At 39.4% G+C, this 65,037-nt stretch overlaps 4 protein-coding genes across 6 annotated transcripts; 1 reads left to right on the plus strand and 3 right to left on the minus strand.

Annotated features, from left to right (window-relative positions):
* Nucleotides 1-1,733: 1,733 nt before the first annotated feature.
* On the minus strand, nucleotides 1,734-11,806 carry LOC121267578 (tetratricopeptide repeat protein 1). 2 transcript variants are annotated; one of them, XM_041171498.1, is made up of 5 exons: nucleotides 11,249-11,806; nucleotides 7,780-7,962; nucleotides 3,034-3,160; nucleotides 2,757-2,870; nucleotides 1,734-2,156 (listed from the first exon to the last, which is right to left on the minus strand). In XM_041171498.1, the coding sequence occupies exons 1-5, from the start codon at nucleotides 11,537-11,539 to the stop codon at nucleotides 2,041-2,043; spliced, it is 831 nt and encodes a 276-aa protein (XP_041027432.1). In that variant the 5' UTR covers nucleotides 11,540-11,806; the 3' UTR covers nucleotides 1,734-2,040. The 2 variants fall into 2 exon arrangements, with proteins under 2 accessions (XP_041027432.1, XP_041027433.1); XM_041171499.1 differs by having other exon boundaries at nucleotides 7,780-7,959; nucleotides 11,249-11,800.
* Nucleotides 11,807-20,158: 8,352 nt separating this feature from the next.
* LOC121267577 (KH domain-containing protein At2g38610) lies at nucleotides 20,159-27,978 on the minus strand. Its single transcript, XM_041171497.1, has 7 exons — nucleotides 27,490-27,978; nucleotides 27,237-27,325; nucleotides 25,728-25,879; nucleotides 24,409-24,525; nucleotides 24,179-24,295; nucleotides 21,343-21,486; nucleotides 20,159-20,701 (listed from the first exon to the last, which is right to left on the minus strand). The coding sequence occupies exons 1-7, from the start codon at nucleotides 27,567-27,569 to the stop codon at nucleotides 20,555-20,557; spliced, it is 846 nt and encodes a 281-aa protein (XP_041027431.1). The 5' UTR covers nucleotides 27,570-27,978; the 3' UTR covers nucleotides 20,159-20,554.
* Nucleotides 27,979-29,912: 1,934 nt separating this feature from the next.
* Nucleotides 29,913-33,198, plus strand: LOC121267580 (NADH dehydrogenase [ubiquinone] 1 alpha subcomplex subunit 1). The gene is made up of 3 exons (XM_041171502.1): nucleotides 29,913-30,097; nucleotides 30,201-30,323; nucleotides 32,996-33,198. Exons 1-2 carry the CDS (start codon nucleotides 29,990-29,992, stop codon nucleotides 30,291-30,293), a joined length of 201 nt encoding a protein of 66 aa, XP_041027436.1. The 5' UTR covers nucleotides 29,913-29,989; the 3' UTR covers nucleotides 30,294-30,323; nucleotides 32,996-33,198.
* Nucleotides 33,199-54,599: 21,401 nt separating this feature from the next.
* LOC121267576 lies at nucleotides 54,600-57,235 on the minus strand. 2 transcript variants are annotated; one of them, XM_041171496.1, is made up of 2 exons: nucleotides 56,433-57,235; nucleotides 54,600-55,834 (listed from the first exon to the last, which is right to left on the minus strand). In XM_041171496.1, exon 2 carries the CDS (start codon nucleotides 55,780-55,782, stop codon nucleotides 54,883-54,885), a length of 900 nt encoding a protein of 299 aa, XP_041027430.1. In that variant the 5' UTR covers nucleotides 55,783-55,834; nucleotides 56,433-57,235; the 3' UTR covers nucleotides 54,600-54,882. The 2 variants fall into 2 exon arrangements, with proteins under 2 accessions (XP_041027430.1, XP_041027428.1); XM_041171494.1 differs by having other exon boundaries at nucleotides 54,600-56,200; nucleotides 56,433-57,233.
* Nucleotides 57,236-65,037: the final 7,802 nt, after the last annotated feature.

Genomic DNA, 65,037 nt, shown 5'->3' on the forward strand with positions numbered 1-65,037 from the left:
TCTATTTTCTATACTATACTAATACATAATATATGATCTATTTTAAATATCTATTTATCTCTTATTAATTATTGCAACCTTGATCCATCCAAATATTTAATCTAATTAAATTAATAAGATTTCATATTTTTTTAGCATAAATTACTTATGAAAAATATATTTTATGAACATAAACTTATGAATAATTTAAAATAATGGAACTAATACTGAAGTAAGTGTGTTTAGGCAATAAAAGGGAATAATGTACTTTTAGGTATTAATTTTTACAGTAGTAAAATATGCCGGACAAAATAAAATATATTCTAACGGCTAATTAATCATAAGAAATTAGGGATTGAGATTAAAAAAAGATCTAATACAGAGAAAAAAAACTCTAGAAAATATTGATTAATAATAAAATTTGAAATTATTTCATAAAGCCCATAGGCTGAGCTTAAATACCTTCAAAATTCGAAATTATGAAAATATTTTCAAAAATAGAAAATCTAAATTATTGCATGAAATTAAATGAACAGGTAAACAAGAATCCTGTAAAAACTTTGGCCAAAATTGAAATCACAATCACTTCCAAAATTTGAAATGAAATATTTTCTATAAAAGCAAAAATAAATATAAATAGAAGATTTGGGAAAAAAGAAAAAAAAAGGTTGATATTGCTTCAATCCAAAGAAGACTGCTTCGTTTGGAACCTTATCTTATCTCAACTTATTATTATAACTTTTTCAAATTCTAATACAAAATATAATAAACAATTCAACTTTTTCAAATCTCAAAATAATAATAATATTAAAAAATAATATTCTAATAATATTTTATCATTTTAACTTAACTCAACTCAGTTCAACATTTAAACACAGCCTAAACTTTTCTTACTATATTTGTGTAGAGTCACCTTCTTAAAGTAGTTCAACACAATTAGACCCCATTTGCATTCAAAACTCATCTCGACTCATCTTATCTTATTATTACAATTTTTTTAAATTTTTACACAAAATATAATAAACAATTCAACTTTTTTAAATCCCAAACAACTTTTCCAAATTCTCACAAAATATAATAAAATAATTTAATTTTTATTTTACTATTTACAAACCATCTCAACTCATCTAAACTCATATCTGAATCCAAACCATTTAATGTAAAATCTAGACCCGAATTCCTGCATCAATTTAGATTAACATCGTAAAACATATCATTAAATTTAGAAACAATGGTGTAGATTTAACAATACCAATTGATACTAGTGGTGCGTATTTTTGCAAAAGCTTATCATTATTCCATGTGGTACGTAATTTTTAATAGTTTTTAGATTTGACACTTAAAAATTTTGTAATTGCAGAGGATCAATTTCAGAGAACTGAACTGATACCGTCTCACACAGTATATTTTTTGATATTTTCAGATGATGTTTTCAGAGAACTTAAAAAATTTTGTAATTGCAAAGGATATTTTTAGATTTGACTCTTCGAAACCAATGTGTGTTATTTTATAAAAAAAAAAAAAAAAAAAAAAAAAAAAAAAAAAAAAAAAAAAAAAAAAAAAGGAAAAAAAAAATGTGATAAGTGTTACTTCATCAAGAACACTACTTTTTTTATTTAAATTTTAACTTGTACATAATTACCCTACATTTAAAACAAAATTATAAAGAGTTGTAAAAAAGATTGTATATATATATATATATATATATATATATATATATCATTACCCATGAAAATACTAGTAAAAAAAAAAAAAAAACTGGAGATGCAGAGACCATCAGCAATAAAGAAGTTGAACGAGAATCACTAATAAGTATAAACTTACGACCCATAGACACCAAAAGTAAACTAAAAAGACCACATCACTTCAATCTCTTATGGAGGAAACAAAACTACTACTTATATTCTATAACTTTAATCAACGCTGCGCTGCACTGCACTGCACTGCACTTCACTTGTAATAATGGTTGGAACCTGCAAATGAAGTAGTGCCCCCCATCCCCATTCAGATGACTGCTTCCATTACACTAACGCGGTTGATGTTGACCAAATCAATTAAGACTCAACGTTGGAACGAAATGGAATAGGAACCGGAGTTTGGATCTTTGACAGCTTTGAAGTTGTCAACACTCATCCCAAATCGACCCAATAAAGAGTTGCCCATTTCTTTCAGCTTCCCTGCTCACAAGACCAATTTATAATACACAAGCCATGAAGTGTGCAAATTAGAAGCATGCAAATTTTAGTTAAAAGCATAAAATACTCGGATTATAAAATTCTATGAAGCATCCAATATCTAGATGAGCATCGGTATAAATCAACCATATAAAATTCTTTTTGAAAGGTAAAATCAACCATATACAATTCAAGTGTCAATATACAGAGAATAAAACCAAAGAAAAACATCTGAGATAAATACATAAGAAGTGCAAACAAAAAGCACCAGATATTCATAGGCAAGACCGTATGATGCTCACAAAAACTAGCGCATCCGAAAATCTCATGCTACTTTCAATTCTTTTACATTTAAGGCCCTCGGCACAGTGTGTGTTTTTGTGCATGTGCGTGTGCGTGTTTATGTCGTAAGATATAGGTGGGGGCATTTCACCAATATCTAGCCTTGGTGAAAGAGGCAAACCTGGTACAAAAGGACATCGCTTACAATAGTTGCCAAAAAAAAAAAAAAAAAACCTTTTTCAGATCCAAGGAGAAGATGCTAGAAGTCAAGTGATAAAAGACAAGAAAGAAGAAATCACAAAGAACATTTACTATGCTTACCAATCATCTCTTCCTTCATCTTTTCTCGCTTTTCTTCAGCCAATGGCTCCAAGCGGTGTATGGTTTTCCTAGCTTGGTCATTTGAAGGATCCAATTCCAAGATTTTTTTCAAATCTACAAGTCAATTTGAGAACAAAATCAGTTAGAAAATTCCATCATGTCAGCAAGCTGTTCAGAACTACGCTACATAATCAAAGACAACAAAGGAAAGCAATTAATAAATATAATATCTAGCAACAATCCAAGGATTTAAATATTGTAGTAAATCCAAACTTACCAACAATAGCCTCCTCAAAGCGTTCAAGCTTTTCATAAGCCTCTCCTCTCCTAATCAATGCTTTCATATACGTAGGATTTAGTTCTAATGCTTTTGTGCATTCCTTGATTGTTTCATCATATTTTCCCTATATGCAAATAAATAAATTTAAAAGCTCTGTAAAATCAAAAACTCAAAAGTCTGCAAAACTTGAGTACAGAAAACAGACAAATGAACAATAGAAAACCCATTAGTTCAGATGAAATGAAGCACATCTATTCAAAGTAAATTGACATTTTGTATTCCATAGCCCCCTACAACAATTTGCTTTTGACTGAAGATAATAAAGCATTATGTGGCACCCATCCATCTTGAAAAGATCTCCCCTTCCATACTTAGGTCACAATTTCTTTTTGTAAGTAAAAATTTTTATTAGAAAGTGCAAAAGGCCGAACCCTAGTGCAAATAATGCATATAAGAGAGACACCTGTCTAGAAGGAAAAAAAGATACTAGAAAATCATGGAAGTAAATTCCATTAAAATCTATCGACTGTCCAGAGGAAGTGTATTGAAAAAGAAAGTTTTGAACTCGTCCAGCTCAGAAATACACTACTTAGGTCACGGTTAGAAGACAATTGCATCCCAAAATATATATATATATATATATATATATATATATTTTATAGGTAATAATAGAAAATTTATTAACAGAAATAGGCAAAGCCCAGGTACAAAAGTAGTATATATAAGAAACACCTAGTTAGGGTTTATGATCGAAAGAAGCAAGTCATGAACATTTACTCCATTACAAACAATGGTTCCTGCCCATAAAAGCAATGACTTAAAGAAGAAAAGTTTAAGTTCATCCGTTGTTCTCTCACAGTCTTCAAAGCTTCTTGCATTTCTTTCCCTCCAGATACACCAACATACAAACAGGAACCATACACCAAATGACTGCCACCTGTGAGTTACCCTGAATGCCTCTCCAACTTGCAAGGAAGTCCACCAATCTAAGAGGCATGACCCAAGACAAACCGACTCTCGTAAAAAAATCATCCCACATGACCCTGGGCACCTCGGAATGTAGAAGCAAATGATCTATTGATTCTGCCTGCTTCTTACACATACAACACCAATCAGTCACAATTACCCGACGCTTTCCCAGGTTATCTGTGGTCAGGATCTTGTCCAGTGTTTGCTGTCCAAACAAAAAAAAAAACCGCTTTTGAAGGAGCTTTCGTCTGCCATATACTCTTCCACGGGAACATGGTCAAACCAGGACTCGTTAGAGCTTGGTAAAATGATCTAATAGTGAAGTTGCCTTTCTTAGAAAGACTCCAGTGCATCTTGTCCCTGGTATCCCCTGGTATAGTTATTGAATACAATGTTGCAAAGAACTCTAAAATAATTTCCACCTCCCAATCTTGGGTTGCCCTAATGAAATCAATATTCCGTTGAGGGGGGCCACTTGAAAGGACCAAAAGATCAGCAATCGTTGCATCCTTTTCTCTTGCGAGCTCAAAAAGGCTATGGTCGCCACACCACACCATTTATCATACCAAAAACTGATGTGAGAACCATCACCCACCACCATATGTTCATGTCCTCTAAATGTCTCCCAATGTCCCCTTATATATTTCTATAACCCCACTCCATATGTGCCTCGTACCTCATTCGAGCACCAACCTCCCCAAGCCTCTCCAAATTTAGAGTATATAACCAACTTCCATAGAGCTTCCCCTTCAAGTTGGTATCTCCACAACCATTTTTCCAAAAGAGCTTGATTAAATTTTATCAATTGACGAATCCCCAACCCTCCCCCACAAATTGGTGTACAAAACAAAGTTTTAAATTTCGTACCGTACCGGCCGGTACGGCCGAAATTTTTCGTTTCGGCCGTCTGGCCGGTACAGGTACTCTACCTGTTCCGTACCGGCCAAAATACCGGCCGGTACCGGTCATACCGGCCTCAATTTAGCCTGTACCGGCCTATATTTCGGCCGGTACTGGCCGATATTTCGGCCTGTGTTTTTTTTTTTTTTTTTTTTCGTTTTTTCAAACTACAAGCTTATTTTTTAACCCTCAATTCAGACTAGACTATTTATAATTTATATATATATGTATTTGCATATAATTTATTTATATATAAACTATTATTTTAGAATATAATTTTTATATATATTTATATATATAGTTTATTTATAGATCGACTATCCCGAAACATTATCCCGAAACGCTATCCCGAAACGGTACTGGTACCGAAATATTTCGTTCCAGTGCCTTGACCGGTACGGTATTCAAAACATTGGTACAAAACGTTGACCAATTGACCAGATGAAATTTAAACTCATCTCCCAAACCACTCCATAGGAAATCCCTTTGTAGGAAGCGGAAACAAAGACAAAAAGTACGTGGGTAAGTTTGAAAGAGTTCTTTTAATCAAAGTCAACCTACCACCTTTCGACAAATATAACCTCTTCCAAGAAGCCAACCGCGCTCCACCCTTTCGACGACTCCATCCTAGATCCTTTTAGATTTAAAAGAGGCACCCAATGGTAAACCAAGGTATTTTAGAGGCAGTGAAGATACCTTGCATCCAAGAGTGTAGCCAATGATTCTGCTTCATGAACGGCCCCCACTGGCACTAATTCAGGCTTTGAAAGGTTAATACTCAAGCCTGATGTAGCTTCAAAGCAAAGGAGTAACGCCCTCAAGGCTTGAATTTGACCAAGATGTGCACCGCAAAAAATTAGAGTGTCATCAGCAAATAACAGGTGAGAGATGTTAAGATTGTCATTCCCCACCGGAAAACCATAAAGAAAGCCCCCATCCACCAAGCCCTCAATCATCTTACTTAGAGCTTCCATGATGAATAAAAAAAGTAGAAGAGAAAGAGGATATCCCTGTCTCAAACCACGGGAGGAGTTGAAGAAACCCGCCGGTGATCCATTCACCAAAATAGAGAATCGCACTGAAGAGATGCAAAATTCTATCCATTTCTGTCATTTCCCCCCCAAAGCCACATCTTGCAAGTAGATAAAGTAAAAACTGCCAATTGATGTGGTCGTAAGCTTTCTCTATGTCTAGCTTACAAAGCAGCCCAAGTTCTCTAGACTTTAAACGTCCATCCAAAACTTTATTTGCAATGAGGACTGAATCAAGAATTTGTCGCCCTTTTACAAAGGCATTTTGTGGCTTTGAAATTAGCTTTTCCACCACTAAGCTCAATCTATTCGCAAGCACTTTGGAGAGGATCTTATACACCCCATTCACAAGACTAATGGGGCGATAGCCTTTAATATCCACATATCCTGTCTTTTTGGGAATTAGAGCTAGAAAGGTAGAATTAAGGCTCTTTTCGAATCTAGCATAAGCATGAAAATCATGAAAGACTTTCATAAGGTCTTCCTTAATCCCCTCCCAACAAGCTTGATAGAATCCCATAGTAAATCCATCCGCATCCCAAAATATATTACATGGCTTATAAGCTCTCTATCAAATATTATAGCTCTATCATGGCACCAATTACTGTGTGCCTAAAGAAATCACTATGTCTCATAATGACTTTGTTCCTTCTGTGAAAAGGAGGCATGGAAGTAATTAAATCTACAGACGAATATATTTTCAGGGATGCAAAATTGAGTGCATACTTGCCAGCAATACAGCTCTGTTATCACACACCTATAGGAGTGACTTGCCACCCCAACCCAGATCAAATGATTTAGATTAGATTTGGATAGTGAGTTGAGATGAAAGTTGAAAGTTAAATAAAATATTGTTAGAATATTATTTTTTAATATTATTATTGTCTTGTGATTTGAAAAAATTGAATTGTTTATTGTATTTTGTGTGGGACTTTGTGAAAGTTGTAGTGATGAGATGAGATGAGTTGAGAGCCCCTCTCAATCCAAACCAAGCCTTAATGCCCCTTTCGAATATTCAAAGTGCGAGCATGGAAGTATGTAGACTCATGACACTTAGTAGGAAAGCTACCTTGATCTGTCTTTGGCTTTGGTTTGTTATGCTCAGCAGCCCCAACAAGCAATTCTATGGCTGTACAAATAAGAGTTTTTGAAGAGCTAAAGAAATAGCATGGCAGTTAATTCATTTTCCAAGCACTCTGACTTCAGTCTCCAAAATGGGTATCAATTATATGGCAAGATTGGTTTACCAAACACTTCCATACACGACTTTGTTGTCAGAGAATCCAGCAATTTGGATGAGTGGATGAGATAGGACGGCTTCCATGGGAGAAAATTAGATTATGTTGGCAAGTACTTCAAAGAGATATTGAGAAAATTATTTGGCATTGTCATATAATCAAATTTCTAATGGACAAGCAGAAAAATGCACAGTACACTCCACATCCAATACCTCAAACGCCTTGGTAAGATTTTTGGGTATGATTTTTTGTTTCGGTCTCCTAATGGCAGTCGGAGGGTTTGACTCAATTTTCAAGGTGGTGGATAGATTTTTCCAAAATCAATCATATAACTCAATTTTTTTTTTTTTAAAATAAAAACTCAAAACTATTGCTATGAACAAAGTATACATAAAGGTGCCAGCACTTGATATCTCAATTGTCAATTGATGTTTCAATCCCTCATAATATTCTTTTTCTTTTATTTCATAACATATCAAATATGGGCTTTCTGAAATTTTATCTCGGTAAAGTTTAAAGTTCATAAAAAAAATCTCAGTGAAGATTAAAGAAGAAAAATGTAGGATTACATAAATATCACTCTATCATTAGAAAGAACAACATACCAGTTTCAGAAAACACACTGCACGATTTGCATGGCATATGGAACATAATTCCACAGAGGAGGACATGGCTGGCACGAATTGTAAAGCAAGTTCATATTGTAATAATGCTTCCTCATACTGCCCATTTCCAAACAGTTTATTTCCTTGCAATTTCGAATCATTTGCTTGCGCTAAGGCTTTCTGCTTTAATGCAAGATAAAATAATATTCAGATATTTCATAGCAGTACAAAGGTAGATATAGCCATCAAAAGTAGATTCCATATTTAGCAATTAGCACTGAATATATATATATATATATATATATATATATGTGTATATATATATATATACACACTCAATAAATACATTAAAACATTAATAGAAAAAGGAATTCAAGGTAAAAGTTTCGCCACTTCACCTGAGTAATACTAAATAAGCAACCAAAATAATCACAAGAAAGAACTATATGAGCAAACTAAGATATCCATAAAGATGCTCCCCGACTCGAGACATAATCTCCCAGGAGGTTATGCCCTAAAGGTCTGACACAGTCATAAAACTCCCATCCCTGATTGTTACATGGATCTTGTGCCTGATGAGTTTTCTATTCAATGACTCACGACAGGTATTTGTTTTTGACTGAAGAGAAGAAAGCATTGTATGGTACTCCTCAATCTTCAAAATATCTCTACTTCTATACTTAGCTTACAGTTAGAAGACAAGTACAACTTAAATACATTAATACCAGATCCTTATCAAGGATCATATTGCTAGACATTTCGAAGAGTTGCTTTCAGAACCATTTGATTGGAGGCCTAGACTAGATGTTCTATCTTTTGAGGCAATTGATCAGACAAGTGTGGTCTGGCTTGAGAGTTCTTTTGAAAAGGAAGAGGTACATTAAGTAGTTAGAAAAATGAATAGAGACAAAGCTCCGGGCCCTAATGGTTTTACTATGGAATTTTTTCATACTTGTTGGGAGGTGGTGAAAGAGGATATTATGAAGGTTTTTCACAAGTTTTTCACTTTTGGGATGTTTGAGAAGAGTTTTAATTCTACATTCATTGCACTTGTTCCCAAAAAGGTTGGTCCAATGGAGGTGAAGGACTTCCGTCCTATTAGTCTTGTCTATGGTATGTACAAGATAATTTCAAAAGTTCTTGTCAATAGGATAAACTTGGTCATGGATAGAATCATTTCTAAGTCTCAAAATGCATTTGTAAGGGGAAGACAAATATTAGATTCAGTCCCCATCGCTAATGAATGCTTGGACAGCAGGACTAAGTCAAGAGTTCCGGGTATTTTGTGTAAATTAGAATGGAGGAGGCTTATGATCATGTTAATTGGAAATTCCTATTTTACTTGTTGAGGAGATGTGGTTTTGGGGAGAGATGGAGATTGTGGATTAGGCATTGTGTGTCAATGGTGTGATTCTCAGTTTTGGTGAATGGTGGCCCTGTGGGATTCTTCAACAGGTCACAGGAGTTGAGACAAGAAGATCCATTATCACCCCTCTTATTTGTTATTGTCGTGGAGGCTCTTAATAGAATGTGGTCGGCTTCAGTTGGGTAACGTTCGCGATGAAAGGGTTCTGGCCAGTTTATTGGGTTGTGTGGTTTCTTTGCTGCCTACGAAGTATCTTGATCTTCCATTGAGAGCACCATTCAAAGGCAAGAATATTTGGGATGAGGTGCTAGAGAAGATAGAGTGAAGGCTGGCTGGTGAAAAAGGTTGTATTTGTCTAAAGGGGGTCGGGTTACCTTAATAAAGAGAACGCTTTCAAACCTTCCCACAAATTTCTTATCATTATTTTCTCTCCCAACTAGTGTTGCCTTGCAGATGGAGAAGCTCCAACAAGATTTTGTGGAGTGGACTCAGCAAGAAGTTTAAGGTTCATTTAGTGGGCTGGGACAAGGTGTGCTCCCCATTGAGGGGTGGTGGGTTGGGGGTTCGCAATTTGAGGGTCTTCAACAAGGCTCTCTTAGGGAAATGAATGTGGAGATATAATTATGAGAGGGAAGTATTAAGAAGATTGTGATTGATATTAAGTACGGGAGTACAGGGGTTAGTGTTCTAATGAAGTTAGGGGGCATATGGAGTGGGGTTATGGAAACATATCCGGAAAGGTTGGGGGTCCTTCTCTAGCCACACTAGGCTGATTATGGGGGATGGTACTAGAATTAGTTTTTGGCATGATGTTTGGGTTGGAGATATTGCTCTTAAAGATGCTTGTCCCTTTATTTTCATAATTGCAAGGGAACATGATGCTTTGGGGGCTGATTTGAGGGAAATTACTAATGGCTCACAACAGTGGAATGCTAGTTTCATTAGGGAGGCACATGATTGGGAGGTTGGCATCTTTGCTGATATTTTTAACTTGCTATACACCATTGGAACTGGTGATACAGTGGTGGATAAGTTTGTTTGGACTCCTTCTTGTAAAGGAAATTTTTCTGTACGCTCTTTCTATGAGGTTCTTACTACTCAAGTTAGTAATCACTTTCCTTGGAAGAGCATTTTGGAGGAGTAAAGCACCTCTTGAGGCTGCTTTTTTGTTTGGACTGCATCCTTAGGGAAGATCCTGACCATTGACAACCCAAGGAAACATGGGCTTATCCTTATTGATTGGTGTTGTATGTACAAAAATAGTGGCAAAACAGTGGATCATTTACTTCTACATTTTGAGTTTGCTAGGGCCTCATGGAATTACTTTTTCAGCAAAATGGGATTAGCATGGGTTATGGCAGGGAGAGTGGTTGATCTACTAGCTAGTTGGAGAGGGATCAAGGGGATACCCCAGATTGTAGCTGTCTGGAAGATGGCTCCCATTTGTCTACTTTGATGCATTTTGAGGGAAATGAATGACCGAAATTTTGACGATCGAAAACGCTCTTTGGAAGAGTTTTAAGAGTTTTTTCTACAAGACTTTATTTATGTGGGCCAATGTTATAGATTTTAGTGGTCTCAACTTTCATGATTTCCTTGTATCCGTTTCTAGTTCCTAACTAGGTGTAATCTCATGTATACTTGGGCTATGCCTATTTCAATATCAATAAAATATCTTCTGCACAATATTATGAAGCTATTTTGGTGCACACATTTTAGGAACTAGCTCTCAAAATAGACAAGGTTATTTCCCATGAAAGAAAAAATTACGCGTTTAATGCATAAAACACGAAATATGAAATCATAATTATAGAAATATCACTGGCAATGTCATAATAACCTAACCTGGAACATTCATAAAGTCCAAAAGACAAGAAGATCAAATAACTATTACCAAAGCATAACCAATTGAAAGGAAAAGGTTCTCATTTCTAATAACTACAATAAGAATTCGAATTGAACTTTTTTTATTATTGGCACCGGGTGTCGAAGAACGAAGTCCGGACTAATCCCGGGGTGCACAATTCGAATTGAACATTTTAAAATATACACAAACTATAAACTTCTAAGACACAGAAATCGAGCAGCAAAACACGAAGAAACCTGTTTCCGTTCGTCGTCGTTCAGTGTGCCTTCGGATTGGACTTGTGGAGCAACTTTCTGGTCTTCTAGCTCCCCTTGTGGCTGTTGTTGCTCTCCAATATCCCTTGCTCCTCCTCCATCATTGTTGTAGTCTTCGTCGTCGCCGTCGCTGGGAAGTTCGGCATCGCTGGCGGTCTCGAAGCCATCGGAGGCGTCCCTGTTGGCACTCGCCGAAGTGGATGTTGATCTCGATTTTGATTTCGATTTTGGTGGATTGACGTTGTTGGTCTCTTCCACTTCTATCACCACCATTTTCGGCAATACACTGAAGTAAATACACCCAACCTAATTTGTTGCGATTGGCGTCTGCTCGGATCAAAAGCTGAAAAGAAGATATGGATGATCAAACGCGATTTTGAGAGGGAAGCGAGATTCAGTGTTACACGTCTACTACCATGGGCATAGGAGAGGAAGACAGAGGTGGAATCTTGGAGGTTCTGCTGGTTCGTGCGAATGAAGGGACCGAAGGAAGAAGATCCTAGAAGTGTTTTGAGGCTTTGAGCTGGGTCATATGGGCTTGGGAGAAGGGAATCACGCTGGGCTTGTGTCCGTGGGTCACCAGTGGGCATCTTCTCATTGCTATAGTATTTTTATTTCATTTACAATATGGGCCATTGTAAAGGTAGTTAAGTCTTTTTACTATTTTCAATATATTCCTTAAGCAGACGGTCATTGGGCATCTAGAAAATTTCTGTATTCTGAGACTGTTTGGAGCAGCAAGAGAATTTCCACCATCAATTTCAATACAATCTTACAATTATTCATTACCCATCCATTTTCCTTATTTCTAGATCTATAGTGTAACATACAAAGGGACACGATCTTTAGGGTTCTGTAATGGAAAGGGAAATGGAGATTTTGCGCATGAAAAGAGGTTGGAGGCATAGAGGCTAGGGGTTTTTTATATGAAACGCACTGTTTCATAAGGAGGACTTGTGAGGAATGCAATTTTTTCTTAAACGCACCATTTTTTTTTTTATACATGCAACGCACCGTTTCATTAATACACGCTGGATCAGCTCGCTACGATTAAGGGAGAGGTTGAAAAGAATCAGAACAAAGTGAACAATGGCATTTGAAGGAGTCGGGTAAATATGAAACAGTGTTGTTTCAAAGTGGGTATACATGTATGGGATCAGCAGTTTTCTATTATCGGGTATTACTTGAGCCAAACCGAATTATTCAAAAACAAATCGGAATTGTTACGCTTCTGACCACTATGTTTCGGTTGGTTAATTTGGTTGGGAATAATTTATTTGGTTACACAAATCAAACCATCTCATCTTATCTAATCATTATAATTTTTTCAAATTCTTATACAAGATATAATAAACAATTCAACTTTTTTAAATCTTAAAATAAATATAACATTAAAAAATTATATTTTAATAATATTTTATTTAATTTTTATCTCATCTCATTTTATCTCATATGTGTAACCAAACAAAACCTAAAATTTCGGGCTGGGTCGGAATGATGATTAGATAAAAATTAAAAAGTTAAAAATTTAAAATTAAAATGTATTTGTTGAGATGAGATAAGATAAGATAATTTCGAAAAACAAATCAGGCCTAAACGCAACAATTTACGAGTGATAATTTGTATGTGTTTATATAATTTGTGTTGTGCCAAATAAAATAGAGTTCCAATAATCCCATTCATAAAAATATAATATTACAATATTTATTACTTTTTTTAAAATATTATATATATTATTTTTATTATATTAATACATAATATATAATCTATTTTAAACATCTATTTCTCTCTTATTTGAAACTTCTAAATTATTTCCCGAATACAAGGGAACCTTGATCCACCCAAACATTTAATTTAATTTAATTAATAGATTTCTTTTTTTTTTTTTTAGCATAGACTACTTATGAAAAATATATTTTATGAACATAAACTTATGAATAATTTAAAATGATGGAACTAATATTGAAGTAAGTGTGTTTAGGAAATAAAAGAGAATAATGTACTTTTAGGTATTAATTTTTACGGTGGTAAAATGATGCTGGATAAAATAAGAACTATTCTAACGGCTAATTAATCATAAGAAATTAGGGATTGAGATTAAGAAAAAGATCCAATACACAAAAGGAGAAAAAAAAACTCTAGAAAATATTGATTAATAATAAAATTTGAAATTATTTCATAAAACCCATAGGCTGAACTTAAATACATTCAAAATTCAAAATTATGAAAATATTTTCAAAAATAAAAAATCTAAATTATTGCATGAAATTAACTACTTGAGTAAACGAGAATCCTGCAAAAACTTTGACCAAAATTGAAATCAGAATCACTTCTAAAATTTGAAATGAAATATTTCCTATGAAGACAAAAATAAACGTAAATAAAATATTTGAAAAAAAAATGATATTGCCTCAATTCATAGAAGATTAAACTTTTCTTATTATATTTGTGTAGATTCACTTCCTTAAAATAGTTCAACACAATAATGTAAAATTTGGAGATTTGCATCATAAAACCTGCATGGCTTCGTTTGGATCTTTAACTAATCTCAATTCATTATTATAACTTTTTTAAATCTCAACACAAAATATAATAAACAATTCAACTTTTTTAAATCTTAAAATAATAATAATATTAAAAAATAATATTCTAACAATATTTTATCAATTCAATTCAACTCAACATTTAAACGCAGTCTAAATTTAAAAACAATAGTGTAGATTTAAACAAACCAATTGGTAGTAGTGGTGCGTATTTTTGCAAGGAAAAAGCCTAAAGTTAGGCATACTGGGGTAAGCCCCATGCACGCCTCTTTGCCTCTTTCATGCCAGCCTCTTTGCCTCCATCCTCTTTTCACGTGAAGAACCTTCATATTTCCCTTTCCATTACAGAACCTTAAGCCCTTTCAAGATCGCGTCCCTCTGAATCTCGCTTCCCTCTCAAGATTACTTCTACTGGTATACAATGATTCCTAATGTCATGGATTGAGTCCAACTTTCGTTCACCAATGTCGTGCATTTTTCATCTGATCTATGATTCCACTCTCCCTCTAACTCTTAGTTTTTGTGATGTAATATTTTCTTAAATTTATTTGTTAGCTTCGAAATGTTTGGTATCTCATTAAACTCGAAATATGACTTTGATTTCCTGATGGTTCTCCAAATCCAAGAGCACTTTGATTTCACAAGTCAGATTTGGGTTTTACCCATTCTATGTTGCATGGGGCACGATTTTGTTGTTCTCCATTCAAATCTCAAGTACCCATCCAGGCGTCTACACATGTTGTGTGCCCCTCTTAGGCAATATGTAGATATAGAGTTGATTATCTTACATCAGTTGTTGTATTCTTGAATTGGTATTGCATTTTTCTCATTACCCTTAGAAATTAATTATCTACTATAAAAATTGAAGGCACACTAAAAAAAGGTTATTAGACCTTCTCTTATTACTTCCGTGCATAAGTTTAAGCTCAATGGCTTTTGGGGATGTTTGGATGCGCCAAGTTTTCATAATTAGTGTAGAAATATTTATGTGGAAAAGATAAGAACCCCGGCCGAGCGGGCCATAAGAAGCCCATCCTGCAACCAAGAGATCCATTTGACCCGGCCGAAAGGCCCATGAGGTGGTAGAAATGGAGATCGAGAGAAATTGGCATGGAAAAATGATGAGGTACTGACAAGGTTGACAAGGGCTGACACGCACAAACCTATTAGACACCTCAGGCACTCATGAGTTGCAAATGCAACTGCTGGAAGGCATGCAGGAGAAGCAACAACGCCCTGAGAGAAGTTGCCGAAGTGTTAGTCAGGAACCCGCGCTACATTAATTACTTTTCTCCGATACACCACATATTAAATGCTACAGGCAGCCAGAGTATGAAAGTGACAGGACTACCCCTGACAACATGTGCAAGTTTCTCTCCCCACACCTCCTATAAAAAGCTTACCACAAGGTACATTCAGACTTATGCAAAAAATTCCATTAACACCACCATTAAAGAAAGCTTACTTAGGCATCAGAGGGTCACCGAAACATTCTCGAGCCTCCTCTGAATTTGTGTTTGTGTAGGAGAGGGAGCCAACCCCTTGGCTGTCCGAGGAGACTCGGTTGTACATACGAAATACGTCCAAAACAGTGGAGCCATATGTGGAATTTTATTTCCTATCAACTTAACGTGTGCTTCGTAGGCTGGCAACAACTCGTTCTCAAACAACCCGGGGCTAGAGGTCTCATCAAGAACCATAGATGCACATTTAATAGAGAAGGATGAGTTGGTGAAGAGGTTGATTATGCAAGGGAAGCGCTCCAGAAAGAAAATGAGGCTTACGAGAAGGCTCCCACAGATCAGCAAAAGACTTGGAGCCAAGCCACAACCAAGAAGGGGAGTCACACAGAGTAGCCATGGTGTATGACAAGGAAGATAAGAGGAGAATGCGGCACAACTTCCAGGAACTCCAAAATAAGTACCAGGAGATGGGCAAGAGAGTAGGGGCATCCTCCTCTATGGACCAGATGCTCACTAGCACCCGCTTGCCCTACAACGCTAACGTGATGGTAGTGCATATGAAGGGTCTAAAGATCCTTTGGAGCACCTGGACATTTTCAGAACACATATGACCCTGCATCGGTTTCTAGGCGAGATCGCCTGTCGGGCTTTCCCCTCGACCCTAAAAGGTACAGCACGAGCTTGGTTCGTATCCTTGGCACCAAATTCCATTCGCCACATTAAGGATCTATCGCACCTTTTCCTCACACAATTCATGGCCAATTGAAAGAGATGACAACTGGCTGCTTACCTCTTGAAGGTTAAGCAGCAAGAAGACGAAAGCTTGTAGTCTTATCTGTTCATGTTCAATAAAGAACGCATGACAACAAATGATCAGGATGAGAAAATTACACTTGCTGCCCTCCTGGGCGGCATGTAGCCTCGAAACCCCTTGAGACAGTTTATGGACCAGGCTTATGGGTTCATCAATGCTGAAGACACTGAGGAAAACGAAGATGGAACAGGCCGACAAAAAGGCCAAAGCCCCAGCCTAGACGAAGCTAATGGATAAGGGGGGCCAGGTTGACAAGAGCATAGGCACGACCTGCCTTCATCAACAAAAGATACTGGTCCTCGCCACGACCGACCAGCATTGACGATAGAAAAAGGAACCACCCCACCCGGGAAGCAAAAGCACGAGAAAGAGAAGGCCACTATTGTCATTTTCACAGGACTTCCACCCAAGGCACAATATAATGCAAAACCCTAAATGAAAGGAGGGGGAATCGCCATGGGTAAATAGACAAAACCGGCAGGATAAGCAGGAGCAGGGCCAAAGCGGGTATGATCGAATAAGAAGAAGTGAGAGCCCAAGAAGGCAAGAAGGGCGAGGGGTTCAACAAGACCAATCATGAACCCCCCATGTCAAGGTCTTCCCCCGGGCAAAATCAAGACCATCGCTGGAGGGTTTGTAGGGGAGGATCCACTTTTTCCAGTAGAAAAGCGCACGTGAAAAGGGCATGCTTTCAGGAAATATATGTGGCAGAACAGACCTATAAGGAAGAATGAAACTGCCACATTAATCATGTGTCAAGGAGCCTCCACCTTCATGATGACGCGTTGGTGGTCACCATGCTGGTAGCCAATTTCACTCTTCAAAGGATTCTCATCTACAACGGTAACTTGGCAGATATACTCTTTTGGGAGGCTTTCAGTCTCGTGAGTATCAATCTGGCTCCCCTACGGCCAGCGCCCATGTTGCTGAAGGGGTTCACGGGAGACGTGGTCTAACCTGTGGGAGTCATCACCCTTTCGGTGTTGGCAGGAGAACACTTACACATTTCTTCTACTATGGCAAATTTTATAATGGTAAAAGCCACCTCATCCTACAATGTCATTCTAGGGCAACCAACACTAAACAGATTGAAGGCGGTGACGTCCACCCACCATTTGAAGATGAAGTTTCCCACTGCGATAAGAGTAGGGGAAGTCAAAAGAGAACAAGTAATAGCTTGAGAATGTTACATGCAAGAGCTAAAGCCCCAAATGAGCATTCATTCGATAAAGCCTGCTAGACAAGGAAATGATGACCTCCCATGGCCTCCCCAGCTTGTCTCGGAAGAGGAAAAAGTCATGGACAAACAAGCGCTAATGCGTGGCGAGCCAGACGAGCCACTCAAGCTAATCCACATGTTCGACGACTAGTCGGGGGCCATGGTTAAGATAGGCGAAAGCTTAGAACCTGATATGCGACAGGTCATGAGACAGTTGTTGGCCAAGCATCAGGATGTATTTGTATGGATCCACGAAGACATGCATAGGATTGATCACGACATCATCCAACACAACTTGTGTGTGGATCTTGAAGCAAGGAAAATTAAGATAGAAGCACCATAGTTTCAATGCAGAAAAATGCGCTGCTATCGCCAAGGAGGTAGACTGCCTCTTGGCCGCAGGGTTCATTCGGGAAGCCCACTACCCTGAGTGGCTGTCCAATGTTGTGCTAATTAAAAAGGTCAGTGACAAGTAGAAGATGTGTGTGGACTTCACCAACCTAAAAAAGGCCTATCCCAAAGACAACTTTCCCTTGTCGCGAATAGATCTGATCGTGGACTCGACCGCAGGCCACCAAATGTTGAGCTTTATGGATACTTATTTTGGATACAACCAGATTTGCCTGAACCCTAACATTGAAGAAAAGACGTCGTTCGTCACCGATAAAGGCCTTTATTGCTATAAAGCTATGTCATTCGGCCTAAAGAACGCCAAGGCGACTTATTAGCAACTTGTGAGTCGGATGTTTAAGGAGCAGATTGACCGGAACATGGAAGTATATATGGACGACTTGCTTATAAAAATTAAGACTTCGGCAAAACACCTAGCCGATCTCCGGGAGGCTTTTGCAATATTACGGCGGTACCAAATGAAGCTTAACCTGGCCAAATGTGCCTTCAGTGTGAGTTGAGGGAAGTTCCTTGGCTTCCTAGTATCAGAAAGGGGGATAGAATTAAACCCAGAGAAGGTGGACGCCATTCTCTCTATGGCACCTCCATGAAGTATTAATGATGTACAATGGCTAGTAGGGAGGGTGGCCGCCCTCAACAAATTTGTGTCCAGGTCTACGGACAAGTGCCTCCCCGTTTTCAAGGTGTTACGAAAGGCGCAGGGCTAGAACAATGAAAGCGACAAGGCATTCAAAGCCCTCAAAACCTACCTTGCCAATCCTCCCCTCCTAAGCCAGGCCAAGCCAGGCAAAGTGTTGTGCTTGTACCTATCTGTCTCTCCACACACACTGTCCTTAGTGTTGGTACATGATGATGAGGGGAAACCAAGCCCAGTTTACTGCACCAATTGGGCCTTCGAGGTGCTGAAGCAAAATACCCATGCATAGAGCAACTTATCTTCACATTGGTAACGACAGCAAGGCAACTGCAACCATAGTTCCAAGCTCACCCTATACGGGTCCTCACGAAAACTCATGTGAAAAAAATACTCCATTGACCAGATATATCAGGTCAATTGATCAATTGGGCTATGGAGCTAAGTGAGTTTAACATACTATGTCCCTCAAAGCACTTTGAAAGGACATGTATTGATAGACTTTGTGTCAAGATTTATTGGCTTCTAAACCCTCCCAAAGATGACATGTTGGAGACTTAAACTTATTTACAATGGGTGCGAGTCGAGAGAATCATTTCTCCTAAAGCCCTTTCCAAAACCTTCTCCCTTTCCGTCAGTTGCTCTCTCTCTCTCTCTCTCTCTCTCAAGCTCGAAACTATTTCCTTGCCGCAAAGCTCTCTCTCCTCAACAGGTCAAGAGATCTACCCTAGTAAACAGACATGAAACTTAGAAAGGATGTGGCTTTCAACTAATGGCTCTTACCACATTCTCAATCCATCTAAATGAATGTTGTAAATCAGTTTTAAATTATTGCTACCCCTTTTCTTTTCTGATCTCTTTTCTTGTTAGAGTAGTTTTGTTTCAAATAGGTTTAAGTTAGATTGAGTGATCAAGACTGAGAGACTTGGATTATAAGCGTGAAACAAATCCAAGCTATATATCTCTAAGTTATTAACAGCTTTTGTGGGTTTTTGCTGGTTTGCTTGTTCTATCCGAGTCTACATTTCATCTCTATAGAAAGTGCCAATTATCACTATTCTTCAATACTCATAGTTGAAAAAAAAGGGAGGTGAGAGAAAATGAGAGTTACTTTGGCTTGAAGAGAGAGAGAGCGTGAAAATATCATACATTCAGAGGGGAGAGAGAGAGAGGGGGAGGGGTAAGAAAGAGAGAATGGGGGAGGAGGTACCACTGTTATTAATACCGTACTGGGCCGGTACAGGTACTATATATATTTCATACCGGCCCAAATACCGGTTGGTATCGACCGTACCGGCTAATATTTCGACCTGTACCAGCCGATATTTCGATCTTAATTTTTTTTTCATACTACAATCTCATTTTTTGACCCTCAATTAAGACTAGACTATTTATAATTTATATACATATATATATATATAATTTATTCATATATCGACTATTCCGAAACGGTACACGAAATGGTACCAGTACCGAAATATTTCGTTCCAGTACCTTGACCGGTATGGCATCCGGTACGGTATTCAAAACATTGGGAGGTACACAAAATTCATTACCTACACTCACTTCTATTTTATACTTCTTAGAAAACGCACGTGTCATATATAGATTGGATGGTGTAAATATGCAGTGGTCACGGGTCAGGTCCCCAGATGCACTGTTCAGTTATACTTCGGTCTTCGGATAAATATTTTACCGAAAAATTAAGGTACCAATTACCTGATATAAGTCTACAGATTCAAGCCATCAAGAGATGGCCAATCCACTCTGCATCATTTTCTTTTCTTAATATATATCAGACAAATTGAGACAGACAAGTAACATAATTTAAGCCAACTATGGAACAGGACGTTCATCGTCTCAATGCCTAATACTTTGCTTCTTTAATATATATTTTCCACACTTCTCAAAAGCCACTAACACAAGAATAAATCCAATGAATGTGTACAAAAAGTTTACAGAAAAAAACTGGCCCCAATAAACCTAAATTCAACTATATAATTTTTTCTTTTTGCATTATTTTCTTCTTCTTTCTGTTCTCAAAAGAAAAGGAAAAGAACAACCCACCAGAAAGCTCATTTACCATGGACCGACGGTCGGCCTATTCTTGTAGCCGTGCTGAAGCGAGAGGTAGCACGAGGTATTTTCAGCCAGAATTTCTGGAGCAGAGTAGAAAACATATCAGCCCAAACAAATATGAGCACTCAGCGTCCTGTTTTTGCACGTTTCATGCCACTTGAGTTGAAAGGGGAGATGCTACTGCTTGGCCCAGGACTCTCTTCTCTGAAATTTGAATTTAGCATAGCTAATTCACGCAACTGCTGCCTCTTAATATAATCCTGGGACTCATCCTGCGCATTGAAGATTACATTAAAAAAACAATATGGAGAGTTTACATCAAAATTGGACCAAAAAATGGTACCCAGTTAATGCAAGGAGAATGGAGGGGAGACTTCTGCTCATTACTCAACAAAGTTAGAGCAATCTTGTTTTTCAAACTCAAATCTGTGAGGCTGTGCGTGGGAAAAACTTATACAAAGAAATCACTATACTTGCTAAATCAAACCCTAATGTAAAGTATCAATGAAAAAGGTGAAGGATAGCGTCTTGAACCAATTCTTGTCTTTCAATCTGCAAAAAGGCCCTTCCTCACTTCTCACAGGAAAGTGATGAATCTCAGACAGAGCTGAAGGCTAATATGAAAGGAAAAAATATAGAGCTTTAATAGTGTTTGCATGCTTATTTGCTAGCCCCACTCCCTAAAGTGAGATTCATCAAATGGAAGAGCAGACTCCTCTGAAGCTTCATTAAGTGAATGCTTCAATTTTCATTAAACTTTCCAAATATATAAACTGCCTCCAAGAGCAACAAACAAGCAGTGAAATGATAAAGTTTCAGAATACGTTACAAACAATGATAACTAACCAGCTGTGATAAAGTTACATGGACTTCCAAAATAGAAAGCGATAAGAACTTTGCTAGAGATATATACCACTGGTTTGAGTAATTCTTCAATGATTTCCTGTGCCTGCCTCAATCTTATATCAACAACACTGGCAGGTAAATCGGCCTCAATTAAAATGTGGAGTGGTTCATTCAGGTGCTCATAGCCTGGCCTTCCCCTTAGCTTTTCTTCCTTGAGGTTGAAAAGAACAGAAAATAACTTAGCAGGCAAATTAAAACCAGTCTTAAACTGGAAAAAGATCATACCTGTGACATATCAGTTTTGGTTTTAGGGTATATAAGTAATTTTTCCTAGTAATCTTATATTTTTAGAATTTATATTTTTATGATTATAGTTTTATCAGAATTTATATTTACTTTATCTTCATATTTTCTATTATAGTTGCTATTATGATTTGTTAGAGTTTTGTTTTAATAAGGATTTCTAAAGTGTATCAGATTATGTTTACTACGGTTTTGATTTGAAATTTAAAGTTTAATTTTTTCTTCTAGTCACCGAACCTCATCACATTGTTAGCCTCTGTTTGAGAACTTCAAACCACCAAACCCGTATTTGTCTCAGTGATTTTCGCTAGCATCCTAGTGGAAAATCCAACTCTGTTGCCCAGTATCTTCTATACATGCACGTCTCCACTCTCTTGCATGTGCACGGCTATGCTCTTCTAGGGTTTCTCTAATTCTCTATCACCTACCATTATAAAACGTGCTTACCTGTACATGAGAAGACAAACTTGTGAGTTGCGAAAAACCCCTGTTACCGAACCAGTGCCGTCGCCCCTTCTACTCGGTGGCCACCTCAAGAGGCGCCGAACCTCTCCTCGACGACACAGAAGCCGCCGACCCACAACCCCCGTCGAGCCACTCATTTCTCCGGTAAGGCCTCGGCCGCCACAGCTCTCTCTCTCTCTCTCTCTTTCTCTCACTAGGTGCCGCACCACCATAGGAACCCCCAGTCGCGCCGCCGGCCACTCCCAACCACCCAGGGCCGTCGCCGAGTCAGCCCCTCCCTCTTGGTGAGTTTCGGACCATCGCAGACCCTTTCTCTCTACTCTTTGTGTTATTTGGTTGCCGTGTACTCGGGTTCTTGAAGAACCCGTGGGTTTCTTTTTGATGGGCCTTGGGCCTTAGGCCCGTATGAGGTTGGGATGGGCTTATTTCCTGTTTGGGCTCATGTAGTAGAGTATTATATTTATGGGCCAGAGTTTTGACTTTTTGCAGATTATAATAATGTTTGATTGAACTTATATTTTAAGTTAGACTTGATCTTATTTTATTTCATTAATTATTTTAGTGATTTTTATTGAGTTTAATATTACTAGTTGAGTTTATTTTTGTTAAATAAATATAGTTAATTAAAGGTTCATTTTTAATAAAATAAAAATGTTTAAAGAATTGGAAATATGTTTTAAAGTATAAATGTTAAGTCTAATATTTGAGTTAAATTTCCTTTGTCAATTTAGTAAGATTTTAATAAAATTTCTATGTTAAGAAGTTAGTGGAATTTGTTAAGTTTCTTATAAGATTTAATAATTATGTTGAGAAATGAAACTTAGTTTAAGAATTTAAGTTTTTTTTTTGTGAATTATTTTAAAATAGCTCGAGTATTTCTACTAAATTATAAATTAGTATTTTAAGTAATTTAAATACTATGAATTATTGATTTTAGTGTTAAACAAATATTGGTTTGACTATATTTTAGAATTTCGAAATTTGTTAAGTAAGATATTAGCATTTATTTATTTTCCAAACAATTTAGTGATAGTTATTTATTGAATATAGGTCTCAAGTTACGAAGTATTATTCAAGAAGACACGCAGCGAGGTAAGTAAATTTGATCATAAATTAGGATCATCACAGTTAGCTTATATGTATGTATTATCCAAGCCAGTTCATTGATAGCCACTATTTATGAACCGCTCATGTCATATGCAAGCATGTCATCTAGCATAGCATACGACCATGTCATTCCGCATCATGTTTTAATTCAGAATTTATGGTTATGTATGTAGTATGTCATGCATCTCATGTGTATAAGACACGTAAGCCACCTTAAATTCAAGTGTAAGATAATATCAGATCAGTTAATAAGATGGTCATTCAGATGCATGGTACCAATGCAGTTCAGTTCAGTTCAGGGTGGTGTGCAAGCCATAAACTCAGTCGTGGTCCACCATAGTATGCTAGAATACTATCAGCAGTTCCCCTTGCTGCAGCGGGAAGTGGGGCTGGTGCACAACCTTGCACACAGGGTTAAGTGTGTTGGCCAGTCAGATAAATCAGTTAAATCAGATAAATCAGTCAGATCAGTCAGTTAAAACAGTCATACATAGCATAAGCATCAGTATGAACAGTCATGAATTTTAAGCTCAGCATGAAAGTTGTTATGAAAATCTTATGTTTATTACGTTTACGTTGTGATAGATTTCTTACTGAGTCATCGACTCATTTTAGTTTGTTTTCATGTTTTTTTAAACCACCCAGGTGAAGATGATGATTACGAGCAGGCAGGCCAGGAGTAGAAGGAGCATTTATTTTTTTAGTTCAGACTTTCTAAAATAAACATGTTTTTATAACATGAAATTATTTCAGTTTATTTCATTTAATGTTTTGGAAGACAGTTTTATTAGACATTTTTCCGCATAATAAAAGTTCAGTTTTTTTAAATTATGAAATTATGGAATCTATTACCGGATTATTTTTATGGAAAATACGTGGCACTCCTAGCCTACGGGAAGGGGGTGTTACAATACCAAAGTCCATAAGAACCTCACTATATTTCTACGTCAGTTTTGCATGAATACTCATTAAAAAATATAAATTCTAATAGCAGTGCACTATAGGAAACAGAGATGTAGTGTATTTACCTTGTCTGGATCCTTTATTGACCCTTTCCCTCTAATGTATACACGGCAACCTGTAGTTGCTTCCACCCGTTTCAGGGAATTGCCTCTAGGGCCCAGAAGCCGCCCAACAAAGTTGAACTAAAATCCGTAAGGAAAGAAGCAGTTTAGTGTAATTAGATTTTGATCTACTGAAACATGCGGATATCTAAGGAAATTTTAGCTTTATAAAGTAGAATTTGTACAAAGCTCACATTTGGGTAAGTATCAACAGGAATTTCCAAACGCAAAATCCTCTTGACAGTGTATGAGCTAGGGCTTGCAGGTGCACCTTGCCAGTCCATCGTCATTCCCGGGGGTCCAGTTAATCTCTGTAATGTAATGAAAGGTGCTTTAAATTGTTTTTAGAATTTCAAAAAGTTTGGATAATAGAAAAAAAAACTAAAGAAAAAATAGCATGTGGTTCACAAATACAGGAGGAACATTAAATAAAAATTCATCTGTATAAGCAGAAATATCGCACTAGGACCATAGACGTACATGCAGTACCCTCCTTGTGGGCCATGTATTTCTAGAATAATAAGAGGAGAAAAGTGATAAAATATCAATTTATTCGAGAATGAGAAAATTGCAAAATAAGGGCTTGGATAGATCGATGATAATGAGTAAAACAGAAGGATGCGTATGGCCCTTCATCAGTTTAACTCATTCATTCAAATGATGTCATCTTTAAGCTACCTAGTGCAATAGCATATTCTATGTGACAACAGAGGGACTCGGGGCAAAGGTTGTAAGCCATGGAAATTGCATATTCTAGGCTGGATGCTCACAAAAAACTTTCCACTTCCTCTATTGACCACTTTCCTCATTAGGTTACGTATTGAGGAAGTAAAAATTAGGCCCACATGTCAAAAATATCAGTGGATTCATTCACTTCAGTGTTAGAATGGAGAGAATGGGATAACTTTTGCAGCCTTTATTGACCTGTCATCTATATAACCACTTCAAAAATGCCCATCCACTTCTAAGCTCCTCAAGAAGATCTCCTATGATGACCAAAGGACCTCATCTAAAGCTTAGACGGGAAAAAAAAAAAAAAAAAAAAAAAACAAATAGGCAGGATTAGTCACTAACGTGCTCTCTATCAGTATCTATTGCTTTCCAAATCTATGCATTGAGCAATCTATAAAATTGACATGTGAAGTCAAACGTCATGTTTAAAAAATATTGACTTAATCTCAGATCATATGCATATGACACACATCTTGCAAGTTTATTTGTTTTTTTCGATGAAGGGGAACCACGCCATGGTAGAGCCCTTAGGACTCACCCATGGAACGTAAATCCCCGGGGAGACTAGTACAGCAACCCACTGCCATGGCCTCCCACTTAAATCGTAGTTTGATCACAGGGGGAATCAAATCTTTGACATGGGGCTCACAAGTTCACCCTTACCACTTGGGCTACCCACGGGTAGTTTATCTGTTGAAAGTTGCATAACTTTAAAACGTGAAAAAAAAAGAGAAGTAGAGGGCACCAAAAATGAAATATTAAAAATCAGATACACAATTACCTCTGGTTGAAGGCCATTCCAGCTACTGAATCCTGTCCCAGTTACACTTGAAATAAGGTTTGAAGAAGCCATGGGACTAGGGCTTCTATGCCGAAGTCTGTCAAAGTCGCCAAAACCTTGGTTGGACATCAATCCAGAAACTCGTAAGATCTCTGCATGTTAAAGAGCATCTCATATGAGAAGTTGACCTGCAGTCTTGGAGATACAGTACTAAAGGCGAAGGCATTGTTGAAATGATGGAATTTGAAGAATGTTGCAAAATGAAGTAGGAAAAGCCCTCAGTTACTTCTAGTCATCTTTGTTTAAGGAGACAACTTAAATGCCAGAACCACTCATAGGTAGATTGGGTAGAAGATAAAGTAAAATGTCTTAGTTCTCCTCAGCAAGGAGCCCATGAAGGACAACTACTCAGTTGATCCAGGCTTGGCTTGATAGCCTGGATCAACTCACTTTGGTCTTAAACTCATGTACATAAACTTGTTAGGGCTAAAACACTAGCAAACTCCAGAATCACAAGTAGCAAGTGATAAATTACTCAATAGACTGCATGCAGACATACCAGACTCAGCCCAGCATTCTCATTACCAGCTTATGCTGTTTTTTTTTTTTTTTTAATTATTATTATTATTATATATATTATTTTTTATTTTATTGACACCAGGTGTCAAACGGCATTCCGACTAATCCGGGGGTGCATAGGCATTCGGCAAAGAGTTTCCCGCAAGGGCACCTCAGGTAATTCAAGGGGAAAAACCCCCCAGTCCAATGGCCCCTAGAGATTGTTTGTACCCAAAAGGATTTGAACCTTAGACCTGGGGGGCATAACTCCAAGCCCAAGGCCTTTACCACTTGAGTCGACAACCCCTAGGGGATATAAAGCACGCAATGTTCATGGCCTCATACAATGGCAAAGAATCTGAGTCTATTGAAATTCAAAGGACCAATCAACATGTTTGACGTTACTAGCTCCAGCATTTTACACTTTTGTTTCAGACTTCATCCCACAAATTATTAACCAAGACCACCCCTATCTAGTCAAAACAACCCCAGTACAAATATTTTTACAGACTCCATGCAATCAAATATATTTTTATACCAATTATCACCTCCAGACCATACATAAGACGATGTGAATCCTGGAGACCGTGCAAACGCAACATGTCTTTTACCCGACCTGTATAATGCACCCCCATCACACAGGTCAGGTAAATTTTTACAATGGGCCGTTGCCCGTAGAAATTGTTTGCACCCAAGGGTTCAAACAAAGGGTTTCCATATCGTCAGGCCAGTGCAGACACTTGTACCATAAAATCCAATAATCGTGATCAAGGATTGAGGAAGCCAATGGCCATGTTCATACGGTTAAAATTTAAACAACAACTAGACCGATCTAAACCAATATAAACAGTCACATTTCTTATCCCAATAGCAATGTTACTGTGGAAAGGAATAAGAAAAAGGAAAACCTAGAAAAACCCAGATCCAAAATTCAGAGCTTTAAGAAGTGACCTTGATTTAACAGTCGACTACATATCGGAAGCACTTGCATGAAAGGCCCAAGCTTTTGATGCTCTGCCAGCAACTCTGACAAGTACTGACTACAGAACAACGAACAACAAAAGATCAAAAGAGCATTTTCAGATACACATAATATCGACTCCACCAAAAAAAAAAAAAAATCATCAACTTAATTAAGTCTATGCTTTGGTCTCTGATTCTATCTGCTTTAATTGTAAGATAATAACAGTTTCTGGAAGCGTACCTGTCAACATCTGGGGTGCTTCTAATCTGTGGTGAAGCAGCTCTTGCTGGTGAGAAGTTGGGATTATACAGACCTGACATGGATTTCCCTTTTTCTATATGAAATTTGAACAAACAAAGGAATGGATTCGAAAAAGGTTTTAGTTGCTCTTATTGCAGAAGAAAAAGGAGAAACAAAGAACCATCGATAGAGAGGGCCTGTATTAAGAGAAGGGGGGAAAAAGATAGAAAAAAAAAAAAAAAAAAAAAAAAAAAAGAAGAGAAAAAAGAAAGGGGTCGACAGCTCTCTGTCAAATTTGTAGAAAGGGAAACAAAATCTTAAATTAGTTTCTATTTTTTTTCACTAATTTCCCTTTTATATCCTACGTCTGTGAGATAGGGGGGTTGAAGGGCAGCGGAGACTGAAGAGTGGAAACAAGTGGACGTTTTACCTAAAACCAGGGTAAAGATTCAGCAGCAAACTTATCACACAGTGGGGAAGGAAATATAGGAGAGAAGGATTGGCCGTGGTCTTATTTTTTTAAGTTTTTACCGCAACGTCATCTGTGAATGGAGTCAGAAGACGCATGTAGCAGCTGAAGACAAGTGTCGGGCATGCAGCAAATCAAGGTTGTGTTTTGGGGGACCGAGGTGAGGTCCCCAATGGCAAAATGATTGATGATGTCATGCCAACGCAGTCTTAAAATTTAGCTAGGTAGTGAGACTAGTGCATTTGCTCAACATCTCATTGCGACTACGTCGTTTTGATTGGCTCATTTGAGTTTCTCAGCCTCCATCTGATTTGGACATTTCAGCTTGGTTTTTGAATGGCACAGGCACTCTCCCGTGTCTTGTCTTGCACTGTTGTTCACAGACTACTTTTTTCTTTGCTAATTGAGAATATCCCATGGTGACCATAAAGAAAAATACTAAATTTATAATTATTTTTTAATAATAAAGTTTTAAAATTATGTTGCAATTTTGGCTTACTTTACCATAATTAGTGGGAGACCGAGATTGATGGGCTGGTGTTTGGACACGCTGCAGCCTGCTGCCCCCACCCTATTATTGTTATTATTATTATTATTATTATTAATGAAAGTAAGAAAGATGATATACAGCTAGAGATACATGTGGATGAGATGCAAGTTGAAAACAGGTTTTTGAGAAGATGAATTTCTTTTAATTCAGCTTGGAGTATGGTTCCTCTACATATATAATTAATATAATGTTAATTTAGAATGTCATTGGCATAATCTTAGCACAGAAACTCATAACATTCGCTTTAACATAATGTGTAGAATATCCAAATAGTTTTTAAATTTGAAATATTGTATCAATGATCAATTATTGAATCACTTTATAATAAAATCTTAGCAATCAAATACCACCAAACTAAGATATATAATTACTTGTATGGGTTATTATTATTATTATTATTATTACCATATACATCAGAACAAGTACTATTAAATCTAAATACTCCTTCTAATGGATTCTCTTGTTAATGAAGTGTTAACGTCGTGTTTCGTATTTCTGGATAAGGTTTTAGTGACTCGAAACGGGATCTTTACTTACAAACACAAAAAAAAAAAAAAGTAGGGACATGATTGTCTGAAAAGCTTTCGATGACTAAGTTAGTCTCCTTATATATATATTAATAACTTTTATATTTAGGCTACGTTTGGGTACCAAGAGTACCTCAAGTATTCTCACTACTATTCTTTATTTTATTATTATTTTTCACCTATTTTTTTACTATTCATTACTTTTTACCTACTATTTATTATTCTATTATTATTTTTTTATTATTTTTTCATTATTATTCACAAACATTCTCAATACTTTTAAGGTATTCTCACTATCTAAATATAGCCTTAGAGTTTAGAGAGGTTTTTATACTTAGGTGGGAAGCTTTTATATTAAATTGGTTTGAATTTAGAGATGAGATAGTTTTAAATAAAAAATGAAAATTGAAAAAAATTGTTAAAATATATTTTTTTAATATTTTAACATTTGATAAAATTGAGTTGATATTTAAAAAAATTAAATTATTTATTATATTTTATATAATAATTTAAAAAAATTATAATAATAAAATAAAATAAAATAAAATAAAATAAAATAAAATGAGACTAGACGAGACGAGATCAATCGTAGCCAAAACGTTTTGAGGGGGCATTTGTTCCCTCTGTCAGAGTCAAGCCTTCCTGCCTGTATCCATTTTAACCTGAACATTTAATGCGACGTGCTGACCGTGGTCAGGAGCTTCAATGCAGCGTGACTTTTAGCTTTCTAATATCAAACAACATATAATTTTCTCTATTATACTTTAATTTTCTATGTGCGTTTATATTATTGTTAGAGATGCCTAAGGCCCATATTGTTTGGGCCGCTGATGGGTGGCAGGCTAGACATAGGGACGCAGGAGCGTCAGAAATCAAAATAATCCATAGGACAAGAACTCGAGAGCGAGGGAGAGCGGAGAAGATTGTTGAGTTCAAGGGAGAGAGAGATCTGAGATGTCGTGGGTATGGTTGGAAGCAGCGTTACCTCTGGGAATCATAGCCGGAATGCTCTGTGCTATGGGTAATGCTCAGTATTACATTCACAAAGCCGCTCATGGCCGGGTATTTTCTAACCCCTTTTTTCTTTACTTCAATGTGAGATTCTTTATCGATCATTCTTTCTCGGACTAACCGAATTCCCTTATTACGTAATTAATTTTTACAGCCGAAGCACATCGGCAACGACATGTGGGATGTGGCTATGGAACGGCGCGACAAGAAGCTTGTCGAGAAGGTCTCTGCCGCTGCTCATAATTAAGAGAAGACGCAATTGAAAAAAAATAGAGAGGTATTTTTTGCATCGAACGTTCTGGTTACGTTCCCCAACCCCCCGGGTGTAATTTCTGCTGTATGATCTTTTTAGGGTTTCCTTTCAATTTAACGTTGAGGGTTTAGCGTCCTGGTAATTAGTTCTTCTACATTTATGTGGGAGTTTGTAGTAATCATACAATTATTTCAAGGGTTTAAATTACTGCAATTTTTGGCGTTCTAGTCGATGGTGGGATAATTAAATTATTAAGGTAGTTTTATTTTACGAGTGATGCTATATAATATATTCCTATCTCTCTTTGATCCCATTCCATAAATATGGCAGTTTCAGTTTCTATCACCCTTGGATCATCTCTCTCTCTCTCTCTCTCTCTCTCTCTCTCTCTCTATTTTATTTTATTTTTATTCTTCTTTTTACTAAAAAACTACCTCATCATAGTGGGATGATGTTGTAGTATATAGAAATTTCCTTTATTATAGATATCTGGAGTTTACCACTTACCTCCCACTTGTCAGCTTGCTGACCACGGCCTCGCTGTGGTGTGCGAGTTCTTTGCCTTCAGGCTTGCATCGTTTCAGTTCTCCATCCCGTTGGGTGTGGGTGGGTGGTATTGGGTTTGTGGGGCCTTATTTTTTGGTGTGTTGGCCCAAGCCTTGTGGGGGTCCGGGGGCAATGCCCTGGCCTAATTTTTTGGCATTGTTTGTGATAAGAGGAAGTGCTAGGCAGAAAGCTTGCTCGATGTTCCTGCGATAGGTAGCTTGAGCGAAGCTCAATAGAGAGTTCGTTGGAGTCTAGCTCGAGCAAATGTTGGACAGAGAGTTTGCTCGAGGTATGCTTGATGCTCCGTTCGAGCGAATAACGCAAAAAAGTGAAAATTAGGGTTTTCGTCGTATGACACTATAAATATATACTTAATGAATAGAATAGTAGTTATGAGGGTTTTGAACGGTGAACTTTCGTCCCAAAAAGTGTATTTTGTGATTTCTCAATACAATAAAATCCTCTGCAGCTCTGTGGATGTAAGCACGTTGCCGAACCGCATTAATTTTGTGTTGTGTGATTGATTTGCTTGTATTTGCTTGTGTTTGCTTTTGTTTGTCTGTCATTGCTTTAACAACATGTGGGTGAGTGTGGATAAAATGTTCACAAGACATTTTATGTTGAGATTGCATAACTATGCTTTAAATTTCCAAGTAAAACGTTTTTAGAAGACATTTATGATATTGTGCTTGTGCTCGATACGTTGATTCTATTAAGTTGGGCTAATTGGAAGGTAATTAACATTTCAAGAGTAGATTCAAGCCGGTTTCTGATGTATATGATCTATAATATGTAGTTAAATGTGCATTTGGCTCTGTGTGTGCCAAAGTGTGCATTTGGGTTTCATCTAATACATAAATCGTATACAGCCAAGATCTTAAATATTCTACAAGAATTGATTTTGTGGAACCACTGCTTTTGGATTTCTAGAAGTGAAATCAACACAGAATGTTCATCTCAGTTCTTGTAGCGTTGGCAAGCTTTACTGCAACAATGTTATCGCTATGTGGAACAACTGTAGTGCTTCTTGGCCACATATCTTGATGTAAAAAGCATTTTACTTAAATCCTTAATGCCTTGAGAGTGGCTGGTATTATTTTTATTTATTTTAAGTTCCCTTATCTTTTTTGCATTTTTCATACTAGATTGGTGGGTGTGGTAAATTTTATCACAAAGGATTGAGAACCTCAAAATATGCTATCAGTGTTGTATTCATAATATTGCACAGATTAGTAGCTGCTGTTATACAATTGGGATCATATGCACTCTTTAAAGTTTCCCTTTTATAGATTCCTGGTTCTTGTTTAGTTGTGAGGTTCAGCTCAGCCATGCCAAGTTCTTTATATGAAACTAGAGGTTTTGTTTTTTCATATTCTAAATATTGAAAATGTTAATACAAGGTTTTAGTCTCTCTCTCTCTCCCTCTCCTTTTTTTCATGATTATCATATTAAGATATAGGTTTAAATAGTAGTCTTCCTGCCACACCCTTATAGCAAAAGTCAAGTCAAGAGCAATCAAAGAAAACATTGGAGCAAGTGTCAAGTATAGGCCTAGCAGTGGTTGGAGTTGTTTCAACGGCAAAATGAAAAGGGGGGAATCAAAGATAAAGGTTAAGAAATAGAGGCCTTGCATCTCTCCCTCTCGCCCGGCTCATTCTCAATCATGATAGTGGCCTCTTAGAACTGTAGAGCTTTGAATGGCCGAGCTTATACATATATATATATATATATATATATACACACAGGGTGCAGGTCAATTTGCTAGCTCCAGAATACAAGCACAAGGAAACTCTTGCCATGGTTGATAGGTTCTTTGCTCGTTACCCTATCTAATTGATTGTTGAAGCCGGAAACTCTTTGGGCAATTCCTATTCTACTCTGGAGATTTATTTTGAATAAAATCTTTTAGGATTCAACTTATGCAGCTAGATTAGACCTAATACTTCTTAGGCAGATAGAGTCCACATTTTTTGGATCATCATGACCCCTGCCTTCCGGCTACTTACAGATAGTCAAGTTTTATTTTAATAGAGGGTCATTTAATCTGAGCTTCCCTCGTCTTCTCATTCTGCCTCATGCATGTTTGTTTCATTGTTTTCAATGAGTTTATTTACCTAGTGGAACTTATGCTATTTACCAATAAAATGCAGGAAGCTTTGAAAGTCTCTTGAAAGCGGGAATAAACTGCCAGCAATGCTGAAGAGCCTCAAGAGCACTCTGATATTGTATTTGTTTTCTTTGTATGTGAACTTGAAGGAGCCTCGAACCTTTTGGGAAAAACACGCTCTGTTCTCCATCTTCTTGTATCTGACTCCTTGAACTTGGTTTGAGAGAGTTTTCTGATTGATTATGAGTTGCTTGTATCCAAACCTTTTTTTGTCATGCTTGGAAATATTTTATTGTTAAGAATGATGCTTCGAAATATTGGGGGCTTTACTAGTTACTCCAATAAATAAGGAATGGACAACTGGTAGATGATCCCGGGAATTGGAACCTTGGAGTCGGATTTACGGAGGTGAGAGAACACAAAGGAGCAATAGAAGTGCTTGAATTAGCGACTTCTTGTTTGCTTAATTAACATTTATTTTTTGAGCTATAACCGTGTCAGTGTGTTTATTGCGCATCTGTACTTTGGCCTCTCTCTTTTTTTTTTTTTTTTTTTTTTTTCGGGGAGGGGGGTGGGGATCGAGTTTTACACTACACATTTATATATAAACCAGAAGTTGTAGTTACCTATCAATTGGTTTTATTGGCAATGGCCTAATGGTATACCACTTGGAGACAAAGACAAGGCCAAGTCGCCCTCTGGTTATGCTGTCATGCCACGACAGTTGTCTACTTGCCTTGTCTTTAATGCTGATCAAGGCCCACAGCCTCCGTGTCTTCAACAACTCTAGAATTGCTGGCTACAAGCGAGTTCACGCGTTAAAGAAAAATTTTGAGGGACAAGAAGATTATCTATTTCATAAAAATTATTTTTATCTTTAATTCATATTGTATCATTAAATAGATATTTTACATATCGGTATCAGTGAGTGAGCGATTTGGTGTCCAAATTCGCTTGCAAGATATATACATATTTTACAGTAAAATATATACATATTTCAAAAAACTTAATTGTGTTAAAATATAGAATAATATTTTACAGTAATTAATCGTTATTACTCTTCGGTAGATGCATATTTGAAACCTTTAACCAAAAAAATGAGAGAAAGAGGGATAAAAGAGGAAAAAGCAGAATACAGTATGGTTGGACTGACTAAGCAAGTTGGGTAGCAAATAATCCGGATTTTTTTTTTTTTTTTGGTAAAAGCTTTTATTTTATTAAAAATATTTGTGTTCTAAAAGCTCAATTAGCAAAACACAAAATTTCCAATCATAATTATTTTTTATTCAAAAGCCTTTATTTTTTTTTAAAGAAGTCAAGTTGGAACGCATAATGTGTTCTAAATACTAAATGCGTTCTAAATACTACATGCATAAATTCATCCATGCATGCATCACAATACAATCCATTACATATTACATTATTTGATATTTATACATTACATTACAATATACAAAATTACAATATATGAATTGCAAAATCAGTAAAACATGTCCCCATCTATGATTTAATCTCCCTACCAAATAGCAACTTCAAGCAAATTGACTGAGAGATCCTGCAAAACACAGTTTTGAACAATGATTATATACAAGGATTAAGACAAATTCTACTTAATAAATTAAAGATTAAGATGAGAATGGATTCTTTTTTTTTTTTTCCAAAGACACCCACACTAACAAATATTTTGTAGAGTTTTCATTCAAATACATATCCACAGCCACTTCTCTTAGCAAAATTAATAAACAAGTACATAAAACAGAGTAGTACTCAACTATCAAAAAGCTACACATTCTCTCTGTCCTCACTCGCTTAACAATATGAATATCAAAATGCTTAATAAAGTAGTACTTGTTCTAGTGCTTAACAATATGAATATCAAACTGCTTAATACAGTAGTACTTGTGCTAGTACGTACTAAACTTTTTTTCACTGAAGCATGCAACAAAACCAGACTGATGCACACCCTCTTTGTTTCATTGAAGCATGCAATTTCAAACCTTTTTTTTCAAGTATTTTTATACAAACTATAGTTCAAATAGTTGGTACAGTACCATGACCCTGAAGAAATTGTTGCTGATCCTCAAATTTGGCCTCAGAGTGGATATTTAACAAGAAAAATAAATGCATGAGGTTGAAACTTGTAATAGATATTCACAATTAAATATAGAAACGTGATTAGAGGACTACCAGGTAAATGAACCAGAACATGCAATGGGAATGGACCACAAGCGGAAGGCTACAACTTCTGAAGTCTGAAACTAGATTGAACCTGGCTTAACTCTCTAAAATCTTTGCTTTTCCTAAAAATAATTTGGAAACCAAAGACCCAATTTTTTTTCCAAACTCCACCCAGAAACACAACTAATTTAAAAAAAAAAATTAGAAAAATCAAAGATACAAAATCCACGGCTCTAGCATTTTGCAGCTAAACAGATCTAAACAGATACTCCTCAAACATTCAAACAGATTAAACCCATAAAAATACTACTCAAATATTCAAACATTCTCATAAAAAAAAACCCCAAAAACTTCCAACAAGCGGAAATACGTTCTAATCTCTAGGCCATTTTACTAGCAAAATAACAAAAAAAAACCCAGATCTATCAAACTAACAGCATATACTTTATACTCATGTTTCACAAAATAACAAAAAAAAAACCCAAATTGCAGAGAACAAACCTTGGGGTCACTGAGGGGTTTCTTCGATCGGCACTGAGGGGAAAGGCTAGGGTTTCTTCGTCGGCATTGAGGGAGGTAGGCTAGGGTTTCTTCATTGACACGGGAGGTAGGCTAGGGTTTTTTCGGATTGAGTGAGTGAGAGAGAGAGAGACAGAGAGAGCAAGCGATAGAGAGAGATTACCGGAACAACGACCTAGAGGCAAATGTGCGACAGAGATGCGGCGAAGGGGTCACGATGGCGGTGGCTAGGGTTTCTGCTTCTACCGCGGCGTAACGAGAGAGAGAGCGAGAGACTAGAGAGAGAGAGAGAGAGAGAGAGAGAGAGAGGTGACAGAAGTGAGTCAGGGGGGATACAGATACACGAGGTTTTTCTAAAAAGACCCGGGTACCGGGTTTAAACCCTGTACCCGGGTCCCGAACTTGTACCTGGACCGTGTTGATCCGGGTTTTGTAATCCGGGTTTCGGATCCGTTTTGATCCTGGCCGGAATCCGATTTTTCGGGTTCCGGACCGGGCTGGGAAAAAACCCTGCCCGTATGAACAGTGCTAATTAAAATATTTTTAATCTCAAATAAACTAAAAAGTATGTTTGATACTTTTTCTCAAACGTGTTTTTCCGGATAATGCAGAACGTAATTCGAATTTTAAAGAGATTATCAATGGACAAAAATACCCATATAATTTTCAGTTAATTATAACTTTCAATTTTTTAAGGATATGATCATAATTTTTAAAAATTTAAATAATTGTAATTTCTACATTAGAAAGTACTTTTTAAATTTGTTTCCAAATAAATGTAACATGTTTGAAAGTGTTTTAAACATATAGTTACCAAATAGTAAATAACTTTTAATAATAGAACTTATTAATTAAGTTAAAAGTTATAAATCTTAAAGCTATAAGTTATATTTCTCATTGCAATCTTAAACATGCACTTAGGACTTCTTTGGGGTTGCATTAGGAATCAGGACTTCTTTGGGGTTGCATTAGGAATCAGGACTTCTTTGGGGTTGCATTAGGAATCTTAAAATGTGCTTAAATAGTCTTAAAAATTCTTTAATAAAAAATTAGATTGTTTAGGTGTTACATATTGAAGTACTTTTTAATCTCAAATAAGCTAAAAAGTACGTTTGGATGCTTGTCCTCAAATGTGCTTTTCCGAATAATCCGTAGTGTAGTTCAAATTTTGAAAAGACTGTCAATGAGCGAAAATACCCATACAACTTTCAGATAATTACAACTTTCAAAATTTTAAGGATATAGTCATAATCTTTAACAAATCAAATGATCGTCATTTATACTTCATAAAGCACTTTTTAAATTTGTTTCTAAATAAATGTAATATGTTTGAAAGTATTTTAAACATATGCTTACCAAACAGTAAATAATTTTTAAAAGTAGAACTTATTACTTAAGTTATAAGTTATATGCCATAAAACTATAAGTTATATTTCTCACCACAATTCTAAACATGCACTTAGAGTAATATTAGGTATAGTTATAGATTGTAGTTATGAATTGTGTAAGTGTCGTGCGATCCTTTTAAAAAAAAGTGAGGTCCACTATTAAAAAGTTAATTTTTTCATATAGATCCTATATTTACTTACTTTTTTTAAAAAAAAGTGCGCGATATTTACGTACTTTATATCTGCAAATATCATTTATCTTTAAACTCATGACTTGAACTACAAAACTTAATACTTTACTCTTCTTTTTAACCTTATGTGCCATTTCATTAGTTCTTTTATCTATTTTTAATTGCCGGAATTAAAAGTAAGTGTCAATTTTTAATATTTTGGAGTGCATGTAAGATTTTGATAATAAGGGTGCAAAATACAAAACTCATGTTAGTTCAAAGGGAATTAAGGTCTCCACAAGTTGTTGGAACTTCAAGTGGGAGAGATATGAACATGTCAAGTTGTTGGAATCCCAAAGCTTGTTTCCATTTGTAAAAGATATTCTCCCGTCATAAGTGAGGGTTATCAATAAAATGGGAAATACTGTCTCTCTTAAAAACAAGTAATATATTTTAGACAATATTAAATGAGGAATAATGTCGTAATACCTATTTGATGCGTCTATCTATCCACTTAAGCCTTTTAACTTTGAATAACAATTTAAAAAGATCTTTTCCCATCCAAAGGTGAAAAAACACTTTTATCTTTGTACCGATTTGATAAATGTGGTTTTGAGTAGCATGTGACGAGAAACATGAATCTTCTTACTGATATATATATATATATATATATATATATATATATATATATATATATATATTTGTCTATAATTGGTCATAGTTTGAAAGAACAGAAGGCAAATATTGGAGTAGAATAAGGAGATTACAAGCCACTTGGTAGAAAAAAAAAAAAATTATCACAAATTAATAATTGCTGTTAATATCAAGAATAAAGTAGTGTATTACATGAAAGAAAAATATTAGTGGGTCTAATAGAAAAAAGAGCTTCATAGAGCCTCTTTGGTCTGCATGTTGTGAAATTATTTATTGTCTTAAAAGAAGTTTTTAGGACAAGTGATGATTTAAAATTACTACTTATCACAAAAGCTTAAACTGGTGAGAATAGGTAAATTTTAATTATTTAATTTATATCTTAATATTTCTCATCACGTGTCGGTCAGACTTCCCCTTAATGTATAGTGTGAATGTTATAAGCACCCAACTTGTAAATGAGAAAATGAAATTGATCTGCACCAAGAGATTTTGTAAAGAGATCACCAATCTGATGTCATGATAAAACATGAAGCATTTGAATAATGCTGGCTTGTAATTTTCCACCAACTATATGACAACTAATTTCGATATGTTAAGTACGCTCATGCAAAACAGGATTGATGGCAATGTATAAAGCAGCTTGATTATCAGAAAAGAGGAGAGAAGATTAAGGATTGGTGAGTTGTAAATCTCATAAAAGAGAGCGAAGCCACGCAATCTCACAACAAGTAGATGTCATGGAATGATACTCTGTTTCAGCTGAGGAATGAGAAATCGTGTTCTGTTTCTTAGATTTTCAGGAAACGGTGAATCAACAATGAAAATGCAATAGCCGGTGATAGGACGTCCTATGTCTTGGCAACCTGCCCAATCAGAGTCACATAAAGCCTTGAGTTGAGTGGTGGAAGAGGATGAGAAGAATATCCCTAGGCCTGGAGTGGGTTTTATGTATCGAAGGATCATATGGGCAGCATCAAGATGTGGTTGCCAACAGGTGTCCATGAATCTACACTAGGTATGATAGGTCTGAACGTGTGATTGTAAGATATAAGAGATGTCACATGAATCAACGATAGCTAGTAGGATCATCAAGTAAAAGACCATAAGAACCATTAAGTTTTAAATTTTGTATCATGGGAAATGAAGGGGATAAAATATTTTGGCTTAGGTAGACTAGGCCCAGCCCACCAAAGAGCTATCACTATAGGACAAGGGAAGAGAGAGGAAGGGGAGAGAAGGAAATGACATGGGAGTGGAGTGTGTTAGGAGGTAAAGGTGGGATTTGTCAAAAGAAAGTAGGAAAGGGAGAGGTAGTCAAACACGTGGACGTCCCTTACAACTACTGAGGCACACGCGAGAAGAAGGTCAGATAAAAAAGCAAGTGGCTAGACGACTTGGAGGGGGTAGCTTCTTCAACCTCTCGAAGGGGAGCTCCAGCGGGAACATTTTCTCTAGCAAATATGTTTAAGACCTTAATTGTACAGTGAGAAATGAGAGGCAATGAGAGACTGTAAAATAAGCATATTATAATGGACTTCCCCTCCCTAAATGTCCCATAGACGTAGGAAATATGTCAAACCACGTAAATTCGTATCCCTTTCTCTTTATTTTCTTTGCACTTATTCTCCATTCATCGCCATGAACGTATGTATCGACACCATACAACTGCACCAGACCACTGTCAGGGCTCCAAACAATACTGATTGAGGCCCAACTCGTCATAGCGGGTCGGGAATGACTCTTTCTCCCCTTCAGGCTTGTTGTGCGATTTTTTATGCATCAACAGTTGGCGTCGTCTGTTGGAGAATGACGATTTCCCAACACTAAATCATCTCAGATTGAGCATATAAACTTTTCACTAGATAAGTATTGTTAGCTCATCCACTCTTATTTTTATTAATGACGCCATCGCAAAAATAGGGTGAGTAAACTCTTCATTGCCCATGTAATTATTGATACTGTACACTTATGTGCTTGCACATAGCATTGCGGATCAAGTGACCAGGTAACTCATATTCTCGACCAGTGGGGTGTGTATTTTATGCACCGGACACATGCACTGGCGGGCAAATACTATGCACTTACATGCACCGTACCCAAGCACATGCACAAATGGGCAAGCACTGTGCACTTAAGTGCATAGTGCTTGCTGCCCATGCACGTCCCAACTATGCATGGCATGCACAATGCCATGCACAGTGTGGGTGCTCACCAAAGTACTAAAGGGAGGCTCGCTGGAAGACCAGAGTCCTCATGCACAGTGGCCCGTCGGCAGTTTCTGTCCTCGTCGACGGGGGACATGAAAATCGTGCGCTACGAGAGGCAATGAATGTACATTGTCGTGCACTTGGCGGGGCTTTTCCTCAACACCCGCTGAACATAACCTGCCGGCAGCCATCACGTGGCTTGTCGGTAGTTTCTGTCCTCATCCAGACGTCCCCCATCGACGGAGGACATGCACTCTGTGCGCTGCAGGAGGCAATGGGTGCACGATGCCGTGCACCCGGTGGGCCCCCACCCACGGCACCACTGCCTGGAACTACCAAGCCTGCCGATGATTTCTCTCGCCAATAGGACACTCCACAAACCAAGTTCCTCGCCTTACTAATGGCAGTCACCCTAGCTTGATCCGAGATGTTGTTTGGCCACCCAGTAACGAGCAACTAGTCCCTTGCCTTGAGATGCTCGACCACATAATGGCAGGCACCCACTCTCCTTAGCCATCACATGCATGGTCACGTGATCCTTGGTCATGCATGACCACATGCACCTTGCTCGGCCACACAATGCATGGCAGGTGCCCACTCTTCTCAACCATCACATGCACGACCATGTGAGCCTCGGCCATGCACAACTATGTGCACCTCACTCCACCACACTATGGTAGGCACCCACTCTCCTCGGCCATCACATGCATGGTCACGGGATCCACGATCATGCATGGCCACATGCACCTTGCTCGGCCACACAGTGCATGGCGGGTGCCCACTCTTCTCGGCCATCACATGCACGACTATGTGATCCTCGGCCATACATGACTACATATACCTTGCTCCGCCACACAGTGGCAAGCGCCCACTCTTCTTGGCCATCACATGCATGGGCATGTGATCCTCGGCCACAAACGGCTACATGCACCTTGCTCAGCCTCATAGTGGTAGGCACCCACTCTGCTCAAGCACCCCACAGGTTACCCAACCACAGACAGTACGAACAGGAACGTCCTGAGCAACCTAAAGTTTGCTCGCCCAACATACTCGCCCAACAAGCTCGCCGATGGAGCCATATTGGGACGTCCGTCACCGCCAAAACATGAAAACCCACAGGCCTCAATTGGCAATTTCTGCTAGGCATATTGGGTTTCCATGGCACTAACCTCCATCACTGCCGAAACATGGAAACCCACAGGCCTCAACTGGCACGCCTCCAACTTCGTCGCTCTCTGGCAGGACAAATTAGGTTCGCCACCTTACTTTGTGATTTGGGTTGTTTACGCTAACCGAGTTGACTTTTTTTTGGGACGAACAAGCGTCTCCTTTAGCACAGCCAGGTCCCTTGACTCGCCTCGATACAACGGTTAGACTTGTGTCCCTTTACTTGCTGACCCTAATGCCAGCCAAGTCGGGTCTTTTGACTAGCCACGATGCATTCGTCTGGCTAGTGCCTCAGGGCTCGCCCACATGACCAGTTGGACTAGTCTATTGACTTGCCGACTTGTGTGCCACCAAGTTGAATCCCTTGACTCACCAAGATGCATTGGTCGAGCTAGAGTCCTAGGGCTCGCCCACACAACCAGTCGAACACAAGTCCTTTTGACTTGCTGACCTTCGTGCCATCATGCCGAGTCCCTAAATTCACTGCAAAGTTTAGACTGGGCAATAGTCTCAAGACTTGCCTAGATGGCCATTCGGACACAAGTCCCTTAACTTGACGAACTTCATGCTATCAAGCCGGGTCCCTTGACTCGCCACGATGCATTGGTCAGGCTAGAGCTCCAAGGCTTGCCCACACGACCATTAGAATACAAGTCCCTTGACTTACCTACTTTCGTGCCACCAAGTTGAGTCCCTAGACTTGCTGCAAAGTTTAGGCCAAACACTAGTCCCAGGACTTGCCCATATAGCCATTCGAACACAAGTCTCTTGACTTGCCGACTTTCGTGCCACCAAGCTGAGTCCCTAGACTCACCGCGAAGTTTAGGCCGGGCACTAGTCTCAGGACTTGCCCATATGTTCATTCAGACACAAGTCCCTTGAGTTGCTGACCTTCGCATTGATACGAGTCCCTAGACTTGTGCCAAGTGTCACACTCGAGCCATAATCATTGCCAGTGAGTTACCTCCTGGAATGAGCCTTTGGAGTCAATGGGCTTTCGAGCTCTACAACCGTCTTGCGTGGGTTACCTTCGGGAACAAGTCGACGGGCCCTCTCATCACTTTGCGTGAGTTACTTCATACAAACTCTAACACCAAAAAAATTGAAAATAAAAATATCAGACGAATATATACTTTTTGGTAATGACAGATATTCATATAGACCAATTACATGACTATGCATCTTACGCAGTCGAGCACATCTTTTGCCACATCTAAGCTCCACACTCGCGCCTTATGTAGTCAAGCACATCTCCTGCCATGTCTGAGCTCCGAGCTCGCATCTTACATGGTCGAGCACATCTCTTGCCACACCCGAGCTCCATGCTTGCATCTTACGCAGTTGAGTATGACTCACGCCATGTCCAAGCTCCGTGCTCGCATCTTATGCAATGGATCACATTTCTCTCCACGCCTTCGTTTCGTACTCGCATCTTATGCGGTCGAGTAGAACTCCCGCCACATCTGAGCTCCACGCTCGCACCTTACTTGGTCGTGCACACTTCCTGCCTAATTTTGCACTATAAGGCATTTTTCGCTTAACGCAATCGAAACGGAGAGCCAAGGACCCGCTTCTTAAACTTATTTTATTTCAGGTTATTGTGTGCTACCTCCATCATATATGTTATCTTGGAGATTCTCAAGACCTTCTTTTGAAGCAAATCGACCTTAAGAATCATGGACAACTGAAGGGGATAAAATATTTTGGCCCAAGTAGACAAGACACAGCCCACTAAAGGGACTAGAGGACAAAAGAAGAAAGAAGAATGAGAGAGAATGAGGGGACAACGGAAAGGAGTGTGTCAGGAGGTAAAGGTGGGCAGTGTCAGGAGAAAATAAGAAAGGGAGAGGTGGTCATACATGCAAAGTAGATATTTGTTACCACTACTGAGGCACATGTGAGAAGAGGACCAGATAAAAAAGCAAGCGGCTAGATGACTCGGAGGGAGCAGCTTTTTCAACCTCTCGAATGGGAGTTCCAGCGGGAACATCTTCTTCAACAAATATGTTCAAGACCTTTATTGTACAGTGAGAAATGAGAGGCAATAAGAGACTGTAAAACAAGCATATTATAGTTGATTTTTCTTCCCCAAACGTCTCGTGAACTTGGCAATATGCCGAGCCACGTAAATCTGTGTCTCTTTCTCTTTATTTTCTCTGCATTTGTTTTCCATTCACCGCTATGAACGTATGCACCGACACCACACAATCACACTAAACCACTGCCGGGGGCTCCATACAATACCGATTGAGGCTTAAATTATCATAGCAAGCTGGGAATAACTTTCTCCCATTTAGGTCTATTGTACATTTTTTATGCATCAACAGGAAAAGTAGCAAAGTTGCTCCCAAGAAAACCATAATCATCTAGAATTTCCAAGGCATATTTACGCCGACATAAAGAGATCACTTTAAAGGAAAATGCAACTTCAAGACGCAAGAAGAATTTAAGGCTACCAAGATCCTTTACCTTGAACCAACTTGTGCAAGAAGTTTTTAAGGGCACTAATAGAGTCTATGTCATTACCAGCTATGATAATATCGTCCACTTAGATGAGTAATGCAAAGAATGAGAAGTCATGTGTTCGTATGAAAAGGGAGTGATCACATTGAGATTGAGTGAAGCCATGTTCGATAAGAGAAGCAAGAAACTTAGAAAACAATTGTTGGGAGGCTTGTTTTAAACCATAAAGAGACTTTTGCAGTTGGCATACTTAATTCTCCCCCTCACGATTGAGACCCAGTGGGATCGACATGTAGACTTTCTCATGGAGGTTGCTATGTAAGAAGGCATTAAGTTACATCTAGTTGATGAAATTGCCAAATTTGATAGCAGTCATGGCTAGAAGACATCGTACAGTAGTGAGTTTGGCCCCCAGAGAAAATATTTTGTGATAGTCGAGATCCTCACATTGACTATATCCTTTGGAAACTAGACAAGCCTTGTAATGCTCAGTATGACCATCCGTTCGATACTTGATTTTGTAGATCCATTTGCAACCAATGGGATGCTTGGGAATGGTCCAAGTATGGTTTCCTCAAGTGCCTGGATTTCTACAGTCATTGCCTCATGCCAATGTAAATGTTTGACAGCTTGGGAAAGGTACGAGGTTCGACTTTAGAAGAGATACCTAGGAAAAATGCATGGTGAGAAATTGAGAGTTTATGATATGATAAGAAAAAAGATATGTCATGAAGATTACCTCGCTTTGGCGGACCTGTCTTCATGGAGGAAGATGGAAGTGGATGTGAAGAGGAGACCAGTTCACAATGGTATTTATGCAAATAGTTTGGTTGTCGCCATGGTCGTGAAGACTTTCAAGGGTTGGGCCCAGCACACGAAATATTTAATTAAATTGAGTAGAGTGTAGAGTCAGAGTTCGAACTTATGACCTCTACTTTAAGACCATATAAAATCACTACTTATCCCAAAAGTTTAAACTAATAGGAAGATGTATATTTTATTATTGGTATTATATTCTTAACACTCTCTCTCACATGTGAGTCAGACTCTCATTCAATGAGTAAACTCAATACATGAAATATTTAATTAAATAAAATAGAAAATTTAATTAAGTTTTTGGGACAAATTATGATTTCACACATTTGGAACCTTCATGTTTGAATATTTTATTTTATATATATATATATATATATATATATATGTGTGTGAGTGATGCTAGGGCGCCACCCAACAGTGACCGCTGGGCGTGGCCCAAGGCAAAATTCACTTTTTTAAATTTTTTAAATTTTTCTTATTCATATTTTTTAACATTTCTAAACATTCTTAAAAAATATATAAAAAATATCAATACTCTAATAATAACTTTCTTAATCAGTAAGTAAAAGAAAAATTAAAAAAAATAAATATATGAGCGATCAAAATGAGAGGATAAAATGGAGGGGCATAATAACATTATTCTTTCTATATATATATATATATATATATATATTAGATAGTCGGATTGGGGAAGAGAAGCATATAGCCATTGTAAGGAGAGTAATCCCCTAGACCTGGGCTGAACCAAATGGGTCTGGCCCAAGCAGCTCGAGTAACATGGGCCAAGACTAGGCCGAAGAGCGCTAGACCGACCTAAAAGGCTCATAGTGGGAAAAAGTAGTAGACACGCCTTGTGTGGGGCCCGGTCAGAAGTATGGATTGCCCTTGACCACCCATGATCAAGGCGTCAAGGTCAAATCAAGGTTTCAGGAATGACCCTGACACCCAAGCACTGAAAGCAGCGCAGATGGAGGTACTAACAACTCAGAAGAAAGGTGCTAGGGACAACCCCTGCACTTGAGTACCGACGGCGAACTCGCCACATTAAGCGGAAGATAATGCCAAGCATGGCACATCCTGAACTGAGGTGTCAATGGTTGTCACGATCAGGTGTGAGGCTTTGCCACCTAATGAAATGTTGATATAGAACGCAATAGGAGGTGATATAGGAGACATCCCCACAATCCGTTTGACAAGTACGGACAACACCTCCTCGAATCCCTTTGTCATAAGATCACATTGGCCAGGTAATACCCCCACATCCCTCTAGGGGGTGCTCACTCACTCACTCTCTCTTTCTGTGAGATCTCTAGTTTCACTTGAATTTTTAATCCTTATTATTTTGAGGTGTTATTTTGTTATTTTAATGTGTTAATTAAATATGTTATTTGTTTTGGTATTTTATTTTAAATTTATTTTAGAGTATGTTATTTTGATTATTTGTATTGTTTTTATTTTTGGACTTGTGTTTATTTTTGGGCTTATTATTTGCTTGTTTTATTATTTGGGCTGTGTGTGTATGTGTTTTTCTCTGTGGGCCGTGGGTGTGTGTGTGTATTTTGGTGACCCAAGATCCAGCCCAGCCCAGCGGGGGGCCCATGCCTTGTGCGGAACACGGCCCAGCCGTGCTGCCCGTGAAAACCCAGTCCCTACTAATGGAACGGCGTCGTTTTGATGGAGCTAGGGCTCCATCTTATTTCCTTCTTGCGCCGCACTCTGCTACTTCTCCTTCCCTATTCTTCTTCCTCCTTTTTCTTCTTCATTTCTGCTTCTCTCACCGGATCTCCACGCAGCTGCTGCCGAAAGTAGATCCCAGCCGAGAGCCACCTCCACCTACATCTCACTCTCTCGTGTCGTTCGGCATGCACCCCGAGGGTTTGCTGTCAACCCGTGGCATCGCACGGTCACTTGCTCTTCCGCAAGCTCCTCGGTGGCGATGGGCATGGCTTCCGTGAGTGCCGCCGTGCCACCCGTCTGCGAGAAGACTTCTTTTTCTCCACGGCATGCTGCCGTTATTTCCTTCCTCCACCGTGCGACGCGCACGCCATGCGAACCGTCGCATTTGGCCTATAAGTAGACCGCGGCTTCTCATGGTTTGGGGATCTCCATTCGAGTGTGTTTGGTTTTGTTTTGGATAAATCAATCGGGAATTTTGGTGTGATCCGAGAACAACTTCCTCTTGAACTCTTTCATTTCTGGGTTAATTATTTCTGTGTTTTTGGTTTGTAAATCCGTGAGGTGTTGTGATTTTGTCGAGCTCTTTGTGCTTTCAAAATCTTGTATTATTGTTGGGTTGTTTGTTGAGTTTCCATCTGGTTTTGTTACAACCCGTGAGTTGAGAGAACGGTTTGTCAGTGTTCAGTCGTGAGACGCCGTCGCCACTGTTGGCAGCACTTCCTTTCACGTGATCTTCTAGATTTTATCAATTTCATCGTGTGTATGTAATTTTCTCTTTTATTAATATTATTTGTAATTTCTCAATTTTATAAATAAATTGTTGTATTTATTGGCTTTATAAACTGTTGTTTAATTGTACATTGTTGGTTTGTTGAAAATATATTGTATTTGTTGAAGTGTTGGGCCTTAAATGGTATTGTGGAAAAATGAGCCTTAGGCCGTCGAAGTTGTTGAGATTTTAAATGTAATTGGGCCTTGGGCCGGATTGGCGGATGGGACTATGCGTGTATTTGTGAAATTATGTTTCGGCGTTTATTAAAAATTTGTAAAATGAATTATTTAAATGCGTATTCTAATAAACTGTTGAAAAGCATAAATTATCGTTTTGTTAAATTATGCGGTAATGTCACGAAGTCTGTTGGATATTGATACTGTTGCGTGGGTGCGTGTGTTTCACGACCCCAAGCCGAGATGGGGCATTATCTCGGTGGAGCTCCTCTGGTCACTTGGGAGCGTAACAGACTGACGTGACATTCTCTGAGTTGTCGCAGGGCGACGACGGGAACGGACGAGACGGTAAGATTCCGTGACCTTTGGCTGGCGAGGTTAGAAGATGCTTGGCCATGTACGCGCTGGGCGCAGAACTGAGCATCGCTCGTTACGAAGTCTCATGCACGGACGTTACCCGTGATGTGACGAAGAGAGCTAGGGTGTGCGGACGGTCCATAGGGGAGACCGTGGTGCATGCGTAAATTCATAATAAATATGATTGGGACAAAAAATAGAATTTTTGGTGAAAGAATAAAAATGATATTTTTTGGAAAAGGAATGTAAGTTGTTATTTTGTCTGCATGGGAACACGTGTTTGTATAAATGTGTTTTAAATCTCTTGGATGTTATTTTGGTTAATTACTTGCTGAGATGTCATAATCTCATAGTGGTATTTACCCTACGGTTCCGTTTTATGGTGCCGTAGAGTTTGACGCAGAGCCCGAGTATGAACCTGAAGGACCGACTCTGCCAGAAGCTTAAGTCGCTGTTATGTTATTCAGCGTTTTGGGACTTGTTTCCCTTATGTTATTTGCTTTCTTTAAATTATCTGACGGAAGACTGTAAAATATTTGTAAAGTTATTTTACTGTTTTATGAACAATTCTGGTACTTAATAAAGAAAGACCCTTTTATTTTCACCGCTGCGAAAATTACTGTACATTTACTGTATGTTGTACACACTTTGAGCACTGGTCTTTGGGGTGCGTGATCCGTGTAGTCATCATCCCGGTGTCACGAACTCCATAAAAATAACACGTGGGGGTCGAGGGCGCCACACTTTCTTTCTTTAATTGAACGTTTTTCTCCTACACTCGTTTTGTCACCTTCTCCTTACGACTAACTTAGGTATTGAAGGTACCACGGCCCCTCGATCCCCCCATTCTCTATCTCAACAGGATCCAAACCGAGTTTAACAGCGCTAAGTTACCCAAGAAGTGAAACACGACACCAATAGTGACGCCGTCCATGAGATTTTTTTTTTTTTTTGTAGCGTGTCCTTTGCATACTAGCAACAATGCGCTCCCAAGCCTCATGTCATGAAGAATAACAATATGAAGCAATGGAAGCAAGAGCCAATGAACAAGGTGAAACGATATAGAAGCTAATGGAGAAAGTGACTGCTCTTCGCCAAAAGAATGCCACCCTGCGGAGAACCAATAGAGAGTTGGAGGAAGGCAAATCCATGAGTTTATGGCGGCCGAAGAAGAGAGGCGCAGGATGCGCCTCAAGCTTTGTGAACTCGGGGACAAATGCGTCGAGAGGCCAAATGGATGGGCACGACGTTCACGGTGGACTAGCTGCTCACCAGCACAGACCTGCAATATAGCGTTGAGGGACGCCCAAGATTCAAAGTTCTGCAAATAGATGCGTACGATAGGTCCAGGGACCCCCTGGAGCACCTGGAAACATTCAAAACTCTTATGACCTTGCACGGGTTTCCAGAAGAAGTCGGGTGCAAGGTGTTTCCTCTCACTTTAAAGGGTACGACGAGAGCATGGTACAGATCCCTGTTGCTCGTACCATCGACAGCTTCGCCTAGCTGGCCCGTCTTTTCCGGACGTAGTTCATGCAAGCAGGAAAAAGAGGCGTCCTGCCGCCTATCTCTTGATGGTGAAGCAGCGGGACGACAAAAATTTGAAGTCATACCTCTCTTGGTTCAACATGGAGCGCATGACAACAGACGACCAAGATGAAAAGATCACTCTGGCGGCTCTGCTAGGGGGGTTTGGCCTTGTAACCCCTTTAAGTCCGAGATCGTGTGAAAAACCCCCACTTTGTTGAGGGTGCTCATGGACCGAGCTGACGGCTTCATCAATGCTGAAGATACACTTGCGCTGACTGCTCCCCAGAAGATTGAGTTGGAGCGAGTAGATAAGAAAGCCACAAGGCAAAGCAGCAGTACGAGCCGAGAATGTAACGGGAAGAAAGCGCATGAGACCAAACGAAAGGAAGAGCAGCTTGCTCGAGGGTGGGTTGGGCCACGCACACACTCCAGCATGGTCGTGGAGGTTGAAAGAAACTCGAGCCCGCAGGAGGAACAATAAGGCCTGACCCATCCTAAATACTGCACCTACCACTACACTACAACCATCGAACAGAAGACTACTTCAGCAGGAAGCAGAAAATGGAAGAATTGGAAGCCCTCCTAGACCAACGAGGTGACGAGCGACGCACCTGACGACCCGATGGTCGCTTGCGACAATGGAAAAGTGAGAGCCCAGTAGGGTGGGAGGACAGCCTAGAGTAAGTCCAAGCCGAAGGAGCTCAACAAGAGGAAATGACCCCATGGGTGAAATCCGCACGATTTCGGGGGGGTACACTTAGGGAGGGACCACCTTCTCAGCACAGAGGTCCCATGCCAGAAGGGCCTGGTATGAAAAAGTGTTCACCATTGGAAGGGTGGTCCTGAGATTTAGGAGCCACTTAGGGGGACAATCATAACCTTCAGTGAGAAGGACAAGAAAGGCATCCTCAACCCTCAAGACGACGCATTGGAAGTGACCGTGCATATTGCCAACTACAAGACGAGAATGGTCTTGATTGACAATGGCAGTTCTGCCGATATCTTATTATGGGAAGCCTTCGTTCCAAATGGATATCACTCCCGACCGGTTGTGCCCTGCCCCAACGCCCCTCAAAGGCTTTGTTCGATTGGTGCCATCACCTTGTCCATCCTGACAGGGAAGGCCCAAGAATGGCAGCTACCATAGTGGATTTCCTTGTAGTGAAAGCTCCCTCCTCCTACAACACAATCTTGGGGCGACTAACCCTGAACAACCTGAGGGCGGTGACTTTCACATTCCACCTAAAGATGAAAAATTCCCAACTCCCACGGGATTGGGGGAGATCCGTGGCGAGCAAGTTCTGGCATAGGAATGCTATGCGTAGGAATTGAAGCAGGAGGCCAAAGAGGTATGAGCCCTTGAAGGAGTGTGAGAGGCTATCGACCAGCACCAACCACCGATCCTGACAGAATTGGATGAAGAATCGGGGACAAGCAGGTGCTCCGGCAGGCAGAGATCAATAAGCCCTTGGAGTTGGTGTTAGTGGACTCGCAAAGACTCGAATGGACCATTCGGGTGGGAACCGAAATGGCTCTCGAGCTGAGAAGGTTCGTAGAGAGGCTTCTCGTAAGACGTGTTCTCATGGAGCTACAAAGAGATGCCCGGAATCAGCAAAGAGATCATCGAACATCGCTTGAGTGTGGATCTCAAGGCTAAGAAGGTCAAGCAAAAGCATCGCAGTTTTAGTGCAGAGAAGTACGCAGTTATTTTCGAGGAGGTGGACCGCCTCCAAGCCGTAGTGTTTATCAGGGAAGCCCACTATCCCGTATGGCTTTCTACTGTTGTCCCAGTGAAGAAGGCGAGTGGGAAGTGGAGAATGTGTTGACTTCACTGACCTGAACAAGGTCTGCTCGAATGATAGCTTCACCCTACCGCGCATAGACCTAATAGTGGATTCGATGGCCGGGTACCCCCTGCTTAGTTTCATGGACGCATACTCTGGGTAAAACCAGATCAGGATGAACCCGAACAACGAGAAGACAACCTTCATCACTAACCGGGGACTCTACTGCTACAAAGTTATGTCGTTCGTTCTAAAGAATGCTGGTACGACTTACCAACGGCTGGTTAATCGAATGTTCGAGGAGCAAATCTAATGGAACATGGAAGTATATGTGGATGACTTGTTGGTCAAAAGCAGAAAACCCGAGCAGCATATCGCCTACCTTTGGGAAGCCTTCAAAGTGCTGAGGAGATACCAGATGAAGCTCAACCGCTAAAGTGTGCCTTCGGCATCGAGTTAGGGAAGTTCTTGGGCTTCATAGTCTCAGAGTGAGGAATTGAGGCCAATCCAGAAAGTTCGAGGCGGTTGTAAGCATGCCACTGTCGCGGACAGTCCACAAGGTTTAAAGGCTGGCAAGGAGAGTCGTGGCCTTGAACTGTTTCATCACACGGTCAACCAACCACTGCGTTCCTTTCTTCAAGGTCCTCAGAAAGGTGCGGGAGTGGGACACCGAGTGCGACCGGGCGTTCAGGGAGATGAAGGAATATTTGGCCTACCCACCAATTCTTAATCAGACCAAGCCAAAAGAAAGCTTGACAGTATACTTGGCAGTGACCCCAAACGCTCTGTCTGCTGTCATAATCCGCAGCGAGTAAGGGGAAAAATGACCTGTCTACTACATGAGCTGAGCTTTTCTAGGAGTCGAGGCTAGATACCCTCAAACAGAGATGCTGGCATTCGGATTAGTCATCCCCGCAAGGAGACTAAGGCCTTACTTCCAAGCCCACCCGATGAAGGTGCTCGCTGATGTTCCTCTCAGAAAAATATTGCAGAAACCTGATGTGTTTGGCCAGATGACGAACTGGGCGATTGAATTGAGCAAGTTAGACATTAAGTACCTCCCTTGCACGATAATCAAGGGGCAAGTACTGACAGATTTCATAGCCAAATTCTCTGACTTTCTAGAGGAACGCCTATTGCACCCAAGGCAAGCCCTGGCAGGTTTACGTCGACGGCTTGTCCTACCGGGCTGGGGGGTGTAGGGGTGCACGTCATTACAGAGCTCGAGAAGGAGCATGATTACGCGATCAAACTTGGCTTCAAGATTACCAGCAACAAGGCCGAGTATGAGGCACTACTGGCGGGAATGTCAATAGCCAGGTCATTGGGAGCCACTGAGATTGAGGTGAGAGCCGACTCACAGGTGATAGTTGGTCAAGTGATAAGGAAGTTCGCCACCAAAGGGGAAAAACTGAAGAAGTACATCTAGCAGGTGGGGGAGGTGCGCGACCTTTTCAAGTATTTCCATATCCAGCAAATTCTGAAGGGGAGAACCACAAAACAGACCTTTTGGCAAAGGCTGCCTCGGGTAAGGAAGAGGCCCCTCTTCCGAGTCATACTATAGCCCGAACGATTGACACACCAGCTATCGAGATCAACGTATCCATCATCCAACCAGCACCGCTGGAGTGAGCTGTCGATATTATAAAGTACCTCGACGAAGGCCTAGTCCCAGACGACCAGGAAGAAGCACGAAAGATTAGAAACAAAGCGGTGCGTTTCACGTTGTTGGAAGGGGTCTTGTATAGGAGAGGTTTCTCTTAGCCTCTCTTGAGGTGCATCTTGTCTGAGGAAGCCCAGTACGTCCTAGCCGAGATACACAAAGGAATCTGCAGAAATCACTATGGTAGAAGAGCACTAGCCTCCAGGGTCACTCATGCGGGGTACTATTGGCCTCACTCCCTCCAAGATGTGAGAAGGACTGACATCCATCATGTCCCCTTGGCCCTTCGCACAATGGGGGCTCGACTTTGTTGGCCTGTTTCTCGGGGGCAAGGGAGGAGTGAAATTTGTAGTAGTAGCAGTCGACTACTTCGCAAAGTGGGTGGAAACGAAAGCACTGACAACCATCACCGCCCATGCCGTCACAAGGTTCCTTTGGAGATCCATAGTCTGTCGGTTCAGCATTCTTCAAAGTCTTATATCGGACAATGGTAGATAGTTTGACTGCTCGCATTATCGGAAGTGGTGTGCCGAGCTCAGGATCAAAGCCAAGTACACATCTCCGGGGCCCCGCAAGGCAATGGACAGGCAGAGGCAACAAACAAGACCTTGATGAACATCCTAAAGAAGAAGCTGGAGGACCAGAAGAGGAGATGGGCCGAAGAACTTCCCTGTATATTATGGGCCTACCAAACATCTGTCAAGACTCAGGAGAAATATGCTAGGAATTCATAGGGTACTGTGAAAGGAGTAATCCCCTAAAGTTGGGTTGGACCGAACGGGCCTGGCCCAAGCAGCTCGAGTAACATGCTAGGCTAAAGAGGGCCAAGCCGACCCAGAAGGCCTATAGTGGAAAAATGTAGTAGACGCGCCTTGAGTGGGGCCCGGTTAGAAGTATGGGTTGATCCCGATCACCCACGATCAATGCGTCAAGGTCAAATCAAGGTGTTAGGAATGACCCTGATACCCAAGCACTGAAAGAAGCACAGACGGAGGCGCCGACAACTCAGGAGCAGGGTGCCAAGGACAACTCTTGCACTCGAGTACCAACGACGAACTCACCTGACCATGGCCACGCTGCATTAAATGGAAGATAATGCCAAGCATGGCATGGCTGGACTAAGGTGTCAGTGGTCGCCACGATCAAGTGTGGGGCATTGCCACCTGACAAAAGGCTGACATGGAACGCGGTAGGAGGCGATGTGGGTGACACCCCCACGATCTGGTTGACAGGTACGGATGACACCTCCTTGAATCCCTTTGTCAGAATATCACACTGGTCATGTATATAAGTATCCCCATGTTCCCTTTTTTTTGGGGGGGAGGGAGGGGGGGGGGCGCTCTCTCTAATTGAACGTTTTTCTCCTACACTCGTTTTGTCACCCTCTCCCTACGACTAACTTAGGCATCAGAGATACCACAACCTCTCGAGCCCCTTATTCTCTATCTCAACATGATCCAAACGGAGCTTAGCAATGTGGAGTTCCTTAGGTAGTGAAACACGACACCAACAATCACCTTCACAAAGAAACTTTCCTTATTAAAAGAAACAAAGAAATAGAAGAAACTAATTTTATTTTTTAATTGGACTGACGAGGTTTTAAAAGAATCGTGTTTTCTGCTGGACAAACCGTTGAGAGTAGTAACAGGCTTTACCTGCCCAATTCACTTTCATGGCTAGGTGACCACCAGAATCAGCAATTGTATAGAGCTGGATCTTATCTATACTTTGTGACCGTCTGTCTACAACCATGTCGTGCCCACCTCACCTGCGTGCTTAAAAGAAAACGTTCAATCACTAATGACCACCATTCTTTTCATAGGACATGACCTGTTGTTACCGTTCACAGTTATTATCAAGGAATGGGTCTATCACAGACATGACCTGCTTCTGCTACATAGAAGGGATCAGGCAAAAATATGCTTGTCATATCTGTCTCAAGGCTATCTGCACAAAACGCGATATGGATTTGCTTGCAATGGGAGCGAGGGATGATTGAAACCAGTTGCTAGAGAAAATAAGCTTAACCTGGGAACATTGTCATGCCAAATCATGATCATAATTATGAATTGACTTTCTTATTACATTTCTCAGACATCAACAGCCACAACAACAAAAAGAGAAACGTGCCATCAGAAAATCTTATTCCTTGTCAATTTGGACAACTACATTCATCACATATAAAATCCCTTTGAACTACACGCCACAATGAATGATAAAACTATGGACAGCTATGAGTGATTACACAAAAATCCTATATCAATAACCACACTAAAAACCAACATCCTAAAAAGGGAAAGGAGACACCCCCAAAAAAGGTGTGATTTGGAAGAATTTCTGATTACAGGAATTGAACTTGAATATTAATGGTATTTGGATGACGGTGGAAGCTTGTACCCATCGTGGGAGTCAGGGAGCATATTCACTCTCAAGGACTGGTTGTGTTCGAGTCACCATCGCAACAGGGGCTGTTACATTCCCAACCATTGTCATGTGCACGGCTTCTCCTACATCTGCAGCTCTCTCCATCTGTTGCATTTTCTTCCGGTGCTTGAACTTCTGCACCCACAGAACCAGGAATGTTAATAATACCAACAACGCTAATCCACCGAGCACAGATCCAACAATTATCCCAACTTTGATTGGTTGTGGAGAAGGAGCAATAGACTCGACCACAATGGAGAAATGCCCCTGTTGAATTGTTGAACACGTATTACCAGATGCCACATTGCTGAAATTGTGGTAACCATGCAAATCAAACCAAACACATTTTGTAACAGCCCCATGAGGGGGTGATTTCACATCTGGAAACCTAATTAATATGGGATCACCAGTTGCTGTTACATTCAATTCTAGTAAACCTGTAGCTGACAAGTTTGAAGCACTATAAGCAAGAAGACCCAGCACTGGAGTTAAGTATGTATAACCAGGTAATGGGTAATAAACCATGGACCAATTGCCCAAGTTTTGATAGACCAAAACAAGCCTCTTCACATATGGTTGCTCAATAACTCCAATGGGAATGTGGAACTCTTTGTACATCTTGAAACCTCTTCTATATAAGCTACCTCTCCTGAACCTCACTGCAGTAATCTTGATCCCAGTAAAATTTGAGGGAACGATCCCATCATAAGGAATGCCTGTCTTTGGATGAACAAAAGCCCTGTAAGCATAGTCTTGGAGCAGCACATCAAGAGCACGAGCAGCGCTTCTTGAAGACCCATATGTGGATTGAGCCCATAGGGATGGCGGGCAGAAGAACCACACCAGGAGAATAGGCATCGAGAGACTCCAAAGAAGAAGCCCCATCGATGCTTTGGAATATTTGACAGTTTGAGCTCAATGCCACTGAAATTTTGAGCTTGTAAAATCCCAGAGAATACCAGATGGACAACAACAAGAAATATATTTAATTCCTCATATCCATAGAATAATTGCGGAAACATGCAAATCTGAGCAAAGAAGCTTCAAATCTCATACTTGGAGGCAACGTCTATCTCTACCAAATGTAAACAACAACGGTCTTGGGAGTGTCAAAAGGAACAGTTATATTCTCAGGGAGGGTGGAGGGTGGTATAAAGCAGCTTTGAAGTTTTCAACCGTTGCAACCCCTTATGGCCTCAGCTCAGAATACCTTTATTTTCCTTTTGGAATCCTTGTAAAAGAAGCTCTCAAAGGCTCGGGGAATCTTTTAAGCATGATTTCATTTCTCCAAGGAATTGAAAGCCTGATTCCTCGCCATTTCCCCATTGATAAAAATTAAAGCAAACAATAATTGAAATTAAAAGCGAAGAAAATTATATACTCGAGAGAGAAATCTTCTTGTTAGGTTTATATGATCAACCAAAAAAAAACCAAACCAAACCAAACCCAGCTCTTACTCTTATAAAGTTTCTATATTTGGACCTAGAATCATAGGAAATCGTATCAGATATTATCAGCAGGAGGCAACTAAATACCTGATCTCCCTACGGATTAAGATGATGGGGTTTGAGTAGAAATCTTCTCCGAAGTTTGAGCTACCCAACAAACAAAGGGCGAAATGTCCTACTTTCACAGTTCGCTTGAAACAGAGCAAACCATGCAAAACCCAAATTCGCCAACTCACAGAAACCCACGACGGCACAGCTATTAAAGACGCCAACGAATAGCATATCACCCACCAGAAAACGCATAAAACCCTAGAATCTTCAAGAGTATCATCGTTCAATTTCTGGGTAAGATCACAGGAACAGCTCAGCAACACCACCGATCCATATCAGAGTCGCCAGACGGCCTGCATTTTGGCTAAATCTGGATTCTATCACGGAGACATACGTTAGTTAGTGAAGATTATCACGGAGTGTGGAAGGGATACAGAGATATTTGGATAAGGTGGTGAAAGGAATGGTAGTAGAGTTGGGGTTCTTTCTTTTTTCTTCAATGGAAATGGCTAAGATTTCTTGGAGAGGGTAAAGAGTGGTACAAGAGTGAGCAATGGATTTGGAAGTTAGGAAGGCAAAATCTTGTTGAGAAAATCTGAAGAATAGCAAAAGAGATAAAAGCATCTGGATGCGGATGGACAGCAAAAGAGATGGACCGGTGGAACTCGTGGAAGTGGATGAAGAACCCAAAAAAAAAAAAAAAGAAAAAAGGAAAGAGTGAAAGTAGAGCACTAATATGTATTTGAACGTAGGATATGTAATGCATTATGATACGTTTGGTTTGGGTATAATGCAGCACAGTGTCGGAATAAAACAACAGCTGATTTACAGAGGTGAGTAAATACAAATACAACATTTGGTTTGATCGATAAAAGATAAAACCCCACATAATTCTTTTGTCTTCTTCACTCCTTTAACTTGAGCGTTGTCCTGTGCCGAAATGAGAAATTGCCACCACTCATGTCCTATTTTATTTTATTGTGCTCAAGCTACCACTGCTCTTATTTGTTTTGTTATCAGTGTTATATCTGTTGTATTTATTTGCCTGAAAACAGAATACCAACCAGACCTACCTTACCACTGCTCTTATCGTGCAACTGCTCCACCAAACCAAAGTAATGCCCTTTCCCACTCTTCGTGCTATTTCTCAAAAATAAAAGAAAAGACGGGACAAAAGCTGAAGGACAACGTCGGAAAATACTAAGAGAAAGAGGAAGCACGAGCCAAAACCGCGGAAGAAGTAGGTAAATGGGTTTTAGAAAAACTTTTCGGAAGGAGAGAGAAAAAAGGGGAACAGGATGATTGTTTGATTGGAGTCTTGCTTGTTATCTGTAATAATAAAGCTCATCTTCGAGTGTCTTTTGTTTTTTCCCCTCCCTGAATAAGCCATCTTCGAGTTTGATATGAGTATACATGACTGTCCCCTGTCAAACACACAGCTAGGTCTGAAGTGTGCCATGTCAGCTACATAGTAGAATCGTTTGATTTTTTTTTTCTAAATAATGTGAGTAATGCTATATACTAAATTTTCATTCTATTTTAATTATATTAAGTAATATATGACATATTTATCATTATTAGATGATAAAAAAATATATAATAAATAATAATTTAATAATAATAAATATGTCATATCATACATAATAAGATGAAACTGAAATAATAATATAGTATATAAAATTTTCTAAAATTTATTGTACACAATCCTTTCACATTTTAAAGTCCCTCACTTCCATGTTGATGGGATGTATTTCTAGATTGGATAAAGAAAATGATCCTTTAAAAAAAAAAAAGGATGCAACGAATTTGGTGGGTCAAGAAAGTAAAGTGCCAAAGCACTCACAAATGATGCTAATGTGCACAATATAGTTTCTTTAATTTTGCTTGGACTTAATATTTGTTTACCTCACAAAATACATATATTAGACTGGTGATAATTTTAATGATATCAGCTGTAGGTTAAGGCATTGTTTGGATTTAGAGATAGTTTCATCTCATTTCGTCATTATAATTTTTTAAAATTTTTACATAAAATTTAATAAAAAATTTAATTTTTTTAAATCACAAAATAATAATAATAATATAAAAAAAATATTTTAATAATATTTTATTCAACTCATTTAAAAACATTCTATCTCATCTAACTATCCAAACTAGCCCTAAGTGCACTATGCAACTTGATGGCACTTTGGCATCTTCTCTAGCAAGATTAGTTTTTCTTAATAAGTGTTATATGTAATTCTATTTTTTAAGAAATATGTTTATAAATATCATTATAACACATGTATTTTTAAAGTGATTTTTATTGGTTATAGGACTATTTTTATATTATATTAAGAAAATTATGTTTTGGTGATTCTTGGTTCGTACTGCATAAAGACAACTTTTAACTTGTTGACTTGTGCTTGCCATGCATCTATGTATGATTTTTTGAATTCAAAATCTATCTCAATTCATTTCAATTTATCTCATCTCATTATTATAATTTTTTCAGATTTTTACATAAAATATAATAAACAATTCAACTTTTTTAAATCTCAAAATAATTTTTTTAAATTCTCACATAAAATATAATAAATAATTCAACTTTTATTTTATTATTCACAAATCATCTCAACTCATCTTTGAATCCAAACCACTCTATTTTTTTATGTCTATTGAGATGTATAGAGTGAGATTAACTGCATATTGACATATTGTTAGGCCATGGTGTTTAATTTTCAACATTGCCACGTGCGGTCAGATTTAATTGTTAGCTTTCTCTATAACTTGATTTAGAAGAAAAAAAGTTTTCTTATGGATTTGTTGATCGAGTTGAATGTATCAAATCGGAGGACGCAAAGCACAGTTGTTTATAGGAGCTGTGACTTTGTTAGGGATGGTGGAAAGTTTGAACAAAATTACAAATCAGAGCAATTTGAAGATGTCAAGGTAAACTCCAAGTGGCTTAACTTCTTATTAAAACCAAATACGCCGATTCCCAAGCATTCTCATGGGTGCACTTTATATATCTCTTATCAGCTGTGAAAGTGGCTCTGCCACGTTTTGTTAAGTGGATCCCTCCGCTGAGAAACGTGCCTAAACTAAATTTTTGGGAATAATTTGCCTATTTGACTGCTCTTTTATAAGAATTTGCTGTCTTTTTGGAATTTAGTGTTAAGCTTATAAAGGGAAAAGCTACCACACCGATGGATATCAAACCCATTTTTGCACCAAGCTAATAGATGGATGACAAGTAGGTACTCTAGGAAAAACTTCCATAAACTCGTGTGCATGCAAATCCGGCTCTTTTATTCTAAAATCTCCCTCCCTCCTAATCGTTCTCCCTCCCTCCCCCATCTCTGCACATCGTTTTACTTCTTAGAAAAATCACCTCCCTCCACGACTCAAGAACATGAGAACCATAGTAAAAATATGATTTCAAATCTTTTCATACTAAAATCCATGCATGTTTATTTCAACAATCCATCATTATTCTTCTTCAACTAATTACATTCTCCTAAACCACAATATTTGAATGCGGTGACTCTATTTCCTCAGTACCCAAATTAAAAATGCAGTAATGTAATTGATGAAGATTAAGTAAAAACATGATGTATATACAATTATATTCGAACAAATTCGGAAAAAAACCCTACATTTCTAATGCAAAGAAGCTAAAATTCAAACAAAGAAATGTACTGGGGATGCAAAGTTTACCTACTAGGGAGGAATACCAAAAACCCAATTGAGATTGAAAGCTAACTAACAGAGAAGAAAAGGAATAAAGAATGAGAAATTCGAACAATGCCCCCATTTTCTCAGAGTTTACCTTCCGTCGGCTTTGAAGATGAGTGTAGGTGGTGGGCATCGCGTCGAGTGGGCATTCCGGCGTGAGTTTGTGAGTCGTTGTGTGTCGTGGAGGGAGGTGATTTTTCTGATAAGCAAAACGATGTGCAGAGATGGGAGAGGGAGGGAGAACGATTCGGAGGGAGGGAGATTTCAAAAGAAAAGAACCGGTCTTGCATGCACACGAGTTCATAGAAGTTTTTCCTATAGTGCCTACGTGTCATCCATTTATTGGCTGGTGCAAAATTGGGTTTGATACCCATCCGGCTGGAAACTTTTCCCAACTTACAATACAAATAATTAAATTTACTACTTCTCATTAGCTAAGTTTTTGGAACAAGTGACTCTACCCTCTAATACTATGTGAAATCACCACTTGTTATATAAATTTAAACTGATGAAAATTGACATATTTATTTATTTGTATTATAAGCTTAACACGTAAAACTAAGATTAAGCCTAAAGTCTCAAGCTCTCAGGTATGGCCTTCTCAAGCATTTCCAATCACCATGACACAGCGCATTTCTTCCATGGAAGGGCTAGAAGCTACACATTGCTACAAGGGGTAGCGTTGGCTAAAAGAAGTGGCGCACACCAGAGGTGCCGATGCCTCAAAACAGGTGGAGTGGTAAACCGCGATGTGACTATGCGTATCGCACCCATAAATGTGGGACTTGAGCCGTACCATTTATGATGGTTTAGTCAGACGAGGACGTCGGGATTGATAAATTCTTGCTCTTTAAATGTTTTAATGGGGTTATAATTGTATCATTGACTAGTCATTTTGGAGTATAGGCCATGTGGCTTGAGCCTTCTATTGAAGTGCTACAAAACCATTATTTTGCCTTGAGAATCTTGTGGGTAATCACTGAAGTTGTGCATTTTTTTGTAACGCAAAGATTAAGTACTCCTGTATTTGAGGCTGGGTATTATAATATTAAAGCAACTTAGATTGACTCACAGATAAGTACATACTCTTTAAAATTTTCTAGTATGTCTGTCAAGTATAGAATTAAAATCTAAACGTGCAAGAGTATTGAGGACATTCTTGACAGACACATTGATTTAAAATGTTTTTCAATGCATCTCTTTGTAATAGTTGTACTGATAATCTTGCTCGAATTTTCTTTCTCTCTCACGAGGACAATTAGGTCATTGCAGATATATGAAAGTTTGAGCACCCATGTGGCGCCCCCAATCCCCCTTATATAAATACACAGGGATCGAGACGCCAGGATGGTGACAACACGGTCACACATCCCAACGAAGTGCCAGTGTGTGTACATGCAACAGTGTACAAATATAATAACGCAGCGGATAGTCAACTAAGTACCAGAATTTAAATACAAATATTTAAAACAATTTATCTTTAAAAAATTATACAGTCATCCCAAATATAATACAAAAGGTGAATACATAAACTGATAAAAACACATAACTCACTAAACAGGAGCAATCCCAGATCACTCCTCCAACGGAGCCAAGCTAAGGCTCGTCATCATCATCTGCATCAAAATCTGCGATACCATAAAATGGTACCACAGGTAAGTATAAACCAAACAACTCTCGGGATAAAAATACATTAATGCAACCAACAATATAGCAAAATACAGTTAACCATAAAATACCATTTTTTCCCAGAAAAATGATTATTTCCAACACACGCCAAAAATCCCATTTTGGCCCAAAATATCCGTAACACATTTTCCCATAAAATGATCCACACAAACAATCCATTTATCGGACACTGTAGGCGGGAATCGCAGGCGGGACTCTACCACCGTCCCTGCTTACCACCATCCCTACCGCGTGCACCGTAGGCGGGAATCACAGGCGGGACACAACCACCATCCCTGCTTACCACCATCCCTAACGCGTGCACCGTAGGCGGGAATCACAGGCGGGACTCTACCACCATCCCTGCTTACCACCATCCCTACAGTTCCTTTACACACAATAAATACTTAACAGAGCACTGTAGGCGGGAATCACAGGCGGGACACAACCACCATCCCTGCTTACCACCATCCCTACAGTCTCTTTTCCTTTTACTCACATAAAAATCCAAATCCAATAAATACATGAACATGTATGCAATACACGAAAATCCAGTTTTCTTTACAAACATGATCATGCATGCAATATGCGATGTACGTGAACAAGTCATAACCAACAACCACAATTCACAATGCAAACAAACACAACTCCGTCCACAATCCATCCAACCCCCGAAACTCCTCGGACTCAGTCCGGCAAAACAACCCAATTCACAGATAATATGCGTTAGTGCAAAAATATATTTAAATCACGAAAGTTCTTTAAGGAAAATACTTACAGTGCAATATAATAATTTCCGGAGGATCTCGAAGTTGCAAGTGGTGATTTCTGAGCAACACCACAGTGTAAAATACACTGTGGCCGTGGGTCACAGATACCCACTTTTCAACGAGGACAAATGAAGACCCAAGATTGATAGGGTAGGGCCTAGGGAGGTCGGTGAAGCCAATGGTGGCGGTGGTTTGCCGTGGGTGGCGGCGGAATGGGCGGTAGAAGACCAAAATGCCCAAATCGGAAATGTAGTTGGTGGAGCTTCACCGGTGACGGATCGGAGGTGGGGTTGGGTCCAATGGGTTGCCAAGAGGTCGGGGATGAAGTGGTAGGAAGATGGTGGCCAATGGTGGTGCGACGGCGGCGCAACGGCGGAAGGAGTGCCGCGGCTTCGAAGAGCTACTGGTGGTTAACGGCGGCACGGATGGAGGTGAGATTGGTGGGGTGAGGTCGCCGGCGGCTGGGGAAGCTAATGGGCTGGGCGGTGAGGGCCACCGCCGGCTCACGGCGGCGCGGGCGTGAAGGTGGCCCGCGGCTTCGTGGGGGGGCGTGTGGGCTACCGGCGGCGAGGTAGGGGCTGAGGTTTGGGAGGTGAGGTCGCCGGAGGAAGGGGGAGCTGGTCGGCTGGGCGGTGTCGCGCACGGCGGCGCGACGGCGGCGCTGGGAGGAGACGATAGAAACGGGCGGAGGAGAGGAGAGAGAGAGATCGCGCGGGAAGGAGAGGAAATGAGGAAAAAAAAAAGAAAAGAAAGAAAAGAAAAAGGAAGGAAAGAAAAAATGGAGGAAAAAAAATGAGGTCCAATCCTCATAACTTGGGTCACAAAAAAGATCCAACGGAGACAATTTTAAAACCACAAGTTAAATAAAATAATTTAAACGTAATGGTAAAGTCAAATTGAAATAATTAAATCCCACAGTAATTAATTTAAATATTAAAAGCAATTTAAATGCATAATAATAAATAAATATTTGGAAAGCACAAAAAAATAATTTTCACCAAATAAAATCATAGAAATAAACTTACTAAAAATCCAACCAATTTTAAAATAAGAGGATAAATTTTTGAACAATCAAAAAAAATCCTTCAGTAAAAATACACTGAAATACGGGGTGTTACATCCTCCCCCCCTTAAAATAAAATTTCGTCCTCGAAATTTGTAGGGCCAATCATCACTCTAAAGCAGGATACCAAATACAACCAGAACACTCTTAAGAAAATCACACAACCTCCAACACCCAACGGGCATGGATACAACTTGCATAACTTTCCAAAACCCAAGAATAAACCACACATGGCATCCATTACGAAAGGTAAGATTAGACCCATACCTGCCGTAACTCCAGCGTCCTGAGTCCCTGGAATCTCGTCGCCAGCACTACCAGGAGTCACTGCATACACCCGAGCCTGAACTAGTTGCCTCTGATTAGTCCTACCACCGCGATGACCACCCTGATTTCCTTGGGTCCAATTAGGGCACTCACGAGCAAAGTGTCCTGTCTGACCACACTCAAAGCACTGGTTCCAACCCTGACGACACTCGCCCTCGTGGGCTCTATTACATCTACCACAAACTGGAGCTCGGCCCCCAATACGTATACCGGAAGCTGCCTGCGCTCTGGCCCCGATCCTTTGCACAAACTTCTGTGGCGACCCGAAGCTGCTCCCTTCACCATCAACGTTCAGTCGCTTCTTACCCGGAGGGGAACCTACCACAGCACCTCGCTCTCGCTCAGCAACTGAGGCCACATTGACCAACCTCTGAAAGTTCTGGATTTCCAAGCATGCGACCTGCCTGCGGATTTGAGGGCGCAACCCTTCTTGGAAACGTTCAGCCCGCATCTCTTCCGTAGCAATGAGGTGAGGAGCAAACCGCCCAAGCTCCATAAATTTCCTTGCATACTGCTCGACAGTCATGTCTCCTTGAACCAAATTATTGAAATCCCGAGCCAATTGCCGTCTCACCGAAACAGGAAAGAATCGATCATCAAATTCTTTCTTAAAACGCTGCCAAGACACAGCAGCCAAGGATCCCAACTCCATCTCTAAAAGTGACCGCTTGGTCTCCCACCAATTCGCCGCTTCACCTTGCAGCATATAGCTCCCATATAATACCCTCTGGGCCTCTGTGCATCCACAGACTTCAAACGTTCTTTCCAGATCTTGAATCCACCTTCTAGCCCGTAATGGATCCTCTTCACCAGAAAAAGCAGGGGTCCTATGCGCTAAGAAGCGCTCATAGGTGCACCCGGCCTGCATCGCCCTGAACTGCTCTCCTTGCTGTGGACGAAAATTCTGCTGAAGAAACTCCGTCATCCTATTCAACGCCCTCGCCATGGCATAATTTCCATCACCCCTCGGTAATTCATCCTCGGGCTCATTAGCTTGCCTTCTTGGTCGTACCATTTTCCTGCCATAGCGTAACCCTTAACCCCACTATCAGTTTAAAACAAACTAAAAAATATAATTATAGTAAAATAAATTAAA

This window comes from Juglans microcarpa x Juglans regia, chromosome 5S (genome assembly GCF_004785595.1).
Source record: "Juglans microcarpa x Juglans regia isolate MS1-56 chromosome 5S, Jm3101_v1.0, whole genome shotgun sequence".
Lineage (NCBI taxonomy): Eukaryota > Viridiplantae > Streptophyta > Magnoliopsida > Fagales > Juglandaceae > Juglans > Juglans microcarpa x Juglans regia.

What these genes read in the sequence shown, in the direction of transcription:
- LOC121267580 (XM_041171502.1), top strand. Translation starts at nt 29,990, where the DNA reads ATGTCGTGGGTATGGTTGGAAGCAGCGTTACCTCTGGGAATCATAGCC. An exon ending in ACAAAGCCGCTCATGGCCGG is followed by an intron (nt 30,098 to 30,200) that starts GTATTTTCTAAC and finishes TAATTTTTACAG; the next exon opens with CCGAAGCACATCGGCAACGA.
- LOC121267578 (XM_041171498.1), bottom strand. Translation starts at nt 11,539, where the DNA reads ATGGTGGTGATAGAAGTGGAAGAGACCAACAACGTCAATCCACCAAAA. An exon ending in ACGACGACGAACGGAAACAG is followed by an intron (nt 7,963 to 11,248) that starts GTTTCTTCGTGT and finishes CTTGCATTAAAG; the next exon opens with CAGAAAGCCTTAGCGCAAGC. An exon ending in GATGAAGGAAGAGATGATTG is followed by an intron (nt 2,157 to 2,756) that starts GTAAGCATAGTA and finishes TCTTGTGAGCAG; the next exon opens with GGAAGCTGAAAGAAATGGGC.
- LOC121267577 (XM_041171497.1), bottom strand. Translation starts at nt 27,569, where the DNA reads ATGTCAGGTCTGTATAATCCCAACTTCTCACCAGCAAGAGCTGCTTCA. An exon ending in TAGTCGACTGTTAAATCAAG is followed by an intron (nt 25,880 to 27,236) that starts GTCACTTCTTAA and finishes TTTAACATGCAG; the next exon opens with AGATCTTACGAGTTTCTGGA. An exon ending in GGAATGGCCTTCAACCAGAG is followed by an intron (nt 24,526 to 25,727) that starts GTAATTGTGTAT and finishes ATTACATTACAG; the next exon opens with AGATTAACTGGACCCCCGGG.
- LOC121267576 (XM_041171496.1), bottom strand. Translation starts at nt 55,782, where the DNA reads ATGGGGCTTCTTCTTTGGAGTCTCTCGATGCCTATTCTCCTGGTGTGG.